This window comes from Watersipora subatra, chromosome 2, assembly GCF_963576615.1.
Source record: "Watersipora subatra chromosome 2, tzWatSuba1.1, whole genome shotgun sequence".
In the NCBI taxonomy this organism is placed as follows: Eukaryota; Metazoa; Bryozoa; class Gymnolaemata; order Cheilostomatida; family Watersiporidae; genus Watersipora; species Watersipora subatra.
In genome coordinates, this window is record NC_088709.1 from 61592322 (window position 1) to 61664410 (window position 72089).

The 72089-nt window shown below is 33.9% G+C and overlaps 2 protein-coding genes and 1 pseudogene across 2 annotated transcripts in view; 1 reads left to right on the forward strand and 2 right to left on the reverse strand.

Annotated features, from left to right (window-relative positions):
- LOC137388418 (E3 ubiquitin-protein ligase TRIM56-like) overlaps nucleotides 1-1531 on the reverse strand; it is a 17390-nt gene extending 15859 nt beyond the window's left edge. The window contains exon 1 of the mRNA XM_068074902.1: nucleotides 1452-1531. The gene's annotated coding sequence lies outside the window, so the exon portion shown is untranslated. The remainder of the gene's footprint in view (nucleotides 1-1451) is intronic.
- Nucleotides 1532-26735: 25204 nt separating this feature from the next.
- On the reverse strand, nucleotides 26736-37977 carry LOC137388419 (fucolectin-1-like). Its single transcript, XM_068074903.1, has 4 exons — nucleotides 37962-37977; nucleotides 32424-32702; nucleotides 29721-29930; nucleotides 26736-26986 (listed from the first exon to the last, which is right to left on the reverse strand). The coding sequence occupies exons 1-4, from the start codon at nucleotides 37975-37977 to the stop codon at nucleotides 26736-26738; spliced, it is 756 nt and encodes a 251-aa protein (XP_067931004.1).
- A 23141-nt stretch (nucleotides 37978-61118) lies between these two features.
- Nucleotides 61119-61237, forward strand: LOC137388959 (5S ribosomal RNA; annotated as a pseudogene).
- The last annotated feature ends 10852 nt before the right edge of the window (nucleotides 61238-72089 follow it).

The window sequence follows — 72089 nt, forward strand, 5'->3', positions numbered from 1 at the left end:
GCTCTTATTTTACTTTCTACTAACACTCTCGGTAGGTGGGCTAAAACAGGCTCATTTTTTAACATTGCATTATAGGAAAAATACGAACTTTTATAGCAAAGGAAGAGCAGAAACTAAGCTGTGCAATGGCACCAGGGAAATTAAAATTAGACCAACGACCGCCGAGTTACGAACGTTTGAAGATCGCCATTATAACTCTATATATGAATAACTTATGGGCAGCCGCGTTGTGTATTCGTTACTAACAAAAAGCGTCACTTATATTTCCTGCTTAAGTATTAACTGTATTCTATTTTGAGCATTCTCCTGATTGGCTGTTTTTAAAAATACTGGATTCTGATTAGTCAATACTGCATCTGTTTTCTTGTTTTCCCATTGGCTATCATTTGATGATGCAGTCCAGCCAATCGGAGTAAAATGGTATGTATATAAGCAGCTGCTCTTGTTAAACAGAATCAGAATATGTGTGAACCTCATGCAATTCTCAACTCTCTCCCTGCTTAGTAGGTTAGATTGAATTGATTTTGCAAAGCTCTATGCACATGGTCTTGTGTTGGACCAAACATAGACTCTAAATTATTATAGGACTAGGTTAGTAAAGGTACTAGCCAGGATCAAGGCTGTACTCCTGCAGTAGGATTAACCTGATGAACAGTGGACGGGTTGTACCCCTCATCTCCAACGCAACGTTTTATTGAGCTGTGGGCGGGCACGCCCAACTCAATAGTTGCCAAACCGTGGCTGAAAGGCCCATTTGCTATAGTATTTAGTGCTAGACTGTAGCTAGAGTAGCCCATCTGGTAATGAGTATAGTGGGCAGGATCTAGCCCCTTGCTTGTAGGCAAAACTATGGCAAGACTGGAATAGGTCTACCAAGAGACTGGGGTTAAGTAAACAATAAATAAAACTAAAGAATCAGCTATTGACCAAACTTCAACATTCCAACATACATATTCAACCTGTTATGAACGAGCCTGTGATTCATAACAGGTAAATATCAATATCGCTTACAATAGCTTACCATCTTCACTAGCACCTAAACCAGTAATTAAAGTAGTTTCCAAAAGCTAAGCAAATATGCACAGACTGAACATAGTCAAAAGAGAATGAATGACCAAGTAATTTCACCCCTGACGCTGTGTAAGAAGTTAGATTAGTCATGCATAACACAATTTCTCCATGTCCACCCATGACAACGCCCAATTTCTTGATGAAACTCACTGACAAATAAAGTTATCGTTTTCCTTTATATTTTGCCATTGTTTAAGAAAACTCATAATCAATCATACATGCAACCTACGAGCTACTATTTAAGTATGTTGATGAAATGTATCCAAGTCATAGAAGTTTGAAGTTTTAGACTGGCAAAACAATTTCGCGATATTACTGAGAACTCTATACTAATTTTACCATTTATAAAGAAGTATGGCAAATTAATTATGTGCTCTTACCTACTGACTGTACAGGGATGGCCAGTGTGAGCTGCTATCGTAAAATGTTCTGGCACAGTTGCGGTCGGTTACTAGGGGAAGTCCCAAGCTATCGCGGAGATTAGACAGGATCATAAAATTTATAAATAATTGTGAATAATTTGTTCGGACTTACGAATGTAAAAAACCATGAGATTAAGAAACAAAGGCTATTTAAATAGTTACGTATTATTTGTTTCTGACAACGCTATATAATACAATTAGGTCTACTTGAGACTTCATTGTTATCCTTGTCATAGCCGAAAATGTAAAGATGTAAGATGCGAACTCATCATGCTCAGCCCGTTTGAAATGATTTAGGAGCAGAAAATAATTTAGCGAATCCACTTCTACGATGTTTTGTTCTGCTCAGAAAAGAGCAAAAACGGCCGTTTCGGTTTTTGTCTATTCTTTACGTACATAATTAATGGTTAGGTTAATAACTACTACACGCTATTGAATTAACAGAGGCTTTTTAATTTCACAAATAATATGAATTGTTAACTTTCCGAGCATTAACCTTCGTATAACAGAAAATTTTTTGTTAGGTAAATGGAGCTGACTGCTTACGCCTTCATGTAGAATAATTCGAAATGGATTTACTAGCCACGTAGAAATTTCTCGACATACGGAAACGATATTCACTTTACTGAATTCAAATGACAGATGTTTTTCGACATGTTTTTCCAATATTATTGCGAGGCTGTGCGAAGCAGGCGTTTTTTAGAACTCTCTTGAAACTTGCAAGAAAAAAAGAAATTTGCTTTGAGCTTTCTTCTTAGTGCTCATATGTCGACCATATTTGCTAATTTTTTGCGCTATCTCTACGTGATGATTAATTCTTTATTGCAAAGAGAACATATCCATGACACACTTACCGAAATGAACGCATCTACTCACTACATGACCACACGTTCTAACAATCTAAACGCCCTCTCCTGTGACTCTGGTCAGTTTTTGCAGGGATTCATCCTCAGGACATCTCGGGAGATCCGCACTGGGGAGATTGTAGCGGACTAACAAAAAAAGACCTAGCGATCGGAGGGTCCCTCTCTTGCTTCTCATGAGGCTCTAGGGACTAAACATCATCCAGATTCAGAGATCAGGTGTTGCTGAGGCTGCATACATGTAACGGCTGAGTAGGCCTTTTGGTGTTTTTTTTTGTAAATATCTGCTTGACAGGCCTCTAGTCTGGTATTTTATGACTAGTTCTTATTTGTTCAGGGAGCTGTGTTTCTTTTTATACTTGTCTAGAATTTATTTCTCTATACAGTTTTATTTTATGCTCGCTTGCTGAAACTCTCCATTCATGGGTAAGGTAATACCATCAGCACCAAATCTGGCATGCCTAGTTCAGATAGTAATACAACAGCTACAAATGGTAGTACATCTAGTTAGATACTAGGCAATAGTTTTACTCTGAACTCCGGGTCGATTTCACGTATCGAGTGCCGACTAAGATGCTTAACTTGTCAGGCATTTCATCGTACTCAATGCATCTGTAAGATACCTGTATCTTGATTATGACCTAGTTTCATCTCGCCTCTGCCTAGCTGCGGTTTCTACATACCGATGTCAGAACAACTCTCATGACAGAGCTACATATCTTTTATAAATTAAGTTGTTATTTTACTATACACAAAAAATAAGAACGTAACACTTTTCTATAACATTTCATTATTTGACATCTGACAATTACTACAATACCAACATCTTTTGCTGACAAGACTGTCGGTGTCACCATTTGTGTCAGCCTTCATAAACATTCCAACTAAGCTAATGATTTGTCTGCATCCGCTTGCTTATTTTTGTCTGTGCGCCTGAAACAAAATTAATTGTGTAAACATTATTCTGCAACCTTTTTGTATCTTGTGTTTGACTCATGCCACACATATTTTATGCAAGTCATACTCTCCTATATAAGGGAACCCCATCTTGTTTGTGGGGAGTCTTTCGTTCAAACATTCATACTGATACTCTTACGCTCATATTTTATTATACATTCTCGCTAAGTAATATAAATCGTTAAATATACTGTTCTTAAATACGACCTCTGTCTCCTTATTGCAGTATTAAATCTTGTGGTAGAAAAACAGTTCTACAAACTTTGGCCTAAACAGAATAAGCCCCCTAAGGGTAACATTGCTAAGAAGGACATTAGCAACAGGTTATCACACTGGTGTCAGAAGTTTTTGCGTGCGATGGTAGACAGTGAGGAAAATTCATTAGTGAGTCTTCAAGATCCAATGGAGCGGGTCGACCAGAGGTTTGCGCAGATGGGTGATATTGTGGACCGGCAGCAGAATGCACTAGACGCTGTGGACACGAAAACTGACAGTATTGAGCGTATGATTTGAACGTTGACAGAGAGGGTGTCAGAGATAGCTGACAGAGGACCGGCAATGAGGGGAGAGAGCCGTTTCCTTCCAGCGGAAGATCCAGAGGTAAGTTTTGGTGGCAACCTATTAGATCGCAAAGGCTGTGAGGTAACGCAATCTCGTAGGAGCGACTGGGTGAGGTTTGGCTTAAGTTTTACTGGGAAAAGTGAAGAAGATTTTGATAGTTTCTCAATGCAATTTGAAACTTGTTGTTTATTGAATGAGGTTCCCAAGTCTTCTTATGTGCTTGTTTTGCAGCTATATTTTAAAGATCTTGCTGCGGCATATTTAAAGGAAATTGTTAGAGCAGAAGGCAGTTCGGTAACTTATGAAAAAGTAAAAAGGCTCATGAAAACTAAGTTGAATGCATGCAAAGGTGATGAGCAAGTAGCGTTGGAGGTCTCAGCAGTGAGACAGGGAACCATGAAAAGCGTGTGCAAGTATTATGAACGCTTCAGAAAAATTGTTGCGAGTGGAAGCGCTGGGGAAGACAGTCCTTATATTTTGCTTCACTTCAGAGCGAGTTTGCATTCAGCTATTAGAGACAAAATAATGGGCACACCATGCAAAAACTTATCAGATATTCTGAGAGCTGCGGTTAGTGTAGAAACCGCACTACTAGCAGATAAAAATGTTTCTGACATTTCCGCAAATTACCAGAGTGGCAGGCCTCACCCAGTTCAAAACAAACGGTTTGACAAAGCAGTTAGAAAATGTTTTTTGTGTATGTCGGACAAACATCTAGCTAGATTTTGTGACAAGAAGGCTGTGAGTAGTAGGGAAGGTCAGCAAGGCCAGGGCAGGGTAGCTTTCAGTTGTACCAACAACCTAGACCAAACTTTGACAATGCCAGCAATAGAGGCCAGCATAGAGTAAATAGCCAGCAAAACGAGATGCCGAAATGGTTCAAGGATTGGCTAGCGAATCAAAAATATCCAGTTACTGAGCAACCTGTCACAAATCCCCCGCGAGCAGCATATGCTTCGGTCGAAGTGCCCCCTTGCAAATTCTACGAGACATCCAGCTAGTGTAGCGCTCAACCAGGCACGAGATAATACAACCGTGGTTTTTGACAACATGGCTTTTGAATATGTTGAGGCACCAGTTGCACAGGAAGTTAAAGCCAAAGTAATGGGTCCAATAATTGACCGTGTAGCCACAATAGTACCCGCGATTGTTTTTGAAGTAGCACAGGTTTTGCAGGTAAATGTTGAGACAAGTAAGGTCGGCAGTAGGGCTAAGGTAGTTCCTGTTGTGCCTAGCGAATGGGTAAGCAGGGAACAAGCCTACGAATTAATTTCACTTGATGTAACTGAAACTGAGCAAGTGATGACTAACCTTAAGGGTGGTGCAAGTGAAGTGAGTGCAAGCGGTTTGCAGAGGCAATTGAATAGCGATAATGAGGCTAATTATCACCTTTCTAGACCACCTAGTGTAACTAGAAGGAATGTTGGTAGTGGACTTGGAATGTCATATGCCATGAGTTTCTTGTTTACATTCCTTGCGCTCTTGACTATGTGCCAAGCTCAGTCCCCAATGCTTTGCCGGACTGGGCATACTGTAGCGAAATTTCAATTGCCAAAATTGCCTCCTCGCATACTACCAGACACCACTGCCGCACATGACCCCTACGATTTGACATTGACTTTATATAAGCCCAATTTGGTCCAATACAAAAGCGGAGCATTTCATTGCAAAATCATTCAAACTAGGATTGTGACTCATTCAGGATTTTTTGGTGAGGGACAGACAAGGACAGATGACTACTTTGACCAACTTGTTTCATGAGACACGTGCTATTCAATGTATAAATGGCATACCTCCCCGCATGGTGATCTGGTACAAATTGGTTCAATCTACCAAACAGATAATGTGGCGGAACCAGAATTTCACACTGGTTTTAAATGCTGCACCGATTATGAGTTCACTGTCTTCAATGCTTATTTGCATGAGACGAGCGTATTCAAGCGACATGGAGAAGCCGAGAATGTGGAAAGCCCTGCTGGTGTGGTAGACCACTGCACCTACCTCGCTGGCTTCTGCAACCTTAATGATGGCTATGCTCTTCTCTGGGAACCAGACGGGAGGGAGGAGTGCAAGTACCTGCCACACCAGACTTTCCACGGCCAGTTCCAAGATCGGTTCTGGATGGCAGAAAGTGGTGAGTTAGCCTTAAGTTTCACTAAAAATCAGATTGTGCGTCAAGATAGCGAATGCAGTGGCGATATGGAGTTGTCTGACCAAGGCATAGCTTGTAGCCGTGTAAACAATGTAACCCGAGGGAAACGAGATATTGATGGACGAGTAACGGATAGCGAAGTAAATGCCAAGCTGCAAGCTCTTGAATTACGAATCCACCAAAATTACAATCACATGTTCAAAGCGTTCTTTCTGAATAATTGTCATGCCATGCAAGCACTAGTGCAATTGGTCACAAGTTCACTTGAGCGGAGCCCGACATTGGCTGCTAGGCACCTACTAAATAATACCTACGTTTATGCAATGCTGACTCGCAACCTTTTATCGGTTTACCCATGCGAACCAATTGAGAACTACTCTATAATGTCTGTGGAAACATGGTCTAGCAGGATTCCTTTCAACATTAATGTTGCCGGCGCTAATCAAACTGTTTGGCTTGATACTCATACAAATATAGTATTTCATGACAGGGACTACGGTGAGTGTGCAATGAACCAGGAAATTCCTGTTTCGCTACAGAACAAGTTGTACTATTATCATCATAGCAGCGGTGACTTGACTCCTATTACCAAGACTGACTCTCTTAACTTGATATTTCTAGACTATTCATTGTTTGGCGTCGAACATGACAAGGTGGTAATCCATCAACTATTACTATATGACCGGGATACGTTTAGAGACAAGTTCTCACTGAATGACTGGGCTAGTTCCTCTTCACATCAAGCGAAAATTCTGGAGCATCTAGGAGTAACTTCTAATTTCCACAGTGACCCTTTACTGCAATCCGGCAAACTGGCAAACAATATAGTCAATCAAGGCACCTTTCCATTCCTGAGTGCCTATGGTACATGGGATATAAAGCAGTTTTGGATATTCCTGTGTTGTCTATATATAACCTTAAATTTAGTTTGGAGATGCATTCTCATGTGCACTGGACTGAAAGCATTTGCAAAAGATCCTAAGAAAAATTTGTGTGGATATTTCCTTGGCTCTAAGGAAACTGATAGAAATACCAAAACATCTATCGCTTTGAACCAAACTACTGGGAATACCCAAATTCAATTGGAGCAAAATGAGCTTGAGGAGATTGAGGTCGATGAATTGCCATCGAATAGCAATGACATACTATCAGATAAAATGACTAACATAGAGGAAAACACTAGGGCTCCAGGAGAGCCAGCTTCCCTTCCGCTAGTATCTTACAAAACACCTGAGCAAAATTTACCTAGGGAAACTGACCAACTCAAGACACGAAACAGACAGTCTACTAGACAGACCACTAAGCATATAGCCTCTCGGACAAAAGCAAGACGAGTATACACACGACAACACGCTCCCACCTTAGCAGATATTGTGTGCAATGTGTCGAATTTAGTTCATGGCTCTTTAATACGTACCACAATTCTTGGTCAAGAACACGATGCTCTGATAGATACGGGTGCGCAGGTATCCACAATTAGCATTGACTTGTGTAGAAAACTTGGCATTCAGTCTAAAATAAAAGAAACTTCTCGAGCTGTAAGAGCGATGAGTAGACATGTAGTGTTAGGATTAGGTAAGGTTTGTGTGCCAATACGATGCCATCGTAATATTCCTATTTAAACAGTTCTTCTGGTAATAGATACGTGCAAATATTCACTAATATTAGGAGTTGACAGTCTAAAACAACTGGGAAAGTTTTGTGTTGACTACCACTTGGGAAGACTAAGAAAACAGCTTGTGATGCAGGGAAAGCAATTGCTTAATAACTGCGCTATGATTAAACAGGCTGACAATAGAAGTACTGCAATGTGTTTGCAGACCGGGATTTAGTTTTTCCACCGTACAGTGAAAATAACTTTTACAACTCAAGCGGAACTTATAATAACGACCATGTGGTCTTTGAACCAACCATAGTACACAAAGATTTATTATTTGCAAAGACACTCAATCCAAGCGACAGTAATTTGAGGTGCCGTGTAGTAAATACTTCTGAAAACTACATTACCGTATTCAAAGGAACTCCGCTTGGAATTGCCTCTTCATTACCTGCAGATGACATGGATGTGGTTAATGCTAATGAAGTTGTCAAAGATGTTAATACCGAGCCAACTGACCCTATAAGTAAAATTGACTTGACAAATTCTGTATTGAATACACAGGATCAGAAACGATTTAAAAGATTTATTGCGTCTAAAAGATATGCTTTTGCTACTCACTCCTTTGACTGGGGCAGAGTATCTGGGTTGTCTGGTAGAGTCTGTGACACTAGGGATGCTGCCCCTATCCGGCACACACCATATCCAATACCGGTAGTGCACAAAGCCCCCTTAGACGAGGAAATAGACAAGATGCTTAAGCTGGATTAATAGAGCCTGCCCAACAAAGCGCATGGGCGTCACCAATTATTTTAGTGAAGAAGAAGACTAGTACGAGTATGCGCATTGTTAATGATTATCGTAGGGTAAATGCATGCACACATACTCTTTCTTTCCCATTACCTCATCAAGACAGTGTCAAGGAGATGCTCTCAGGAAGCTCCCTTTTTATAACGCTTGATTTAATGAAAGCTTATTGGCAAATTGGGTTAGATAGCGAAGAAGATCGAGAGCGAAGTGCCTTTGTGACATATAATGCCGTGTTTAGGTACAAGGTGATTCCTTTTTGTTGGAAAAATTCTCCTCAGGTTTTTCATAGGGCAATTTCCACCATCTTGGCAAATCTGAACTGGAAAAGCTGCCTTTCCTTTTTGGATGACATTTTAATATTTAGCGAGAACAACGTGGACACACACATTGAACGAGTGGGTGTTGTTTTGGACCTATTTATAGCGCATGGTATAAAGGTCAATCCAGAGAAATCATCATTTGCCAAAGATAAGGTTCAATATCTAGGGCATGTGTACACGAGTAAAGGCAGTCAACCTACCTTTGAGCTAGTTGACAAAATATTGCGGTTTCCTTCGCCTCATGACCTCAATTCACTGTGTAGGACTATTGGGCTAGTTAATTACTATCGGACCTACATTCCAAATTACAGCTATTTGATAAAGCCTATTTTAGAACTTTTGAAACATGACCGAAAATTTGTTTAGACTGAATTGTGTGAAACAAGATTTAATTTGCTGAAAAGGAAATTGGCTGAGTATCCCGTGCTAAGATATCCAGATTTTACAAGACCTTTCTTTGTGCATACTGACTGCAGTGGATTTGCCTTAAGAGCCCAGCTCTGTCAAATGTTTGAGGAAGGATACCATCCCATTGCATATCATAGTAAGGTGTTAAACACAGCTCAGCAGCGATATTCCACCTATGAACGTGAAGCTCTGGCAATCGTGGATGCATGTAAAACCTTTTGTCATTTTATGCTTGGACATGAAACTACAGTAATTACAGGCCACTCTCCACTAAAATGGCTAATGACTTGTCAACACAAGTGTTCGAGATTAGCAAAATTCGCCCTAAAGTTACAAGAATACGACTTAAAGACATTACACAAGCCTGGTAAATACAATGTTGTGCCCGATGCTCTATCAAAAGTTTCTATTTCAGACAATTGCGTAGTAGGCTCTACAATAACACACCTGTCATCTACCAAGGAAGACCTGTTGGCATTCAAGAAATTTTAGCGAGAGGACGACTACCTATCTAAAATCATACGTTTTCTTACTCATGGCGAAAAACCGACCGGCTGCAATCCTACTCAGCACATACACATACTAACCACACATGCTGATGGATAGCGGGTACTGCAAATTGGGAGTCATCGACAAGATACATGAAGGTGCAGCTTTGGTTGTGATATATTTAGTAGCAGCGATCCGCTCTAGGCCACATGCGGGACTCGTAAGCGCAGATTACAAAAACAAAGACATTACCAAAACATGGAATGATGGTAGCTACTATACAAAGAAGAACCCCTCATCACCAACTTTCTACCGCCCCCTTCCCTTTAGTCTCGTTCAAGAAATAGACAGTCGAACCACCAACTTCATCACCCCTGCTCCTTTTACCTTAAGAAGATTTACCGCCGTATCGTCGTCTAAGGAGGAAGGTGTAAGATACCTGTATCTTGACTATGACCTAGTTTCATCTTGCCTCTGCCTAGCTGCGGTTTCTACATACCAATGTCAGAACAACTCTCATGTCAGAGCTACATATCTTTTATACATTAAGTTGTTATTTTACTATACACAAAAGATAAGAACGTAACACTTTTCTATAACATTTCATTATTTGACATCTGACAATTACTACAAGACCAACATCTTTTGCTGACAAGACTGTCTGTGTTACCATTCGTGTCAGCCTCCATTAATATTCCAACTAAGCTAATGATCTGTCCGCATCCGCTTGCTTATCTTTGTCTGTGCGCCTGGAACAAAATTAATTGTGTAAATATTATTCTGCAACTTTTTTGTATCTTGTGTTTGACTCATGCCACACATATTTTATGCAAGTCATACTCTCCTATATAAGGGAACCCCATCTTGTTTGTGAGGAGTCTGTAGTTCAAACATTCATACTGATACTCTTACGCTCATATTTTATTATTTATTCTCGCTAAGTAATATAGATCGTTAAATATACTGTTCTTAAATACGACCTCTGTCTCCTTATTGCAGTATTAAATCTTGTGGTAGAAAAACAGTTCTACAAACTTTGGCTTAAACAGAATAAGCCCCCTAAGGGTAACATTGCTAAGAAGGACATTAGCAACGGGTTATCACACATCCCTGAATGAGGTTGTTATAATGGAATACCTGGGGTTCTCAATTACTCTATCCAACAAAGAAGTAAACATTATTGATAGCAAGGAACTGACCCACACTCTATTATAATGCAGATTACTAATTTTAGAACTCATTTGCAGCACAAGTTTAATCGTTTTTTACCTTATTGTTAACTCTAAGACAATTATTATTATTGTTTCTAATGGGAGAAGTATTTGAAGATATGATTATTACATGATTGGATTTATTATTAGGTTCAAGAAAAATGAAAATTTACAGGAATTCACAATACCTGTTGTGAAGTCAGCGTGCAAGGTCAGTTGATCATTGATCATCCTTCTTGGATGTACGCAACCCGCAATGACAAGTGTGGATTGTTTGTTTTGATGCAGTCAGCAGCAGGATCTCACCTCATCTCCAGGCATCGAAGAGAGAGAGGAGACAAAGAGCATCTATCGAAAGCATCTACGGCGTAGACTCTATGCCTAGACTGCTTTTGATAAACCGCATTCAAGGTCAGCTTACAGGCTGACGTTGGTGAAGGCTAGCTTCTGAAGTACATTACCGTGTGTGATTCATGCGAGCCATTCACGATAACTGTAACATTGTTATAGTCAGTCATCTGTCAGAATTTAATAGCTTCTCCACTTCATCATATGTGTTGAGTAGAAACATCCATCGGTCTACCACTTGCTGGCTCATTACTAATGTATTGTTGCCTGTTCTTGAATTCATCAAACCACCTATAGAACCTTATTGTGCTTCTCAGCTTTCTCAATTTTTTTCTTTTTTTTTGCTACAGTGTAGGACACTTGTTTTACACCTTCAGCTGTCACACATCTTATAATATATATTTTTCTCTTTGTGTGAGCAAGTTTCCAGCTAGGCGACCCATTTAAATATGAAAATATCAAAAAATTGAATAACTCAAATTTTAATTTTTTTGCTATATTATGACAGCTCCAATTTTTAAAAGTGTCGAAAATACTTACTTTCTAGCAAAAATGGAAAGAAAGTTCTGACAATATTCCCACTACCTTTTTACTGAGCTTGGTGTTTATAGTCTACTGTTCAATGAATTATTTGCATGAAAGTGAGCAATCTAACATGGTTGCATATTTTTACATAGTGTATAAAAGATTTAGAAGAAATACATAGGATCAGTTTGTATTTCATTGTTTTTGCACGGCTGTGATGAAAATTCCTTGCTGCATGACTCGTTTCTTTCAATTAGATACGTTTTACGACAAAATTGTCAATGACTTATTCAAAATATACAGCCGATTACTATATGTCTCTGATGTGAAAGTTCACAAAATGATTATAGCTTACCTGCTTAGTTTTCTATTTTACTATACAAGTCATGTTGCCATACGTCTTTTATTAATAAGTTCTAGCAAAGTATATCAAGTGTTTAGGATAGAGTAGACATCGCTTAATGTGATCATTTTACTAACATCAAAAATGATTACACTACCCGATTGCTAACATCAATCGAAAAAATTGATCTTCTATCATTAACGCATTTAATGTATACAACACAGTGTATACTTTAGGGATAGGCTTTTTTCTATCACTAAAAGCTTTTGCTTCTTACCTTACTTGATCACACATTGAAGTACAGCCACAAACCTTTGACACTGCACTCATGTACACTCTCGTTTTGAAAAAAAGATGTGTTTGTTCAGATAATGTTCGATAAATTAGCCCACTTTTAATGGCGGTGAGCACATCATCAGATCAATCTTCAAATATTTTTCACCTTTCTTTTTTTTAGCCATGATGCTTTTGAGGCATCTGCATCATTCTGATTCTCCTGTAAACATCTTTAGATAATGCATTTATGTTTGTTCATAATTGAAACTAACTATTAGCTTTCACAGTGTTAGTTTTCTCACCTTCTTGGCTAAATCTTCAGCTTCCTGGCGAGGTCCATCATTTGAGCATCATCTTCTCGAACATTGTGTACTACAGTTATTTTAAATCAGATTAAACTTTGGTGTATTTTTAGTTCGTCTTTTTCTACACAACAATCCTTGGTTTGCTTCAATGGCCAACTTGCGGCTTTGGCGATTTTTTTAAATCTCTCAGAGAAGTAGCAGGGATGTTTCCAGTTTTGCAGCAGCCTCTTGATGCCCTGTCTTAAGTAGCTTATCGTGGCTCTTTTAAATTTCAACTCTTTCTTGGACACTTACATGTTTGTGTTTCCTAATACTCTCGCTAAGGAAACCGTTATAACTGTGTGCGTGTTTTGTTCCTTTGGCTGGAAAGCTGTTATCGCGGCTCGTACGATACCTTTACAAGAACATTAATTATTGATCACAGAGTTAAAAAATCTTAAATTTTACCACAATAGTTTTTAGAAATTGAGTAATCATTTGACCACAACAAACGAAAGCAGTTACTTTTTTGATCAGAATTAACAGCGTAATATCACAGCTTTCAATTTTTTCTATTTCCAGTTTGGAAAAAATTAATGACAATTCACACTGTATTGTTTACATTAAGCACCATATTTGTAATGCATGATTTTTATTGTAAGTTTGAATGAAGATCGGTTATTCCGACAGTATTTACGTATTGGTATCATCATACGTGGCTGCCTTAAGTGACTTCCGCTGAACTACATTGTTTGTACTTCGAGTTTTTTTTACCTATTCTTCTAGCTTTACAATAATTTTAAACTCTGTTGTTTACTTGATTAAAACGTTCCTTGCACTTTTCATAAGCGATTTACTGCTGTGCTGCAATGATGGCTAGGTCTTGTACTTTATCCTATCTGATTTACACCACATTATTTTGATAAAAAAAGTGATGGCCATTGTGTCGTGTTACCATTTGAAGGCTAAGCATTATATTTCATAATTTTTAAACAAACACGTTACGACAGATAGCCTGACAATATGGGCAAAAACGAAGCAAAATATTACAACTAGAGCGGCGAGTCAGACAAAAGTGCACATACATGACAAGCAAAAACGAAAAAAGATATTCAAACTATAATAGCGAATCAAACAAAAATGCATGTGGTTTACACAAATACATTGATCTTTATCAGGTTAAAGGTTTACTTGCAACAAAATTCACATTTCAGGTATTTGGTATCAAAAGGTTCACCATGCCTCACTCTGCTGTGTTGTAGGTACAAAATATGTTGAAATGTGTTTACAAGCTCTTAAAAGCTCAAAAACTAACAGTTAATCACAGCTATGATGAAACACCGTAGGTTGGAATCACTTTATTTCGATGACGTACTCAAACATTGTGGTTATTGTTTTAATACGTGATGTCGTTGCATGAAATTCAAGGCCAATAAAAGGTTCAATATAAAACATCTCGTAGCACTAGTTTATGACAAACACTTTGGGTTCTATCGGAAAGCCCTTATCAAATATAGATGCTCGCTATGTTACAGTTTCGTTTCAGCTTGGTCTAATCATGTAGTCGTAATATGATCATGTGGCCGATACTTCTTGCCACATGGCGCGAACAAGTTCTACAGCATTTTTTGACTATCACAGGTGACCAATAGGCTCCTCATGTTTATCAGATGATGATATCCATTCCCTCTAGCTAAGGTTGAAAAGCTAAACACATTTTTACGGTAGGTTTTGAGATTTCATTGCTCAAAGTCACGGCATTACAATGAGGACAAAACAGACGCGTAAGGACAATAGACGTGGTTTTATTAAATGCGTGAAGTATATTTTGACTAATGAGGTTACATGACAGTGTAAACAGAAGCCACCGTGTTCAGCTACGCCCTATTAGAGCCGTGGAAATTGATTCTAATCTACGGTATTTTTGTCATAGCTGTAAAGTTTTTTAGCTTTCAGGAGTTTGTAATCACATTTCCACATGATTTGCACCTACAGCACAGCAGAGTAAGACATGCTGAAGCTGTTGATACCAACTAACTGTTATGCGAATTTTGTTGCAAGTCAACCTTTAAAACACATCCATCACATTAGCTCTCAATTAAGCTTTATATCAAATAATATATTTACCACTGCCTATTAATTTTATCCAACTTGAGTTTTTCATTTTATATTCTGTAGTTTTTTTTCTAATTTTTAAGCTTGATGCACATGTTGAAACATCCACATAAGCGTAAGTTTATAATTCTCTAAGTTAAAACAATCTCTATGCTGCAAGACTCTTACATAATATTGCATACTCTTGGCTACATTAATTATGCTAACGAATTTGGTTGGTTTTTACTTGTTTTATTACTGCGCCCAACCGCAAATATGCTCTTTTTACTTGGACTATTTTATAGGCTGTCTATCTGCCTGTTCATTGTCTATAAATCACTTGGTATGACATAAAGCAGAAATTTTACTGCATTCATCTTTTTAGCAAAACTGACACTCAGAGCTTTTTAATTGAATATTTAGCATGTTTAATTAGGTTGGATAGAACAACATTGTGGGAAGGACTTCGGTTAATTTTTAGGGTATTGCAACAGACATAGTAGCTTGCTAATATGAATGTACCATGGCAGGGGTTAGGAAACTTTTTGTCTAAGAGAGTCACAAAACCCATATGTTTCAAAGCTTAATTTTAGGAGCTCTATCCTTCGTTTCTTCGGGACGTAGTTTTTCGTTGTGGGACATCTTTATAGAAAATTGTTTTGTTAAAAACACGAAGCTTTTGCAATGAATTTTGAAAAACGATGCTTTTGTTTGCAATTTTTTTACTATATTATCAAAGCAACACCAAGAAGTACTATTAAATAAAAGAATATCGATCGTTTTCTACAAATATTGTGGCTTTTTCGTGAACGAGCGCGTGGGCAAACAGCTTGATGACGTAAAAAAAATGATAGATATTAAAAATTGATACATTGAAAATCTCAAAATGATAATATGGATAAGAAAGACCAACACATTTGATTTGTTTGAGTAATTTTAGAATATAAGAAAACTGGATTTATTTTGAGAAACAACATTGTAACAACGGTATTATGTAAAGTACTTCTTACTATTAATGTGACTTCTGATGCCACATGCCTTTGCTGATAGCTTTGTAGTCCGATTGATGCATAGTGGGTTCAGATTTATGCAGGCATTTTGGCTTCCATCTGCTAAACGTGACTGCGAGTTCGTCTTAATAGTCTTCATGTCTGAGCTTGACGGCTCGCATTCATATGTAGAGTCAAACATGGTCGAAACATATGGCAGAGTACAGAAAGCATTAGAAACTCTGTTGCACGCACCACATCACAAAGTTGCAAATGAAAATAAATTTCTGTGAAATGAATCTTACTTTTCATTTTGTATATTGTTACTGTGAATTCAGCATTATTTTTATTGTCATGTTAATTAAATTAACAGTAAATTTATGAATTATTTATTCCACTGATTTATCAAAAGCCAGATGAAGTCATCTAAAGAGCCACATATGGCTCGATGGACATATGTTCGCTACCCCTGTACCATGGTAAATTGTTCCTTCTCATTAGCTACCTAAAAATGTTCTTTGAAGCAACAAAACTTTATACTGTGGAATCTACTATAATTAGTCATTATGAATGATAATATATTATAAATCACTCATCATTGAAGCTTTTTGCAAACATATTGTTGCTGGGAATTAAGAGTTACCCATCATACCCATCTAAACTGAAAATTCTTAATTATATTATCTTATGTTAATCCTATTGACAATCAATACATTGAATGTTTTTATTGGTTTACCGGTAGTCTACAACATCTCATTTACGGCTGCATCACTCTATTAACCATCAATTTTTTTAATACTGAGTGCTTGCAATTCATATCTGAACTGGTTTCAACAGGAACAGAATCAAGTGTAACTAGTGGATTGAATTGTGATAACTAACTTCATTAATCTGCTACCTTGCTGTATTTGCTGAACTGCATCTGGTCACTCATTGAATCTCGTGCTTATAAGTGTTACCAATTTGATGACTATCAAAGTTCAGTTCTAGCAATTTACATCTGTCATGTTTTCCATTGTTCATATGTTCTTCCTTGATGGGATTAGCTAGCTTTATACTGTTCTCGGCTAGTTGAATACTTTTGATTCTGATTTGTTGCTTAGGATATGAGAGTTATGTTACACTACATAGCAACATGTTGGTTATCACCATCGGGTGGGCTGGTAGTCTACAATACTTCCTTGGCTTCAGTATCCTTTTGATCAGCAATCATTTTGGTAGTTCTATTATTGCACCGACACTATTTGTAACTTGACTGGGTTCAACTCAGACATAACATAACCAGTAGCATAAGATGTGATTACTAACTTCATTGATATGCTAGTTTTTGTTATTGCTGAACTGTATCTGGTTACTCATTGATTCTGGTATTTAAAAGTATTGCCAGTTTGATGAGTGTCTAAGTTCAGTTCTAGCAATAAACATCAACTGTATGAGATTATAAGTATGATCTACTTATCCCATCAGTTACCAGGTTTAGAATAATGGTGGAATGCTTTTTTCTTTACGACAAATCGTTTGTTTAGACATTTAAATGTCTGCGCAAAATCTGCTGGTTGTGCCGAAATAGGTTTTTGTTAATATTCATGGTTCTTTCTTTTGAGATCACTCTATCTATTGTTAGCTGCAATGGTTTACATTAAAATGAAATAATTGTGCAAGTGTATCTTCTTATTTGCACTTGGGTACTTAGTAGATGCTTTTATAACACAAATGATCCGTTGCGTGAATGTTTACATTATAGGAGTTGAGTGTTGCACCACCAGTGGAAAATATTTCAACTGCCAATTCTTTCTATGAGCATTCACAACTCTCTCCTTTGACTTTCAGACAAGAAAAAAAACTCAACATAACTTTTTTATGTGATGACTTTGCAGTAACTGTGCTATTATTAGCTTGTAGCAACTTTTCTCTTTTTATTATCACTTACACTTAAGTTAAGGTTTATGATCATGATACTTTTATGTTAAGTTAGGGGAGTGTAAACCTTTAAGGTCAATTTAAATAGGTTTCTATTCACTTTTTCTAGACAATAAAGTCTGTGGTGAAAATTAAAAAATGTATATGTGTAAAATAAAGTAAGGAACAAATTTATATTGACTAAAAATTCCCCTGTCATAATTATAGCCCATGACTATAGTAATAAGGGAAAAAAGAAAGGATACAGCTGGTTGTGGAAAAATTAGTTGTCAGCAGGAATTGACAGAGTATAGTGTAAATCAGAATTGTTCAAGATGATATAAAATAAATTTGAGCGAGCATTACTCCAAAAAGGTGCAATGAACAATTTATTTTGGAGGTTATGTTGGAACGAAATCAGGTACAGGGCCGGTACAGGTATTCTCCTATACTGCAGCTAATGCCATGGCAGTACCATTTTTGAGGCTCAAAATTACGGAATTCATGTCATTTTTGCTTGATTTTAACACTTTGGCTGGGGAAATGACCAAAATGTCATTTATCGGTTGCGTGTGGAAATGGCACATATGTCGCTTTCGGTAGACGTTTATAAAGCTGCCGCCTCATAACCTTAAACAAAGGATATGAATGCTAGTAAGTTTTACATATCATCAACAAGATATTAGTCGATAAATTCAAATATGAAACGATTATCTGAGAGGCGTTGCTTTGCGCTAAAGAATTCGCGCCTCCTTAAAAAAGAACAAAAGCTGGAAGTACCAGTCAACATAGGCTCGACTTTCACAATGGTAAAATAAAATATTATTTGATCCTCCGATCGTAAGTGATTTGTGTAGTGATTAGAATAACAATAATTCAGATGATAGAAGTGATTTAAACTTTTTAGAGTTTTATTGTACTTGGAATACACAGAGAAAAATGATCGTTATGGTAGCTCGCACGACAAAGTTATAGCGTCGGAGTCTAACGAAAGGAATGCTTCCAAGCATTTGATACAGAGACAATTGTACATGGTAGTATTTTTTGTAGTAGTAGATACGTAAATGAATGCTTATGTACAAAAGATTTTGTTGATAGAAATAAATTTAAGTTTGAGCTATGCATGTAACGCGCATAGCTCAAACTTAAATCCACTACTACTTGCTCAGTATTATAGACTATAGTATAAGTGCAATATTTTTAACATGGTACTCTATTACAATATACATATACATGCACTATATAATTTACAATATCATATAGTGTAAACTAGAAATTCCACTGTCATACAGCCCACGACCAAAGAGATGGCCAGAGATACTGGCAAAAAAATAAAAGGTACTGGTGGTTGAGAAATGCAATATTAGCAATTAAATGGCTCTGCAGTGCAATAGGATAACTGCAATGGTAGCTGTAATGTACTGGGCATGGGTGTTATTATATACAACAATAAGCAATAATGAACGGAAAAGATGTTTATATTTTCCCCCTGCAATAGGAGAAATGCAATATTGGCCAATATTAGAAGTAAAATGCACTGATATTCTTAGAATAATCATTTTTATTAATATAGTAATAATTCGAAAAACAATACACAATTTTGATTACATTTCAAAACGTAATAGGTAGCAATATCGAGAAGTGGTATTTATATAGGTTTTTAGAAAATTTATTTAAAAAGTGTTTGGTCATGACAAACAACAACAATGAAAGGAAAGTATTACACGTTTATATCTCTCCCTTGCAATAGGAGAAATGCAATGTTGGCCAATATTATAAGTAAAATGCACTGATATTATTAAAATAACCAATATTGTTAATATAGTAATACAGCAATAATAGAAAACCTAAGAGCGTTCATGCGTCTCGAAGATTTCTGCAAACTGCAGCAAAATAAAAGCTGTTATTAAAGTGTTATAAAGCTGTAGGCCTAATTTACTGTAATGTATGTAATTCAACAACAATAAAGAAATATGTTTATTATAACTCTGAAATGCAAAATTAGAAGTAAAATGGCAAGCTACTGTGTACTATACACAGTTTGAAAGTTGGTTGCGTTGAATGTAGAATGGTTTTGATAAGCGATCTTTAACAGAAAGCGAATAAGAGTATTCACGCGTATAAAACTGTAGCAAAATAAAAAATTTTCTCGTCATGAAGGGGCGTGGTAGTTTGGCCCTAGCTTGTACATAAGTTGTAAAGAATTTCGGTTAACGTTTCAAATAATGAAACCTTCGGTGATTGGACAAAAAACACAGGCTGATAAACTGTGTACCACAATTTCGTACCTGTAAATCGGTGTACGCCTCAAACGGTCTACGTTTATTACAGAAACCTTCGAATAAATTTGATTACAAGTGAAAAATGCCATAGACTGATGAAATGAGCACGGTTTTCTCGTGAAATGCGCACTGCAAAATAGTTCTACAATCGGTCGCACGGCTTTATTGGCGTTTCAATTTTCGGTCTTAACTTTTATTAAACCGAGCTTTTCAAGCTTTTTGTGGCAATTTTCGTTCAAATTAATCTGTCTATTTGTGTATAATCCGATAAGATGGGTAAGTTTTAAGATATTATCGTTGGTTTACAAAGACTTGGTAACATATTTAAATAGGTTTAAATGTGTTTTGTATCGTTATTATACTTTAACGACTGTAAATTCCGATGCTTAAATTTTTTGATGAAATTTCTTGATGAGGGTTCGTCTCATTGTTGATGAATAATTTTCGTAAGTTGTGTGCGCATGCATTTATCATAAAACTCCTACACTTCCGCTCCGCTCGTGTGGTCGTGGGATGAGAATTGTTCGAGATAATATAAAATAAATTTGAGGGAGCACAACTCCAAAAAGTTGCATCTAACAATTTGTTTTGGAGATAAAGTTGGGTTGAAACCAGGTATATGAGTAATTGGTTAATTGTTCATATTACAGTTTTATTTGGTAGTGTAATATAAATGGATATGTAAAGGTCAAAAAGCTCTATTTTAGAAGTGTAAGTATAGAAAAATGTTAGGAATGTTATGAATGGAAAGTGTATGGGGAAGTTAAATTTGCATATAAAGTAATAGAAATGGAATAATGGTATATAATATAGAAGGTTGTTAATATATGAATAGGTAGTCCCTATATGAGTATGTGTAAAGTAGTTTGTATACAAACTTATAATAAAGGAAATATGTAATAATAGAAATATAGAAAATGAGACATATAAAATGTTTAGAAAAAGTTCATATAGAAAATAATAGAAATAGTTTTGTTAGATGAGTGCAGTTTTTTGTTAAAGGTCACGCAGTCTAGTCTCCTCTTTTTTACGTTATAGGATTTGGTCATTGATAACTAATCGAGCGATGCGCTCCCAAGCGAAGTTGTTAACAAGTATGTCATTATTGTTTCGAACTCGATAGAGGGAAAAGTATAGTTCATAATGGAAATAGTCTGTTACCTTTTACAACGGTAACTATTGAGAGTTGGTTTGTGTGAGCCGATGAATAGTATAACTGTAAGATCTTGAATTTGGATTTTATTGGATTTGGATTTTACTGAAGGTGCGCAAATTTTTCAGTTTCCCTAATAACAAGGAAAAGTATAGTTCAGTAAAATCTAACCTCAAGATCTTAAGGTTACTATTCTTAATACTTTACTGGTGCAACAGGTAATAATTTTTTTCCAATATGAACTATACTCTTCCAAAGAGAGCAACAGACGATATTCCAGCGCTAATTTTGGCCATAGTCTGGTGAAATGTGCACCTTTTTCTTGTAAAATGTGCACGGCTTTATGGTTCTACTGTCTGTCGCACGGCTTTATGGGCGTTTTGTTGGCCAGTCTTAATTTTGAATAAAAAGGCTTGTCAGGTTTTAATGGCGATTTTAGGCCAAATTAATCTTTTTAGTTACGTATAATCCGATCAGATGGGTAAGTTTTAGGATATTGTCGACGCTTTTCAAAGACTTGGTAACATATTTAAATAGGTTTATATGTGTTTTGTATCATTATTATACCTAAACCAGTCGACAGAATAATGGGTAAATTTTTTGATCGGATTTCGGCACAAGGGTTTGAGTATTGCCGTCGATGGATACTTTTCGAGAGTTGTGTGTTTATATGCATTTAATATAAAGCTTCCAAACACTCGCTTCGCTCATGTTCAGTCGTGGGAACTTAAGCATTTATTATAAAGCTGCCGAACACTTGCTTCGCTCGTGTTTAGTCACGGGGCTATCGTACGATTGGTGAAATCTATTAACGAACAATGTCTTTTTAGCCTTTGTTCTGAAGCCAGTGTTACCGATTATAGTAGAAGATTGATTTCAACAACACACTAGTGTGCTGTATTCGAATTGGTGGACGTAATCTTCAAAACCTACACTAACCTTCGGGTGTGGGTTGGTGAGCCTTCGGGTCTTTCTGGATAATTGTACAGCTGCTTCTTATTTTAGGGATATCACAGTAGGCTGCGAGAGTGCTACTACTTATAATAAAGATACTCTTCGCCAAGTGAAGCAATAGAATAATTCATATAAAGAATCTAATAATGAAGCTTTCATTATTCAAATAATATTTGAGAACTAACCATGACTTAAAGCTAAGCCTCAAAAAGCCCTAAGCACAACGAAGAAAAGAAGTAGTCCTTGCAAACAGGTTCAGGTAGTTGTGTTGTGATAAAACCGACTCTAAGATGTGTTGTGGTGCATACAAAGTCAAGGTCTGCTGTAGAAAAAGGCAGGTGACTCTGCATTGTCTCATTCCTAAAATATTTTATTTAATTGATCATTTTACCTTTACATGACTTAAATCTATCTGTTCGACTTGAGTTTTTTTTAATCATAATAATGGGATTAGGAGCTGGAAAATGTAAACTCACTTGTGCTTTCAACTGAATACTCAAGTGAAGTTTAACCCAAAAGGCAATTCATGCGCTTCCAGCAAATATTTTAGGATGCGTAACACTTATATGTTTTTACACACACTTACAAGTTCTTACAGACATCTACAGGTTTTTTTGCTTTTTAAATGCTGCTTCATGTCAAAAGCTTACATCTCAGCTGATATGGAACAGATGATTACAAACGGCATTGATGTAACTGTATGAGTTTTAAATATAGTCACATATTTGAGGCTCGTGAGATGCATTGATATTAACTTGTTTTCTACGGCGTTTAATTTATTGACATTTGGCATTGTTGCAATTGTGTGGGATGCCAGTACCACTTTAGAGGCAACTTGAAACAGTGTTAGGAAAAGTGTTAAAATTATACTCGGATTATACTTCAATTTCTTTTTTTAGCGAGAACAAACAGAACAGCATTTAATCTGAAAAATTTTGTTCATGTTTTCAAACTATGTATTTAAAAATTTATGTCTGATTAAATACTTTTATACTCATGGTGGATGTCGATCGCAAAAAATTCCATCCCTGCTTTGTGCATGACTGATTGATTTTGCGCAGAGATGCCGTGCATATTCTATCTCTCTGAGACTCTGAGATTTCATTTCCTAGTAAATTGAGCAGTGAATATGATGATTCCATTGGTGGCTGATTTTGTGTAAGTAATATTTCTAAAAAAGATAGAGTTGAAATAAATTTTTCACAACAATTTCAAGTTTTTTAATTTAGAAATTTTCAAAAATATCTGTTGTACTATCCGGCGTTGCCCAAGGAATAAAAAGTCTTTTGACAGAAAATTGCCTGCCTCAGAAAAATTTCTGAGGCAGGTCAAATAAATTAAAATAAAGCTATGAATGGGTTTAAACGTGGATGTGAAATAATTAGCAAGTAATAGCTAAATAAAGTCTGTTATGCTACAATTACGAAAAAGATGATTCAATACCATGATGCAATAAATACGAACTGAGAAAATAAAATATAAATCCTGAATATGCTGAGTTAATAATAACTGTATATGCTGTATTGAAATAGAAATCAGCTCATTGTGTGTGTGCTATATTAAAATAAAACACTACCGTCTTCTTTAAAACTTTGCAAAACAAACGTATTCAATCTAAGGTTCTGTTCATTAGTACTCTCATATTAGCTCTAAGTGACTCTAATTAAAAAATTAGGTTTGACTAGTTTTGCTAAATGTGCTAAACGATAAGTGTATATGTGATGTTAGGATAAAAAATTAACATTTTTCAGCAGATAGGCTTTGCAAATGACAGGACTCAATAACAACAGCTAGTCTAGGTCATTTTGTTTTTAAATAGCTTAAAGGGTTAATGTATCATTAAACTAGAGTAAATACAAACATAAACCTTATCAGCTTCAAACTGGACATGCCAAATTAAGAGGCGGTGGGAAAAGGTCCGTCTTTCATTTTCATTGGCACCTTTCTTCGGTGAAAATTTCTTGCACTTACTAGATAGTTTTAATAGCGTGAATTCATATCCAAAAAGTCGGCAAGCCTTCAGTTACTACTATTAGTATGCTTACCAGTTATGTGCGCTGAGAGAAATTGTGGTGGGTAATCATTTTAAGGTGGATTGTCTCATGAAGTGCCAAGGTGTCTGAGTAGTGTAGTGGTAAAGTGCCTGTGAAGTTAAAGCCGGTGGCTCGATTGCTGTGAGAGACCACCCGTTTCCTAACATTCTCAATGTGGCTTTGGAAGAACGTACTGACGGAAAGACAGACAGATAGACACAGCAAATATTATTAGTTGTTGCCATTACCCGGTATCATTGGTATGCTGTTATTATGGTGAAGAATAGGAAAGTTTTCACACTTATGTGGATGGATTTTAAAGAGCCATTTGTTTTGCAAAGACATGCGATGGGCTCTGTACAGACTGAGCTACAGTTTGCCTATTTAATATGAAGGCCAAGCTAAAAATACAGCAAACTGAGCTTTATTCTTTTGGTATGCATGCATGTTTTAAGCTTTGAAATCGCTTGTGTAACCCACCTAAAAGAGGGAAAAAATATAATTTGATAAAAGTGACTGAGCACACAAGTCAAAGACCTAATCACTCTCAATATATAACTATATATAAATTTATACTGATATATTCATATAGATATAAATATAAATAAACATTGACATATGTATAAGTATATAATTATATCAATATTTTACTAGTTTTTTAATTTATAAAGATCTATTCATGTGCTTAGATGTGTATCCTGTTGTAATAAATTTAGGAACGGTTTTTGCAAGGTTTTTGCTTTACTATTTGGCTTCATTATTTTTTAGGATAAAGCCTGCTGCAAGCAACCTTGTTGCCAGGTAAACTGTTGCGTGATTTATGCACTATAAAAAGATACAAGGCATTGCCTTTTCTCAACACTCTCCATTTGGGGGAGTAGCACATATAGAAACAAAGCAGAAGTCCGTGACCGTTTGAATAATTGGTCTTGTTTTGTCTCTGGTGAATTCTATTGCTGAGTTGCACTAGTTCTAACCTTCATGTTAGCTATGCGGTTTTATAGCATATGGAAGTAAGACTACAGTTACCCTACTGTTTTTTATTATTTAGAAACAAAAGTCAATAGTAGGACTAGGACTCAATTGCTAAACCATTTGAGTTCTTTCTAATATTTTGCCACTCATATCTTGCCAATTAGCAGTGTTCAAAAATGTTAACATTTGTGTTTCCTTATCAATGGAACAATTTGCTTATATTGTTTTATAGTAATACGTGAGAAGCCTAAACAGTTGATACTATAACTTGTAAGATTACTGGCAAATTATGCGGCAAACGATTGTTGTGACCTTGGTTAGATGCGTGAGAGAGAGAAGCCGACCCCAAGGCAATCAACGCTATGACCCGGCTGGGTCTGAACTCTGCAAAAATCATGGCATGCTTTGATATTTCTGGTTGGACAAAGGCCGACTGCTAAGACTGAAAAGCTAAAAAATGTTCCACAGAAGTGACCAAGAATAGAGTATCTGAACTTATAAATCTATGTTGTTATTTTTATGCGCACTTTTTGCAGTTTTATCATATGTTTTATCATACCAGTGTTGCCAGATTATTAAAAATTAGCTTATAAACAATTCAAAGTAATGAGAGTTGACTGCCACTGGCTGTTAGGCTGGGAGAATGCAAACAAAAAATTTTAGCAAGCTAACTAATGGCAATGACTTACTTACAACGATCACCCTGTGTGGTATCCAAAGCTGTTGGGTATGTGCTCCGATATAATGACTTATGTTGGCATGCTAACAAATCATTCTCTATGGCCTACTGGGTAGGGTGTCGGACGGGCAAACAGCGGGGTCCTAAATCAAATGTTCTTTGGTACGGGTTCTTTATTCTAAGATTCTGATAGCTACGGCTGGAGGGACACTCATACACACATATCCACATACATGTACTTTGAGAAATATATACATGTATGTAGATTTGAGAAATATATAAATTTATTGCTTTGCACTTGATTAGCTTGTTTCATTGTGTTACACATAAAAACACAGTTGGTTTCTTTACAATACTATTCTATCTCGCCTGTATGTCACCATTGTATTCACAGTTTAAGACTTATCGTCCATATGTTTGAATTCATAATAATGTTAATTAGCTCTTTATTTATTGGTAAGTTTGTTTTTCATTGACTCCAAGTTTCTTTATAATCTTCAACATCTAGTTCTTTTGATTTTTTGAGCGTGAAAGTTTTGCTGACCAACCAGCCTTTGTATGAAAAATAATCTTGTTAAAATCTTTATAGCCACAATTATAACTTTTTTTCAGACGAAAACGACTGTCTGTTGTACAAAAAATAAATTAAGATAAAAATTACATTTACAGACCTCTAGTGTGGAACATTAATTGCTGTTACCATATGTGATTATCAATATTTCGTCCCTATGAGAAGAAGTAATTGTCAAAGAGCCTAAGTTGATAGCAAAAATTGTTACAACAAAAATACTTTATTTGTACTACATATCATATAGAATTGTTTGTAGTTCATGACTGAATCAGTCATATATGATAGTACTATATCACTCATGCAGCAAACCAATACCTACTCAGCACAGCATGCAAAGAAAATGCTGTTTCTTTGCGTGTGATGTGCATTGCAATAACTTAAAATGCATTCAACACTACCGGATACCACACAAATAAAGCGCAAAAGGAAGTACAAAACAGCAAGAACAATGCGAGAGCATTGTGGAGTATTAATCGCTGGCAAAGCCATGAACTTCAAACTCGTAAATATTGAGAATTCCAAATCCCATCATCTGCAGCTGCACAAACTGTGCCTTCATAGAATGAGCACATGTAATGGTAATAAAATGTGGATTTAGAATGCCATCAAACCTTCCACAGAAGGATTTTGGGCCGCTTTCAATGAGCAACTCATCTTCAGTGTTAGAGGCGGTTATGACAACATCTCTCAACCTTTTGGCCACACTTAGGTCTGATGAATCTGCAACGTACATTATAAATCATCAAGAATAGAGCAAGTGATAAAACAATGTTAATTTCACTGACCAATCTTGCCTTGCCTTATTCAAATAGTAAAATTGTAGATAAAATACATCGGTTTCAAGAAATCAACATTTCATCGCTGTCAGTAGGTAGAAATTTGATTCGCTGATTATGATTTTTATTTAGGTTACTCTAGACCAGTGGGGGACTCGACTATACAAAATGATTGGCAATTTTCTATTGCTAGCTATTTTCGAAAATATTGAAATTGCCCAAATATTTGTTTGCAAAATATTTTTTACTAAAACAATGTCAACTTCTCAAATCATCAAAATTAATGCATTGTTAGAAGTAGCACACTAAAAAATTATGATAAATTAGATTCATTGTGGCACATTTAACCCGAGGTGTAATTATGTTTTGCACACATGATCTTATCAAGTGTGCATTGTAACTGGCCTGTGGTAAACACCGCGTTGCTAATATTACATATCCCACAATGCTTTGCTAGTATGTTGGTGCATAATTAAAACTAGTGTTGCCAACTCAGTGTCTTGGAACTAGATTCAGCTCACATATATGAAAGGCAAAACTGCAAAAAATGTTTTCTATGGTCCAGCCAGAAAGGGTAATGCACTATTAGACCAATCTCTCAACTGCAGCAAGTCGGCGGCCCACAAACATCACCCACAAGTATCGCAGACAAGTATCACCCACAAATGCAGCAACTTTATACAGCTATTTTGTAGTGCAAAAAACGTTAGTTTATTAAATTTCAATATACCGTAATACCCCAGCACTCTAGTGCAAGAGAGTTAAGCATGCCAATGGACTAGTGAAATTTTCAACAATAATTTTGTAGGTCACTGCTTAGAGCTGGTGTAGAAGTGTTGGTTTAACGAGCCTAAAGGTTCAAACAAACAGGGCAATCATATCGCAGGTGTCATGAAGAGCGCAGAGATATTGCTGACGTGTGCCTAAACACGCTAAAGCGATTCACCAGCCAACGATAACAGGGGCACTGTTGCAAACTGCTAATAACAATTAGTTTCTTTAGAGTTGTTAATATATTAAGGTAAGTCAATATGGCGTCGTCTAGGCAACAACATAAACAACTTCCGCTTTTGTTATTAGGCCTTTCTCACTTTCACAGATTGTACTCTACAAGAAAACATAAGAAAAAATTATTCTTGTCTTTTTAACAGTGATATTTCACAATTTTCCGATATAGTTTACTTCATAGTAGTTTTTTATATTTATTATATTAAATATTTACCATTCTCAAGATGGCAAACTGTGCAACAATTGACTCCAAATCGGGTTTTCAACTGTGTTTTTTATTGTTGTGAGTTATGTCGTACAGGACTGGAGGTGCTTTTAACAAATTTATGAACAATTCAGAGTCCGTTCTGATAATGTTTTCATTGCAAAAAAATAGCAATATATTGCTGCTGTACATTAGTGAACATCGATAAGAAATAACTATTGGCAATAAAAATGCAATCTGGTAAAAACAACCAATTGAAACACATTTTGTTAGCTATAAATTTGTGAAAGAGAACATCTAGGTTATCGCTTTGCATGAGCTCGCTGAGCGAGTTCTAGTGCAAATTAGCGCCATGCAGCCCGATATTGCGCTAAATATCGCCTAGTGTGTTTTCACTTTAATCTCATTGAATTTTAGCCGTGTATCATTCAATCCTTTATTCTAGCCGTCAACCTTGCCTCGCCACAAAGAGACAGTGCATATTTTTGCAAATATTATCACAAAAGGTGTCAGCATAACTGTAAAGTTCAGATGCACAAAAACAGCAAAATGAAAAGTAACCGACAAGACTAAGGCTTCAAAAAAGTGGGATTCATACCACATACTCAAAGAGATTGCTAGAAAATCTGTGCGCAACAAACTGCATTCATTTTATTTTATTTTAGCAAATAAAGAGTACTTTGGCTAAAAGACAAAATACAGGCCACTGATGGTTCTTTGAGTAATCCTGGCTTATTTGGTTAAATGTTAATATATTTGACCTTCTCATAATGTAGACGTGTTGTTTGCACCGTAAGGAAATTAAAGATTACAAACAGCGCCGTTAGCAAATCTTACTGTACTCATGTGATCAAATTGGAAGATGTTTGGTTAGGTTTGCAAAATCTTTAATTTGGGTCACGCTATGAGCAGCAGTTTTGCAATTTTTAAAGGCAAAACCTCTCGACCTGGTCATTGATTTTAGTTAATAGATTTAATTGACCTCAATCCTTTGACTTTCCTTTTGATCATATGATCTCTTTACAATCAGAATAAACACCGTAAATGAGGACATCTACTTACAGGTATCAAACAAACAAATAATTAATTTTGAATGTCAACTTTCACAACAATCAAAACCCTGAATTTTAAAAACACCATTCAGAAGGCTCAAAAAGAAGTCAAAATACTTTAATTAATAAGCAATTTTTTGAAGTTTTGTTAGCGTTCTAAAATATCCTTGAATTGTTTTATTATTGAGGACAACGAAATCACTAGCGATGTAAAAGCAACACCGCAATGGAAATGGTAATTCGCAACTGAGCAATGAAAGTTTGAAATTTGAAAAAATGTTATGCAATAGCCTCACGTTCTTCAATATTTATTTAGCAAGTTTTAGGAACTGAAGTATTCAAAAAAGGTATTTTAACCATGTATGCATTGACCCATCATTATAAGTACTTGAAGCGACTTTTCTATCAATCACCTCCACGGTTAAGTATCCTAACTGCCCAGATACAGTGAACCTTCTGCAAGTCGACTCGAAGCCATGGGTTCGCTTCTAGATCAGAATGAGCAATCGAAAGTCTCTCATTGCTTGATGGAGGTCTATAAATGCCATCAACCGCAAAATATCCAGGAAAGCTGGTTGATGTTCCAGGAGAATGGTAAACGGTTGACATGGTTACAGGCTTTCCTAGAACAAAGACACTTAGAACTATTTAGAAAGAATATTCAAAAACATATATTTCTTGCACAAATTCTCTCACAACAACTTTTAAGAATCCATATATAGAGCTCAATATAGAGCCATGGCAATAGTACCAATTGTTAAATTGTCACATATGTAACAGTACGTGCAGCTACAACAAACCTTACAGTGTAAAACTAATGAACTTTCCATTTTAGAACCTTGAGTGTTCTAAAAAAATTTAAAAGAAGTTCTGATTTCAAGTGCCAGTACCTTTATAGCTGTTTGAAATTCAAATCAAAGCTTTTTAAAGTTTTTTGCGGCATTTAGCAAAATGAGTTTGTTATTTTCAGTGAAGTTGGATGGAAAGTGAAAGGAATATGTGATGAGTATGCTTAAATGTGAATACACGCACACACCTCACAGGGTTAAATAGAAAAGATAATCAATCCAGTTTAATGCAGACTAAAAAGCCTTGGCAGCAAATTGATTTTAAGTTGAACACATTTTAACTAGAAGAAAAGCTTTCAATGCAGGAAAATTTCCTGCCACTCTCTACTCGGCTCAGCTAGAACCTAGAAAGTTTACGAATTACGACCTATGTTGGACTTTCCCAATAGCCAATGATTTTAGTATCTGTATATACAAATATCAGTGCTTGTTGGTCTGTCGTCCATACGCCCAGGGGCAACAATTAAAATGCTGCGATTGGACATATGGACGACAGCCCATATGTTCAGTCATAGTATTATACAAGTTGTAACGGTCGCGAAATACAATTGCATTGATGAATAAAATTCTCCACACTTCAATTAATCTTGAAAACTCTGTTGTTGTAGACAGGCGCACTAACCACTATATCACGCAAACACCTTGTCATACACGGTTGATGATCAAGATTGCGTGAGATTTTGTGACCTGCAACGATTATCAGAACAATTATTCTACATGCGTAGCAAGCTGCTGCATAGCTTAGCAATAATATGCCCATTTTCACATCTACGCGTCTACCAAATGGATAGGTTTGTTTCCTGTGAGGCAAAAACATTTTTTCTTAACGTTCAGACAAAAAGACGCCGCTCTTACTATAGTAAAAATTTAGACGAGCGAAAGTTACTCAAATTCATTCAGCAACAAATCCTAGTTAATGGCAACTACATTACTTGTGTTTTATAAGTTGTTTTAAATCTTGAAAGAACATGTAGCATAAGAAATATAAAATGTTTTTAAAAAATCTGCTTAAGCTAAGCTGTTCGAATCTGATTTCAAATCTCATTAAGCCTATTAATAACACAAACAAATTCTAGCCTTAAAAATAGTGATTGGTAGTGGTATAATACTATATGGGCAGAAAAAGACACTACAACAGAATAAATCAAGTAATGTCTGTTTCACAGTTGTACGAAAGACAAACGTTCAATAAAATAACACTACTCATATATAAATCATCTTTTGATAGGCTTTTTCTCTTGTCTTCTGAATTCTCTCACTTGATCAATAAGCTATATAAATGCGGTTATGCATAAGGTTCGTTTGTTCAGCTAGTTTTCAACACGATGTTTTAATTGACATTTTGAACTTAGATTTTTGGTATGTTTATAGATTTCATTTCTTGTACAATGCCGTCCAATACTCTTACTGGCCATCTATAAATTATAAAGCTATTTCTCTGTAATAGCAGGCTAGAACAGAGTGCAACAGTAAATGAAAGACTTTACAGGTTTCGCTACCAATCGCTAACTAATCTTTATCTAGTAAAACTATGTTGAGATGGCACCAAAAATGTGGCTGAACAAAACAAGTTTAAAATGACCTAGCATTCTTCCAGCTAGCATTAAGGAAACAAGTTTATTTATCGAGTATAGACCAAAAGACTCACAGAAATATGCAAAGTAGAGCAGCATATATGATTTCAATAACTTTGTAAAATTTGTATATATGTTGGATTAAAGCTTTAGTTTTGTGATTCAGTTTAATAAATTAAGTTTTCAAATGATAAAGATATGTAAGGAATTCTGCCTTCAGATACTCTGTTGTCTGTGTTAAGTATAACCTAAATGCAAGGTATAAGCTCAAATTAACATTGGCTACACCAACAAAAACAGCTTTAATGTTACATTTAACCCTTTAAAACTGTCAAAATACTTTCAATGCTGGTAACACTTGGAAAAATTAAACATTTTGGTTGATGCATATTTACTAACCGCTATCAATAAATAAATTTGTGGAGCAGCTACAGCTAGAAAAATGGGTGAGCCAATCAATTTTCAGGAATTTTCTGCCACCAAATAAAATAGAGCTCAGATCTTGTAAGCCAAATATAGTTGCCTGTCAATATATAATTAGTGTATAAGCAGTGCCTGCACTGATTACACACTAAAATTACTAAAATTAAATGTAACACAACCTTCCATTGACACAAATACTTTATTGATGGGAAATACTCTCTATGTTTCAGACAAAGCTGTAACTACAAGGGCATAATGTACTTGAATGTACCTCTAGCAAGGAGATGGTCAACTCTTTTTGCATAGGCTTCTACTGTGCGGTCTTCGTTAAACTTGTTTTCGTTTTCTGGATTGAAACAATCCAAAAATGAGCAAAGCTTTTGGGCACAATCGTATAAAAAGCCGTTACAATCATCTTGAAGATGGCATTGGGCGGCACACTGAAGCTTGTTTGAGGCTGGACTAGTGCTGGAGGGGGCTATTGTAGAGTTGTAGGGTAAGATGACTTGCTCAAATGATCCAGTGAAACAATGCGCATCACTAAGAATGGCTAAAAGACCAACATGATTTGAAGTAAATTAAAACACTTTAAAATAAATAAATATATTTTGATGTTCTGTTTTACTTTTCAAGAGAGTTATAGCATACTTGCCTAAAGCATGTAAATTTTCCTTAAGTGTGTGATATAAATTTATTTTCATTCAAGTTGAAATATTTTTAAATTTGACCAGAATTTCTGACACATTGCTAAATAATGCGTTAGGATGTTAAGTGTTCGGAGCTCATGATTATATCTTTTATATCGTTTTAGCATTGTTTTTTGTTTATTTTAGATGTGCTTTGTTATACAGTAGTAAATTGTTGCAATTTATATATATAAATATATATATCTATATATCTATTTATATATACATCTATATATGTATATAACTAGCTGGATGCTTGTAATTCACAGGTGATAAATAGTCTTTTGTAGAAAAAATTACTTTTAATCAACACATTCAGCATTAAAATTGAAGGTGCATCTTAGGTCGGTACAATGCGCATACAATGCATGCGCATTGTATGCAGAAAAAGACACTACAAGGTTAGTGTCTAGCATGCGCATACAATGCATGCGCATTGTATGCGCGCAACTAATAATAATATTTATGTGTAATAATAACAATAGTAGTAGCCTAAAAGTATTACATTATTATTTAATATTCTATTTATAGTCTGTTAATATAACAGGTGTAAAACATTACACAAAGTATTCTATTTATTTTCTATCAACCGATGTATGTGCGCTGTAATGATAGAGTATGCGCGTTGTATCCGCAACATTTGCGCAATTTCTATGCGCGTTGCAAATGCCTTGTATGTGGGTTGCGCATGTGTTGAATGCACGTTGTACCGAACAACGATGCACTGTTACCAAATTTAACAGTCTAACTCTTACAAATGGAGCTGTTTGTTTATTTATGTGTACTGGATTATATTTGTTCACTGTGTTTATTTCTGTGTAATTCATACTGTACCAGCTGCTAAACCAGATCTATACTGATTGTAATAGTTTTGTTAGCTAAATGAGTTTATGCATTGTTTTTTACTTATGGGCATGTATTTTTTCTGGTATGACTTTACAGATAGAGGCTCTTCTAAATGCAATAACCCAGCAAAGTTTGTGTGAGTATTTATTGTTCTACAAGTAGGTCAAACTTAAATGTTTTTGTGTTATTGTTAAAGATAGGAATAATTTTATTTTTGAACTCATTTTTTTTTATTTGCAACAAAATTATCATTGAATTAATGGCTTTGGTGAGTTGCCTGTTTTATAAAGCTAAATTTACTATGATGTTCTACATTGGTGAAGTCATGGAGCACAATAGCTTTGAGGTAACTTCATGATTTTGTTTGTTCTGCAGCATCATCAGAATAGCTAAAAAAAATATATGAGAAAGAACATGAATCGATATTAGCCTGGTGATCGTTATTGAAGACGTACAATAAAAACACAAATGGTGACTAAAAGGCTTCTGTTTTTAATTCTTGCTTTGATTCAGGTGTCTACCGCTTTTAATTACATAAGGGCTTTTTGTAGAAGACGTACACGTCTTTTGCATCTCTTTTAGATGCTAAAAACTCTTTAAAATTGCTATATCAAGTTTTGCTTTAGCTTGGTGTGTCTACGATCTTCATAGCTAAGAAAAATATATGAAAATATAATTATGAGAAAGAATATGAGTCGATATTAGCCTGGCGATCGTTACTGAAGACGTACAATAATAACACAAATGGTGACTAAAAGGCTTCTGTTTTTAATTCTTGCTTTGATTCAGGTGTCTACCGCTTTTAATTACTTAAGGGCTTTTTGTAGAAGACCTACACGCCTTTTGCATCTCTTTTAGATACCAAAAACTCTTTGAAATTGCTATAGCAAGTTTTGCTTTAATTTGCTGTGTCTACAATCCTCACCGCTTTTATCTCTCTCAAATTAATCAATATCAACTTCGAGGATGTTCCAATTATTTATTAACAAGCTTTGGGCGTTGAGAGAACAGCCTCGTCTGTAATGCAGAGGGTATTGACTAAAACCGTAAACTAGCGTCTACATGGGCAGGTATGAAGACAACAATATTTTCAGGCATAAATAAATACATGCACAATGCAAGTAAATTATCTACGATATTATTTAGTCAGTAATATCAAAATTACATGTGAGTTTTTTAATATTATAAAATTAACTTCATCTGATCGGAATAAAATAAATTCAATGAAATGTTTTGAAATTTGCTAAATAAAACTTGAAATGAATTTAAACTTTTGTCAATTACAGAAGTAAAAACTTCTGAAACTTCAAAGTTCTGTCTAATACCTAAACCATAAAAACTACCAAAACTGTACACTACTCAGTATTGCCATAGGTATGCAAAAGTTAGGATTTTGATGTATCTTAATTCAAACAGCTTAGAAAGGCTAAATAAAGTTCATGCAACATAATTTATTAAACATAATGATCAATATTAACTCCATTCAATCTTACCATAGATGACAGCAAAGATCAAAACTGACTTCATGTTTATTTGGTTCGTTGAGCCACCAACTATTTTAGTGAAGAAAAACCTGCGAGTAAACTCTTGAGAAGACGGAGTTGATTTAATGCAACCGCAATGATAACTTTGCCAAAGTATTCTGAAACGCTTAAAAGTTTCAGAATAATTAATATACATATGTTGAAATTGATGAAATATTGATCCGTTTCTCACATCTTTGCAAGCAATTCTTAATTACTTTTTATTGATTTTTTCAATCTAGGGATGCTCAGTACAGACAATGGTAGCGCATTTGGGACCCTTTTACGTCAGCAAGTCAGCGGTATTTTCATACGCACAACCTAAATTGTAACATGCTCTTTTTGCATTTACATAAAATTTTCATGCTCGTTCAAGTTTAATAGTTTTGCTTTTTAAATTCATTCTACGCGAAACATGCATACAATAAAATATGTAATAATAGAATATGGCGCTAATTGTTTTTACTAAGTTTTAGAGGTCTCTTGACAATGTTTAACGCTGATTTACTTTAAGGATTTTACATTCAATTAATCTATATTGCTTTGACGAACCACTGCTGAATTTCAAATTAGAAATGTTTCTGCTTCCACGTACCACTCATTCAAATGTAAGCGTTTTGGGTATGTATATCATTAAAAATTGTAAAAAATGTGCATGAAATCATGAATCGTAAATAAAAAAAACGTGCATAAAACTTGCTGAAACCAAGTCACTGGTGTCACTACCCGAGACCATTTTTAAATAGCTCCACATTAATAGTTTGTATGTTCAATTACTTTTGCTAATACTTTTGGCATTATGATATTAAAAAAATTAGATAGTTGATATTTTACTCTGTGATATTACTTTAATTGTGTAGCATAGTATCATCATCTCTCATGTTTATGTTCTTTCACCACAATTGAAGAATGTCCCATTTTTCAAGTATCACACAAATAACCAGTTTGGGTTCATGATCAAACTTACAATAGGTAGGTAGTTAATTAATGCTGGGTGTTTGCTTGAAAAAATGCTCAAGATTTATATAGCCTCATCACTGTTCAGTCTTGCAGGAAATGGTTTTAAAAGTGTCTTTAAATTGAAGTTTTGCCATTGACCAACAATCCTACAGAGTGTAAGAAAAGTAATCCAAAACATTTGTTTTGACCTTTTTAATGTTTTGCCCAAAACCAACCACTTTCAGTTTTTTCTAAGTATAATTATGAACAATAGATAAATTTTGTTTTCAGCTAGGTGCTGCATGAAAAACCAAACATGACAGTATGCGTAAACCTGCTTATACTTGTTGACTTACATCTCTGTTCTGCCAGAAAAGAACTCTAGTTATGAAAAATCAAACGTTCTCTAATATCTTTTACATGTAGTTTTTTATGAAAATGACTACAATTCATAGTAATCATTTTTTCCTTAGCATCATTTTGTTTGCAAACTTATAGGAGGCTGGCTTTCAGAACAGAATACGCAGTAATGAGAAGACTGTCCTGAAAAGAGCAAATGGTTTCAAAGAGAAGGATGTGGTACTACATGTAAGACAGCTGCTTGAAGAGAAAAATTTTGCACTAACTTAGAGCTTTTTATGTTGTACTAGAGTGAACAAGGCAAAATCTCTGCAGTAAAAACCAAATTCCTGCAACTCACTAAAGAGCTGAAGTCACAATGGTGTGGAGAAAAAGGAAAAAATCTACCGTCTGCTGCTAATCAGAACGGCATCAAGGTGTTTGACTATAACTGTTTGAGAAGCCTTGTAGTCTAAGCGGTGTCACCAAAATGTTGCTCTCTTCTTTCACTCACAAAAGAGAGCAATAGTTCAGCTTAAACACATAATAGAGAGACAGTCTTACGGAATAAGAAACATATTTTAGATTGCTGAGCATTACAAATAGCTCCTGAATTGACAGATTAACATGATAGTGTTATTTCTATTGTCTCACACAAATACAAATCATGAGCTGTCTGAATGAAACACATGACAACAGGGAAGTTGTTACTGGAGTCACCATAAGAACAATAGAGCACCTGAACATTATGTGATCTCAGCCGAAGTATTGAACATGATGGTCAGCTGCTGCAACTGACACTATTAAAACTGATTAGAGATACATGTATAACATAAGGAGCACATCACACAGGATTGAAAACATGATAATATCGTACTAAAGTTCAGGATGGAAAATTGTCAAGACTGTAGGAAAGCCTAATGAGACATATATCCTGTTATTGCTTTAACCTTTTGACCAGGTATAAGCCCCCTAAAACAACCGAAACTCGTGTAATTTATTTTCGAAATTTTAATAAAATCTATATTTTATGAATATGCATAACTCAAATCTTAAATTTATTTGTATGAACAAAAAATTTTGTACATAAACATTCATTCACATACATGTATCTAATACTAAAAAAATACAACCATTTGCAATTGTCCCTGTATGAAACGCTTGGAAGCATTTTTTTTTCTTAGCATTTTCTTTGTATATTCCAAGTATATTAAAAGTCTAAAAAGTTTACATCACTTCTATCATTTGATTTATTTTTATTCTGATCAGACAAAAATCACTAAAGATCGCAGGATCGAATAATCTTTTATTTTACTGTTTTGAAAGTCGAGCCGATTGTGACTGGTTTTCCAACTTTTATTCTTTTCCAAGGAGGCGCAGTTTGTTTAGCTTTTAGCACAAAGCAACGCCTCTCAGATAACCGTTTTATATTGTAAACCATTTACCGATATCTTGTTGATGATATTTAAAACTTACTTGTGTTCATATCCATTCTTTAACGTTACTAGGCGACAGCTTTATAAACGTTTACCAAAATCGAAATAAATGTCGTTTCCCTACGTAACCGGTAAATGACATTTTGGTCGTTTCCCCTGACAAAGGGTTAAACATTTGGTTTGTGCACTATTCATCAAGATCAGTTAGGTGATGTCACCTAATGTTTTGCCTGATTCACAGGATTTCACTAGTGTAAGTTGTACAAATGTCCAGTCTATGTCAATTACAGCACAAATATTGAACAAAAAAATATAGAACAAAAACCTTCTTTGCACAAATATTTCACTGACTTTGTCAAAACATTTGCTTCAGGTTCATGCCAAAGTCTCACTATAGTTTTGAAGAAGATAGTCAGCACTGACTAGACACTAAATCTGCTAAGATCTTTGCATGACAAAATGCGAACTTAGATATCCCAGGCAAATCATGCTACAAAAAGGTTTTTAGTAAAAAGCTTTCAAACAGGCATGCGCATCAGCAATAACCATGTTTACCACTATATCTCTTAACTATCATGAATTTGCATTTAAAGATAAGTGAAAAAGAGTTTACAATCAAACAAGAGACAGTGCTAATCTCTTCTGAGTTTATTAATTGGTTGTCCACATAACCAATAGGTTATCCACATAGGTTGTCCACATAACTGAAAACGTGCCAATGATTATAAATTATTTAACGGTACATTCAGCCTAAAGATAAACAAGGAAAACATAATTTTTTTCTGTATCAACTGTATTAATAACCAGTCTTACAGTTGGTAATATTTTGACTCTAAGATTGTTCTTAAAACCATGTAACACATAAATAAAGTTATTGTTTAAAGTATTTTGAATAGTAACACAAGCTTTGCAAACCATGTTACATCAAGCGCCCAACATTTTCAGTTTTAGCTTGTCATGACAGTTTTTGCTTTTTTACTTTCTCTTTTCCCTTTGCAATTAGATGTATAATATTACAAGAAAGAATCGCTGCAAGAGTATCCGTTAAAAGTGGTTGTGTTATTTAGATGTACTTCAGCTTAATAATTCACTGTATCTGCCATTATGTGTCAGCGGGTAGAAACTTTAAACGTTAACCCACAACTCCAAAAATTTTTAAGAGCGCTGCTAAACATTTTGGCCTTGCTTGGTTTACTATGTTTTTGTGAATAGGCTCTCATGAGCACAACACTATAGCCTAGCAAATGATTTTGTGGTAAAAAAAAACATATGAGTCTCCTAACAGTCATTATTTGCAAAAACTTGGAGAACTTTTGTTAATTTGAAAACAATATGTTTTAGTCATCATCATTTGGGCTAAGATGAATTTTACAAAAAAAAAACCCAAAAAATTGGATCCCTGAATCTTGTTAGGCCCTATATCATAACATGTGTATAATTATTATTATGCAAAAAATTTTTTTCTTTTATTCAATAAAAAATAAATCTCTTTTTTCGCTCTTGGCTGTAGTAGGCCATACGAATGTTGTAGGGTTTTCAAAGTTTTGCAGTTTTTGAAACTTTTACGTCTACCATTTTTTGAGCTTATTTAAAATTTGCACTACTTTTTTAACAACAGTTTTCTCTTTTTATACTTTCTTTGCAAATAAAACTCTATGAAAAAACAACGATAACATACAAGGGTATTTTTAGTTAAATGAGACCTAGCATAACACTACTATAACGATTTATAAGTGTTTCCAACTTCAACTAACACTACAGTGTGAGTCGATATTGCTCTTGGTTACTTAGTGTGTTATGACCGATGCAATACTTTTCTTGTGTATCCTTTATAGTAATAGAAGCTTGTTTAATTGAAAATATTATCTTTTGCTTTTATAATTTGTTTCTTTAATCTTTATATCTTAAACCTCCCACTAGCTAATCAATGTGAAGTATGACGAGGGTTTTGATTACTGCTATCCATTAGGCTTCATCGAATGTATACAGTGTCTTACCTACTAGCTACTAAATAACTGGTGTTATTTCATAACGTATCAGTGTTAAACAAATTCAAGCCACTATCAAGAGTGAGTGAAAATAAGGTTCTATTGTTTGTACAAAAAAATTTTGCAAGTTGTTCAAAATAGAGAAACTTGGATCAGGACAGAGTAATATAGCTTTTTATAAAAATTACCTCGCAGCTTTTTAAGAAACAGAATGGAAACATTAAAAAAAGTCAGAATTAGGACTTTAAAATAAAATGTAACACTCAAGCATTATGACAAAAACATAAAATTATTTAAATAGCTTTATTTTGAAGAAGTAAAGTTTTCAGATCTCATTGAGCTTTGAATAGAATTTTGTGAAACACATGGGGAAATGTCTGTATTTATGTTATAAAACAAAAGAATGCTGATCACGTCTAACTACATTAAAATTTGTAAAATGGTTTTAATTTCAACGATAGTTTAATTTTCTACATTTGGATATGTTAACTAATGGTTTTGTGTAACGAATTACCTGTCACAAAGGCAAATATTCTCATCAGTTGAAGAAAAAACAACTGCACAGGAAAATGATGTTTCGATGGTTTCCATATAACTACCAACATGTTGACAAAAATGTTGCTTTGCTTAAATAACTATTGTGTAATTTTGTTTTACAGTGGTTTATTTGTTTTTGTAGCTTTACAAATTTTATTTAATCTCAATAGAACCTTTTGGTGATGCATCGCAACTCACTGAAAATAGCCTCTCTAAATGTTTACTAAGCACTCAAAGTGTTTTTTCCATTTTTTATAAATGGTCATGTATAATTGTTTCTCATGTTTTATTCAAATAATAGTAGCATGTGTGTTTAGTTCAACTTGTTCTAAGACCTTTGCTAATCAGCCCTCCTTAGACATAAACATTATTAACGAACAAAATATCTAGAAATAATGTTCTAAATTTGTCAACCAGCGTTTTCTGAACATATTTTACTTGTCTGCCATAGTATAGTACTTTATACTCAATTTGTCACTGGTTACATTATGACCATATTGCTAGCAGATAAAATGACAGATTATTTTTATTAACACATATAGCCAAGTTGTGAAGGTAGAAATAATATGTCGTTTGCGACAAACATATTTATAAAAATTGTAACTCGTAAAAGAGAATAGGTATTATTCTAGTGTGTGTGTGTGTGTGTGTGTGTGTGTGTGTGCGTGAACTTGTAAATGCATGCAATTGGGGACTCACACCAGAATTTAACAGACAAATTGGGGACGTTCGGAAATTGGGGACGTCCCCAATCTTTTAAACCCTTTTTTCTTATAAAAAACTAAAAAATATATAGTTTAATCCAACTCCCGACAAAATCTGAGCACTGTCCCCAATTGCCTGCATTTGTACGAGAACATCTGTGAGTGTGGGTGTGTGAAAAAATATGTAAGTCCCCATAAAGTTTGCTAAATTCTCACACACATTTGACCTGTTTCCATTTGTTAGTAGGCAAATATTTGCGGAGTTTTCTTCTCATAGAATCTTTTTACCTAACAATTGGGGACATATATTTTATTGGGGAGCTAATTTCTATCTTGTAAAAACTCACAATATTTGCGAGTTTCTACAAGAATGAAATTACAAGAGATGAAAACTCACATTATTTGTGAGTGAAAAGTCACAATATTTGTGAGTTTTTATCTACAATGTAGCTTTGGAAGCAAATTGAGAGTTTACACTATTTTTAAACTTATGTTTAGCTAAAGGCTATATTTGCTCTTCTGCATTACAAATGTATTTTGTAGTTTAGCATTCGCAAAGTTTTTTTTACAATATAATGTATTTGGTCAGCAGTTATACACGCTCAGCAGAAATTTGAAAGTGTGTCTCGTTTGCTTCCTTCAATAGTTCAGGCCTTTAATAATCCTTGAGAGCTCTTGTACTTTTTCAAATATTCTCACATATGCATCCTTCTTTACTTACTAGCTAATATTTTTAGTATGGTTGTAGTTTATACGCAATTAAAAAAATTTGCGCTTTATTATTCAAAAGAGTTGTTTGAATTCATTACGTACATTTCTTACATAAGTTATAGCTGCATAATATCTCAGGTTAATTTCACATAGTCTTAAGCATAAGATCTCTGTACATGTACTTTATTGACTTCAAATATTGATCCATTGTATGTCTTTGCAAGAACTTTACTACATCATCCTTCCTTGATATTTTTAGACTGAATAAAATATTAAAATAAAACATGTAGCCTCCAATGCTTTCTCTAACTCGTTTACATTTTTCCTATATCTATGAATAATAATGGTCAAAATTCTGATTTAAAATATGTTTTAAAAGTTAACTTAAATGTCTGATAATTTTGGTTCAAAACATTTACTGTAAAACAAACATTATTAAACCAATTTCAAGTGTCTCTGCAAATTTCTAATCTGAGATCTGTATATTGTTAGAATTCAATCAAATCTTCTGTTTTTTCTTTCTCAGACCAATGGTCCATCATTGAACTTTTTTACTATGTAGTATTCTTTCATCAGCTCCACTAAAAACATTCGTTACTACTAAAAGATCAGAGTCAATTACAAAGATTGACAAGGTAGTATATCTTTAGAGAATGAAATAGCTAGATGGAAAATTCTGCCATACATTTATCGCTCCTCATTGAAAATACTTATAGTTGTTTTAGAAAATATATATATTTCATCAAGTTTATATTGAGTATGTTGACAATACCAATCTTTTTATCTAAAGCTTGATTGTAATTTAACTCCTATGTCCCTATGCTTGCTTTTCATGTATGGCTTGAAAACAATGGAATTATACAAGTTTCAAGTTTAATCAATTGCGGTTATCAATGTGTAAAACTAAGCAGCAGTGTCAACACTTAATGAATATATTTAATTCTTTTTGGCTTTTGGATTTTTGAAAAAGTGCTTGTCATCACCTCACTTGTTCTTTTTACTTTTGTTGATAATAGTTGACTCATGCTGACGCATTGTAAATATGTTGATGACTGGCATTGCTAGCAGTATAAAACGAGATTCCGCAACAAAATTAATTCAGTAACGTAATTAAATTTGTTGTCTGTTTATGCCAATCGCTTGGCATGAGTGTAAAACAACCTTGCATTCTGCTGTCTTCTCGGTTCTGCAAAGTGGAAGGACTTGAGAGTTAATAGAAAACTCTGTTGAAATTTTTGCCTTGATAAAAGCATTAATAATTGTAAAATCAAAAACGTAGATAAGACATCAGTTTGCTACTCCTGCTGTTTACTACTTACAAACTAAACTCGCAAAGATCAGCATTGATCCTGAGAAGCAATTGGTTCTATTGAATTTATATCCAAATAGAATAGCCTAACGCTGAGTTATCCTTTGTACATCATACATGTGTAGAATTAATAGTTCCTAAAAGTAAATTAAAAAAGTGTCATAATATGTATATATATTACTCAACAAAGATTTCATAGACAACTATGGAACTTTTGAACTGAGTTTGAAGTAGAAATGAAGTCATGCATAACTTTTACTAGCATAATTATGAAAGTGTGCACATGAGATTGCACATGAAATTGGCCACCGAGCACATGAAATCGGCAAAAAATTAGGTATACAAAAAAACAAAGTGTTTTTGCATACTCGCAAACAATAAAAAGATTTTTTGGGGTGTTAAATGGGTGTGAAATACTGAACGCAAATAATCGTCAACATGAATGATTTTTTTAATGTTTATTACTACTTGGTTCATGGGAATGCAATAGATTAAAAATTTTTTAATTTTATTGTAGTATTCATCATTTATAATTTTAGCTGGATTTCAGTAGTGTATATATGTAAGAGCCTAATACGGTTCAATGAATGCATGAAACTTTGTTTGTTATACGATACAAAGCCAAATGCGCTTAGCTAACGTCTCAGCAAATAAGCAATGCATACTGAAAATCTATATATAAATATCAGTGTCTTTTTGACTTCTATTGTATGTTCATTTATAAAAAGTATGCATTGTTTTAACATAACAATGCATAACTTACATGACTCTCGCATTAGCTTGATTGATGTGATAAGCAAGAATATTGCAATCAGTAGAGAGCTGTAGTAGGACTGAAACAGGCACCGTATGAATTACACAAATATATAAACAGTACACAGAAATAAATGCAGTACGCAAAAATAAAAAACACCTTCATTTAAAACCGTCATTTTTATTACCCGTGCAAAATCGGGCAATCTGCTTGTTTTATATAAAGCAAGAGAGGCTGCTACCTATTTGTAAAAACTCGCAACAACAAAAAGTCTAAAGAAGTTAGACCAATATAAAAAAAACATTTTTTATAATTAAAACACAAAATAAAACCAAAACTTCTGTTGATCACTAAAAAATACCAAATAGTAGATCCCTGGTCAAAGATTTTCAAAATCACACTGGCAAAACTGCTAGCAATTTCTTGTTAACTGTTTTTTTAATTATTCTTGACAAAGTTATTACTTGCGCTGTTTTAATTAAAAAAGTTCACAGGTAAACGTTTGTTTTTTTGCTATTTTCAATTTTGTTCAAAAAACTTTGCAATTATTTTTTATAGATTGCATTGTAACAAACTAATTTTAGATATCAATAGCGATAGGGCAATAATTTAATTATAGTGCTATTGTTATTGTGATTCCTAATTTGAAGTAAACAGTTTTATAAGAATTATTCTATAGCTGGCCATTGACTACTTCTGTTGGAAAGCTTAACTACAGTTTTAATGTTTGGAAAACCGACTCATTTTACTTTTTGTTGGTCATAGTTGCTTGTTTTTTTTAATAGTTACTTTTAAAAACTCTCACAGCATTGGTAAAATTTTCGTGCTATCTGAGATTTGTTTGAGCCAACGTGTTATCGCTTCTCAACCTTTGCCTGTCATACATTTAGCCTGTAGTGTCTTGCTTATGATTATGTAACATCGCAGAACCACAAGTTAAATAAATAGAACAAAGAAACTTATTCAGTACTGCTGGTCATCTGTAATAACAAGATTATAACATTGGATGCTTTACACACCAAATCAAAGACAAATAAGATGTTTACTTCCATAAAATTTGTGCTCAATAGCATATACAATTTACAAATATTCAATGAGTTTATTATTTTCCATTTACTCCATTCTATAATATTCTATTGGCACAAGGCTTTATTGGTAACTAAAAACCAAGCAGATGCAGTGAGTGAGACATGTTTTTAATAAACTAGTAGCTTGTAAATTTCACAGACACTGCAAATAATTTGTCAATAATTTACCTAGGCGCGAGATTTTGAACTTCATTTGCAATATCACCCAGTTAGCCTCAAACAGAACAAATTGTATTTGTTTTGTATTAATGATACTCATGCTCATGTTCATTTTAAATCACATTGTTTTTACTATGCCAATCTTTTTAAGAAAATGCGTACTTATTTGCCAATCTAAATAGCTTTCAAAATGCATCAACTTACTGCTCAGGCGCCAAAGAGTAATGTCATATGTTTTAAATAGAGAAAATAAAGTGAACCACCTGTAATAATCAAGCCGGATAATATTTTCAAAATATTACATCTGTATTGACGTTGCACACCAAGATCACTGTTATCATAAACTATACAGATGTAGATCCATGTTGTCAAATATTTCACATGGAAACATCCTATTTGACATTCGCAAGTATTTTTTATAGATTGCATTGTAGCAAACTAATTTTAGATATCAATAGCGATAGTGCAATAATTTACTTATTGTTCTATTGTTATTGTGATTGCTAATTTGAACTAATCAGTTTTATGAGAATTATTTTATAACTGGTCATTGACAACTTCGATTGTAAATTTTATCTACAGTTTCAATGTTTGGAAAACCCATCTAATTGTATTCTGTGTTACTGATAGTTGCTCTTTTTTTCAATAATTACTTTGAAAAAGTCTAACGGCATTAGTGAAATTTTGATGCTGTTTGCGATTTGTCTGACCCAACATGTTATCGCTTCTCAATCTTTGCCTGTCATACATTTAGCCTGTAGTGTCTTGCTTATGATTATGTAACATCGCAGAACCACAAGTTAAATAAATAGAACAAAGAAACTTATTCAGTACTGCTGGTCATCTGTAATAACAAGATTATAACATTGGATGCTTTACACACCAAATCAAAGACAAATAAGATGTTTACTTCCATAAAATTTGTGCTCAATAGCATATACTATTTACAAATATTCAATGAGTTTATTATTTTCCATTTACTCCATTCTATAATATTCTATTGGCACAAGGCTTTATTGGTAACTAAAAACCAAGCAGATGCAGTGAGTGAGACATGTTTTTAATAAACTAGTAGCTTGTAAATTTCACAGACACTGCAAATAATTTGTCAATAATTTACCTAGGCGCGAGATTTTGAACTTCATTTGCAATATCACCCAGTTAGCCTCAAACAGAACAAATTGTATTTGTTTTGTATTAATGATACTCATGCTCATGTTCATTTTAAATCACATTGTTTTTACTATGCCAATCTTTTTAAGAAAATGCGTACTTATTTGCCAATCTAAATAGCTTTCAAAATGCATCAACTTACTGCTCAGGCGCCAAAGAGTAATGTCATATGTTTTAAATAGAGAAAATAAAGTGAACCACCTGTAATAATCAAGCCGGATAATATTTTCAAAATATTACAACTGTATTGACGTTGCACACCAAGATCACTGTTATCATAAACTATACAGATGTAGATCCATGTTGTCAAATATTTCACATGGAAACATCCTATTTGACATTCGCAAGTATTTTTTATAGATTGCATTGTAGCAAACTAATTTTAGATATCAATAGCGATAGTGCAATAATTTACTTATTGTTCTATTGTTATTGTGATTGCTAATTTGAACTAATCAGTTTTATGAGAATTATTTTATAACTGGTCATTGACAACTTCGATTGTAAATTTTATCTACAGTTTCAATGTTTGGAAAACCCATCTAATTGTATTCTGTGTTACTGATAGTTGCTCTTTTTTTCAATAATTACTTTGAAAAAGTCTAACGGCATTAGTGAAATTTTGATGCTGTTTGCGATTTGTCTGACCCAACATGTTATCGCTTCTCAATCTTTGCCTGTCATACATTTAGCCTGTAGTGTCTTGCTTATGATTATGTAACATCGCAGAACCACAAGTTAAATAAATAGAACAAAGAAACTTATTCAGTACTGCTGGTCATATACAATAACAAGATTATAACATTTGATGCTTTATACACCAATCAAAGACAAATCAAATGTTTACTCTCATGAAGTTTGCCCTTGGTAGCATATACAATTTACAAATATTCGATGAATTTAGTATTTTCTGTCTACTTTGCTCTACAGTATTCTATTCTGCGCAAAGTTTTATGGTTAGCTAAAATGCAAGCAGACTCAGCAAGTGAGACATGTTGTAAATACTATGGTGGCTTCAAAATCCCCAGACACTGCAAATAGTTTTTAAGAATCTACCCAGGTGCCAGGTTTTAAACTTTATTTGCAACATCACCTAGCTAGCCTCAAACAGGAAATATTACATTTGTTTTGGATTAATGATAGTCATGCTCACGTTCATTTCAGATCACATGATTTTCACTAAGCCCATTTTTTTAAGGAAATGCGTACATATTTGCCTATCTAAACAGCTTCCGCAGTGCATCAAATCACTGCATAGTTTCCAAAGAGTTATCACATGCATCTTAAATAGAAAAAATAAAATGAACAAAAGCTAACGATCAAGGCAAATCATATTTTTAAAATATTTCATCTAAATTGATGTTGTTCCCATAAACTACTATTATCATACGCTATACTGACATAGGGCAATATTGTCAAATGATTTATTTGATAACATTATGAAAAACAAAACATAATATGGAACACAAATTAATTCTTTAATTGGACTATCGAATTTACAAAGAGTTGAACAGTTATATTTTAAAACAAATATGAAGGGTATTTCTTATGAAACCTCCTTCAATTTCTCAAGAGAAATTTAGTATTTTGACAATTTATATGCAATTTAACCATGAGCAACTTATACCAGAAGAAAATTATGATAGACAATAGAATTATATCACCCCCAACTATGGAAGGTTTGAATTCATGTATTTACTGATTTGCTTTAGTTTTTAATTCAAATTGCAATTGGAAAAATCTTTTAAACCCAAAATGCATGATTATCAAAGTTGATTGTTGGAATATCACACTCACAAAGTTTTTTTTCTTTTGCACCACATTAGATAGTTTGGTTGATGTACTGGCTTGCACAGCAAGAACTCTAATAGTGAGTGATTATTGCAAAGTTGTTTTCTAGTGCCGTTGTTTTTCTAATAATTTTTGTTTAATATCCGTCGTTTTGGTATACTTTCAGTGTTGGTAAAGAATCTCCTGAACCAAGTAAATATTATTACTTTCCACTTATTTTCTGCTAAACATTAAGCAGCAAGGGTCCAGGTAATCATTATGCAACATCAAACAGCAACAAGATCTATTAATAGAACAAAGGAAATTATGCAATACGGTTACTCGCAGGCAATAATAAGATTATATGGTTTGCGACTTTTACACAGTCTCTCATCCAGAGAAGAAATTTTTTCTCTTAAGATATGCTCTCCATAACATACTACACTGAAAAATATTTAACGGTTTTAATTACATTGCTAAATTTATATGAAGCAAGAGAGGCTGATAATTGCTTATAAAATTCACAATAATAAAAAGTCTGCAGGATTGATACCAATTTGCACAAATATTTCTGATAATTTAGACAGGAAGTTAAACAAAAACTTGTGTTGAGCACCAATAATTACCAACTGGTAGATCCCTTGTTGAAAATTCGCAAAAGCACGCTTGCAAAATTGCCTGAAGATCCTTGTCAACTGTTTTTTATTACTGCTGACGAAGTTATTACTTTTGGTCTTTTACTCAAGGAAGGTCACGAGCCAAAATTCCTGTTTTGTCAATTTGTAATTTTGTTTAAAAAACTTCACAAGTCTTTTTAGAAATTGCATTGTAACAAAATAATTTTAGATATCAATAGCAATAGTGCAATAACCTACTTATTGTTCTATTGTGATCGCTAATTTGAACTAAACATCTTTTTTTGAATTATTCTATAGCTGGCCATTGACTACCTTTGTTGGAAAGCTTACCTATAGTTTTAAAGATTGGAAAACTCATCTCACTTTACTTTGCGTAGCTCATACATGTATATAGCCACCCCTTTTTTTATTAATAAATGCTTTGAAAAAGTCTCACAGCATTGATAAACTTTCTGCGCAGTTTGAGAGTTTTCTGAGCCAACATGTTTATCACTGTTGAAACTTTGCCTGTCATACATTGAACATGTCTTGTTCTGCTTATGATTATGTAATATTGAAGAAGGATCAATTAAACTTTGGGAACAAAGAAACTTATTCAATACTGCAATCAGTAAAATTCAGCACTGCTCATGCACAATGACAAGATTATAACAGTTTCTGCTTGTACACTAAATCAAAGACAAATAAGATCCTAAACTCTTATAAAGTTTGTGCTCAATAGCATATACACTTTACAAATATTAAATGAACTTATCATTTTCTGTCTACGCAGTTCTATAATATTCTATTCTGTGCGCGGCTTTATGGTTAGCTGAAAACCAAGCAGATTCAGTGAGTGAGACATGTTGTTAATGAAATGGTAGCTTGTAAATCTCACAGACCCTGCAAATAATTTGTCGAAAATCTACCTAGGCACAAGATTTAAAACTTTATTTGCAACATCAGATAGTCATGCTCACTTTTATTTTATATCACATGGTTTCCACTATGCCCATTTTTTAAAGACATGCGTACATATTTGCCAATCTAAACAGCTTTCACAATCCATCAACTTACTGCACAGTTGCCAAAGAGTTATGCCATGCGTTTCGAATCGAAAAAGTAAAGTGAACAACAGTTAACGGTAAAGACGAATCACCTTTTCAAAATATTTCATATTATTGGATGTTGGTCACATAGATGATTATTATCATAAACAATACTGTCTTAGTAAAATATTGCCGAAGGTTTCACGTTGAAATGTTATACTTAAAATTTTATTAAATACTTAAAGAATTTGATTGTTACTGTCTATTTTTATTTTTACAAACTTCAATATGAATTAAAAGCCAAACAGGCATAGCAAGTGAAATGTGTTTGAAAGGTTGTATTCTGTTTTACAGATTCTGAAGATAATCTGGCAAATACCTACTTAGCGGACAGCAAATCACCTTTAGTTGCAATATTGTCTTTTAGCTGTACACAAATTATATTATATTTGTATTGCATTAGTGTTGTTGTCTTGTGTATGTGTGCCAATTATAGGCTCAATAGTTTCTATCATGCAAAGATCTGAAAGAAAATACATATATTTTAATACACCTAATAATTTTCGTACAAGAATTGGTAAAAATCCCAAACTAATAGGTTAAATGTCATACACACCCATGATAATAATTCCAAAACCGAAATGAGGATATATTATCACAATGCTATTTCTATTATTTGGTTAATGGGTCCCACATTGGGTTCACCCACAGTTGAGAGGTTATTTTTTCATTCAGATTTTAGGCATCTGATCACAACAGCTCTGACATGGTATATGACTGTGCGTTATCTTACAATAATTGGCCAATTCCCCGAATCAATTGTTTCAAATATCACAAGCTTGTGATGAGATTTCTACCATCTGTTTGACATATTGCCCCAACTGGCTTTCACATAGTTTATGACTATGTGCTCTCTTTAAATGACTGATTAGTGTGCCTAAACAACTGTTTGAAATATCATTTGCACCTGTGGTGATATTTTGTCATTAAACTTGAAACATCTCATACCATTTCTATTAGGATTGTTGATGACTGCAAATTCATTCATAAAACTTAAATATATATATAATATATAATTAAAAAAAATATATATATATATACAAAGTTGCAAGGTTATTACATGAGCTTTTTTATAAAGAAAGTTCTCAGGCCAAAGTCTTTGTTTTTGTCTATTTTTAACTTTGTTTGAAAAACTTTGCAAGTATTTTTTTATAGATTGCATTATAACAAACTAATTTTAGATTTCAATACAAATAGTGCAATAATTTACCTATGGTGCTATTGTTATTGTCATCGCTAATTTGAACTGAACAGTTTTCGAGAAAAATTCTATAGCCGGCCATTGACTACTTCTGTTGGAACAATTACCTACAGTTTAGTGTTCGAAAAAACCATCTCATTTAACTTTTTGTTGCTCATAGTCACTTTTTTTCTTAATAATTACTTTGAGAAAGTCTCACAACATTGGTAAATAGTAAGTGCCGGCTGATATTTGTCTGAGCCAACGTGTTATCACTTCTCACTATTTGCCTGACATACATTGAGCATGTAGTGTCTTGCTTACAATTATGTAATATCGAAGAACCCCAAGTTAAATTTAGAGAACAAAGAAACTTGTTCAATACTGCTCCTCATCTGCATTAACAAGATTATAACGTTTGCTGCTTATACACCAAATGGAAGACAAATAAGATGTTTACTTCCATGAAGTTTGAGCTCAGTAGCATATACAATTTACAAAATTTGTTAATATGATGGTAGTTACTGAATCTCACAGACACTGCAAACAGTTTGTCAAGAACCTACCCAGGTGCCAGGTTTTAAACTTTATTTGCAACATCACCTAATTAGCCTCAAACAGGAAATATTATATTTGTTTTGCATATCGAAGAAGCAGGAGTTAAATATAGACAACAAAGAAAATTATTCAGTACTGCTGGTCACCTACAAAAACAAGATTATAACATTTGATGCTTTATACACCAAACCAAAGCCCAATGTTTACTCCAAATAAAGTTTGCGCTCGGTAGCATATACAATTTACAAATATTCAATGAATTTATTATTTTCTGCCTTCTCCGCTCTCCAGTATTCTATTCTGCGCAAAGCTTTAGGGTTAGCTAAAATGTAAGCAGATTTACCAAGCGAGACATGTTGTAAACATTATGGTGGCTTCAAAATGCCCCATACACTGCAAATAATTTTCAAGAATCTACCCAGATACCAAGTTTTAAACTTTATTTGCAACATCACCTAGTTAGCCTCAAACAGGAAATATTACATTGGTTTTGGATTAATGATAGTCATGCTCACGTTCATTTCAGATTAATCCACTATGCCCATATTTTTAAGGAAATGCGTACATATTTGCCTATCTAAACAGCTTTCAAAATGCATCAAATCACTGCACAGTTGCCAAAGAGTTATCACATGTATCTTAAATAAAAAAAATTAAATAAACAAAAGCTAATGATCAAGACAAATCATATTTTTAAAAAATTTCATCTAAATTGAGGTTGTTCCCATAAACTACTATTATCAGACGCTATACTGACATAGGGCAATATTGTCAAATATTTTATTTGAAAATATTATGAAAACAACACGGGTAATATGGAACACAAATTAATTATTTAATCAAACTATCGAATTTACAAAGAGTTGAACAGTTATATTTTAAAACAAATATTACCGGTCTGTCTTATGATATTTTTTCAATTTCTCAAGAAAAATTTAGTATTTTGACCATTTATATGTAATTCAACCATGAACAACTTAACCCAGAATAATATTATGATAGACAGTAGAATTATATCACCCCTAACCATGGCAGGTTTGAAGACATGTATTTACTGATTTGCTCTAGTTTTTAATTTAAATTGCAATTGGAAAAATCTTGTAAACCCAAATTGCCTGATTCTCAAAGTTGATTGTTTGACTATCACACTCACAAAGTTTTTTTTTCTTTCGCATCACATTAGATAGTTTGGTTGATGAACCGGCTTGCACAGTAAGAACTCTAATAGTGAGTGAGTATTTATTGCAAAGTTATTTTCTAGTGCTGTTGTTTTTCTAATAATTATTTTTAATATTCGTCGTTTTGGTATACTTTCAGTGTTGTTAGAGAATCTCCTGAACCAAGTAGATATTATTACTTTCTACTTATTTTCTGCTAAATGTTCAGCAGCAAGGGTATAGGTAATCATGATGCAAAATCAAACAGCCACAAGGTCAATTAATAGAACAAAGGAAATTATGCAATACGGTTACTTGCAGGCAATAATAAGATTATATGGTTTGCGACTTTTACACAGTCTCTCATACAGAGAAGAATTTTGTGCACTCCATAACATACAAAATTGAAAGATATTTAGTGATTTTAATTACAATGCTAATTTTATATAAAGCAGGAGAGGCTGATAATTGTTTATAAAATTCACAATAATAAAAAGTCTGAAAGAATGATCCCAATTTGCAAAAATATTTCTAATAATTTAGACACAAAATTAAACAAAAACTTCTGTTGAGCACCAATAACGACCAACTGATAGATGAATTTTTGAAAATTCGCCAAAGCACACTTGCAAAATTTCCAGCAGATCCTTGTTAACTGTTTTTTATTACTGCTGACAAAGTTATTACTTTTGCTCTTTTACTCAAGGAAGATCGCAAGCCAAAATTTCTGTTTTGTCAATTTTTAATTTTGTTTAAAAAACTACACAAGCATTTTTTGGAAATTGCCTCGTAACAAAATAATTTTAGATATCAATAGCAATAGTGCAATAACCTACTTATTGTTCTATTGTTATTGCTAATTTGAACTTAAAATTTTTTTGGAGAATTACTCTATAGCTGGCCGTTGACTAATTTTGTTGGAAAGTGACCTCAAGTTTTAATGATTGGAAAACTCATCTCACTTTACTTTGCGTAACTCATAGCCACTCATTTTTATTAATAATTCCTTTGAAAAAGTCTTGCAGCATTGGTAAACTTTCGGCGCTGTTTGCGATATTTCTGAGCCAACCTGTTTATAATTGTTGCCACTTTGCCTGTCATACATTGAGCATGTCGTGTTCTGCTGATTATGTAATATTGAAGAAGCATCAAGTAAACTTAAAGAACAAAAAAACTTATTCAATACTGCAATCGGTAAAATTCAGTACTGGTCATGTGCAAAAACAAGATTATAAAATTTTCAGCTTGTACACCAAATCAAAGACAACTAAGATGCTTACTCTCCTAAAATGTGCGCTCAATAGCGTATAAAATTCATAAATATTCCATAAATTTATTATTTTTTGTCCACTCCGTTCTATAGGATTCTTTTCTGCGCAAGGCTTTGTAGTCAGCTAAAAACCAAACAGATTTAGTGAGTGAGGCATGCTCTTAATAAAATCGTAGCTTGTATATATCAAAGACACTGCAAATAATTTGTCAAAAATCTCCCGTGGCACAAGATTTTAAACTTTATTTGCAACATCACCCGGTTAGCCTCAAACAGCAAATATTATAATTGTTTTGCATTAACGATAGTTATGCTCACATTCATTTTCGATCACATGGTTTCCACTATGCCCATCTTGATAATGAAATACGTACATATCTTGATATCTAAACAGCTTTCACAATGCATCAAATTACTGCACAGTTGCCATAGGGTTGTGCCATGCATCTTGAATCGAAAATTCAAACTAATGAATGCATTATCATTCACAGTTGTAGTAGTATTTTTGCAATCAAATTGGTGAAATATTGGCACACATCCGCTTTAAGATGGTTGACAAATAAGTGTGCACTTACAACAGTTGATCAATTTTTAAGCTCATCATTCAAATATAACACACACTTGCTTTGATATTTGTGCCATCAAACTAGAGAGAGTTTACGACAGCCCAAATGCTTTAAAATTATTAGTGACTGTGAGTGAACTTAAAACAATTTGTGATGTGGTATGCACATGTGATAATAGTTCTGTCATCAAATTGAGCGCTTATAAGAATTAGTCAATGTCTTCAAAAAAATGTTTAAAATATCATACACACCTGTGATAATATTTCTACCATCAAAGGGTGGACATATTTTTGCAATGGTGTTGACATTGTTTATGAATGTCTGTGCTCTTTTGGTATAATTGGTCAATGTGCTCAGAAAACTTCTTAAGAAGCATATTCATTGGGGGTTGATATTTTGGCATTAAATTTGGAACATCTTGCAGCGATGGTGTTATGAATGACCATGACTGTTATTTCAAATAAAAAAATTAGTCAATGTCCCCAAATTAATGGTTAAAATATCATACACACCTATGAGAATAATTTTACCATCAAATTGGGGACATATTGTTGCAATGGTGTTGACATATTCTATGACTGACTGTGTTATTTTGTTATAATTGGTCAATGTGCTCAGAAAACTTCCTAAGAAGCATATTCATTGGAGGTTCATATTTTGGCATTAAATTTGGAACATCTTGCAGCGATGGTGTTATGAATGATCATGACTGTGATTTCAAATAAAAAAATCAGTCAATGTCCCCAAATCAATGGTTGAAATATCATACACACCTGTGAGAATAGTTTTGCCATCAAATTGGGGACATATAGCTGCAATGGTGTTGACATTGTCCATGACTGACTGTGTTATTTTGTTATAATTCGTCAATGTGCTCAGAAAACTTCTTAAGAAGCATGTTCATTGGGGTTCATATTTTGACATTAAATTTGGAACATCTTGCAGCGATGGTGTTATAAATGACCTTGACTGTTATTTCAAATAAAATAATCAGTCAATGTCCCCAAATTAATGGTTAAAATATTATACACACCTGTGAGAATAATTAACCATCAAATTGGGGACATATTGTTGCAATGGTGTTGACATATTCTATGACTGACTGTGTTCTTTTGTTATAATTGGTCAATTTGCTCAAAAAACTTCTTAAGAAGCATATTCATTGGGGGGTTCATATTTTAGCATTAAATTTGGAACATCTTGCAGCGATGGTGTTATGAATGATCATGACTGTGATTTCAAATAAAACAATCAGTCAATGTCCCCGAATCAATGGTTAAAATATTATACACACCTGTGAGAATAATTTTACCATCAAATTGGGGACATATTGTTGCAATGGTGTTGACATATTCTATGACTGACTGTGTTCTTTTGTTATAATTGGTCAATTTGCTCAAAAAACTTCTTAAGAAGCATATTCATTGGGGGGTTCATATTTTAGCATTAAATTTGGAACATCTTGCAGCGATGGTGTTATGAATGATCATGACTGTGATTTCAAATAAAACAATCAGTCAATGTCCCCGAATCAATGGTTAAAATATTATACACACCTGTGAGAATAATTTTACCATCAAATTGGGGACATATTGTTGCAATGGTGTTGACATATTCTATGACTGACTGTGTTCTTTTGTTATAATTGGTCAATGTGCTCAGAAAACTTCTTAAGAAGCATATTCATTGGGGGGTTGATATTTTAGCATTAAATTTGGAACATCTTGCAGCGATGGTGTTATGAATGATCATGACTGTGATTTCAAATAAAACAATCAGTCAATGTCCCCAAATCAATGGTTAAAATATTATACACACCTGTGAGAATAATTTTACCATCAAATTGGGGACATATTGTTGCAATGGTGTTGACATATGCTATGACTGACTGTGTTCTTTTGTTATAATTGGTCAATTTGCTCAGAAAACTTCTTAAGAAGCATATTCATTGGGGGGTTCATATTTTAGCATTAAATTTGGAACATCTTGCAGCGATGGTGTTATGAATGACCTTGACTGTTATTTCAAATAAAAAAATCAGTCAATGTCCCAAAATTAATGGTTAAAATATCATACACACCTGTGAGAATAATTTTACCATCAAATTGGGGACATATTGTTGCAATGGTGTTGACATATTCTATGACTGACTGTGTTATTTTGTTATAATTGGTCAATGTGCTCAGAAAACTTCCTAAGAAGCATATTCATTGGAGGTTCATATTTTGGCATTAAATTTAGAACATCTTGCAGCGATGGTGTTATGAATGATCATGACTGTGATTTCAAATAAAAAAATCAGTAAATGTCCCCAAATCAATGGTTAAAATATCATACACACCTGTGAGAATAATTTTGCCATCAAATTGGGGACATATTGTTGCAATGGTGTTGACATTGTCCATGACTGACTGTGTCATTTTGTTATAATTTGTCAATGTGCTCAGAAAACTTCTTAAGAAGCATATTCATTGGGGTTCATATTTTGACATTAAATTTGGAACATCTTGCAGCGATGGTGTTATGAATGACCTTGACTGTTATTTCAAATTAAAAAATCAGTCAATGTTCCCAAATCAATTGTTAAAATATTATACACACCTGTGAAAATAATTTTACCATCAAATTGGGGACATATTGTTGCAATGGTTTTGACATTGTCTATGACTGACTGTGTTATTTTGTTATAATTGGTCAATGTGCTCAGAAAACTTCTTAAGAAGCATAGTCATTGGGGGGTTGATATTTTAGCATTAAATTTGGAACATCTTGCAGCGATGGTGTTATGAATGATCATGACTGTGATTTCAAATAAAACAATCAGTCAATGTCCCCGAATCAATGGTTAAAATATTATACACACCTGTGAGAATAATTTTACCATCAAATTGGGGACATATTGTTGCAATGGTGTTGACATATTCTATGACTGACTGTGTTCTTTTGTTATAATTGGTCAATTTGCTCAGAAAACTTCTTAAGAAGCATATTCATTGGGGGGTTCATATTTTAGCATTAAATTTGGAACATCTTGCAGCGATGGTGTTATGAATGACCATGACTGTTATTTCAAATAAAAAAATCAGTCAATGTCCCCAAATTAATGGTTAAAATATTATACACACCTGTGAGAATAATTTAACCATCAAATTGGGGACATATTGTTGCAATGGTGTTGACATTGTCTATGACTGACTGTGTTATTTTGTTATAATTGGTCAATGTGCTCAGAAAACTTCTTAAAAAGCATATTCATTGGGGGTTCATATTTTGACATTAAATTTGGAACATCTTGCAGCGATGGTGTTATAAATGACCTTGACTGTTATTTCAAATAAAAAAATCAGTCAATGTCCCCAAATTAATGGTTAAAATATTATACACACCTGTGAGAATAATTTAACCATCAAATTGGGAACATATTGTTGCAATGGTGTTGACATATTCTATGACTGACTGTGTTCTTTTGTTATGATTGGTCAATGTGCTCAGAAAACTTCTTAAAAAGCATATTCATTGGGGGTTCATATTTTGGCATTAAATTTGGAACATCTTGCAGCGATGGTGTTATGAATGATCATGACTGTGATTTAAAATAAAACAATCAGTCAATGTCCCCAAATTAATGGTTAAAATATTATACACACCTGTGAGAATAATTTTACCATCAAATTGGGGACATATTGTTGCAATGGTGTTGACATATTCTATGACTGACTGTGTTCTTTTGTTATAATTGGTCAATTTGCTCAGAAAACTTCTTAAGAAGCATATTCATTGGGGGGTTCATATTTTAGCATTAAATTTGGAACATCTTGCAGCGATGGTGTTATGAATGATCATGACTGTGATTTCAAATAAAACAATCAGTCAATGTCCCCGAATCAATGGTTAAAATATTATACACACCTGTGAGAATAATTTTACCATCAAATTGGGGACATATTGTTGCAATGGTGTTGACATATTCTATGACTGACTGTGTTCTTTTGTTATAATTGGTCAATTTGCTCAGAAAACTTCTTAAGAAGCATATTCATTGGGGGGTTCATATTTTAGCATTAAATTTGGAACATCTTGCAGCGATGGTGTTATGAATGACCTTGACTGTTATTTTAAATAAAAAAAATCAGTCAATGTCCCCAAATTAATGGTTAAAATATTATACACACCTGTGAGAATAATTTTACCATCAAATTGGGGACATATTGTTGCAATGGTGTTGACATATTCTATGACTGACTGTGTTCATTTGTTATAATTGGTCAATGTGCTCTTTAAGAAAATGTAATAGAAGGCCAATTTTTTGGTACGGTTAGCACATTTTATTAAACATAATGATATTTCTATAAGGTAAATGTTTTTCGGGCTTACATCAGGCATATTGGAGATACAAATGTTTCATTTCCAATGCTTGATTCTAATATGTCTGCGCCTATGCTTGGCTTTTCATGCATGACTCACAAACAAAGGAATTGCGCAAAGATTTAAATCAAATGCTGTAATCATTGTGTGCAACCAAAATGAAAGGTACAATTAAAATTAACTATATTCAAATTTATTTTGCTGCCTGATTTTAAAAAATCTACTCGCAATTGCTGGCCTGGTTCATTTTACTTTTGTTTGCAAAAGTTAACTCATGATTACGCAATGTAAATCTTCTGATGGCTGCCCTCGGTAGTGATAAAAATGAGATATTGAAAAATACCTAATCGATTATAGTAATTATATTTGTTGCCTATTCAGGGTTTAAGAGTTCTAAGAAAACTATGTTAAAATGTTTACTTTGAAGATAGTCGCGTTAAGTGTTTAAAAGTTGTAAATCTAGATAAGACATCAGTCTACAACCCTGGCCTGGCTGTTTGCAATTCAAAACCTTAACTTTAACAGATTACCGTAAATTCTGTGAAGCAATTGGTTACACTGAAATTATTACCAAACACAAAAGTTTAATGTCAATTTAACCTTTACACGTCATACATGTGTGGATTTAGTACTCTACATAAATTTAATAAAAACTATTAAACTTCTAAGTTGATATTTTAGGAAAAATGAAGTCATGGATAACTTTTATAAGCAAATTTATGAAAGTGTGAGAAAAGTATCACATACCGACAACTCCAAAATAGTTGAAAAAAACGAAAATTAGCCAGAGTTATCTTCTCCATGCAAAAGTCCCCGTTTATTAGATAAAAAATTCATACATGTGTGTGAGGTGAAGTCCCCAAAGTTAGTGTTAAATTCTCACGGGCTATAACTGAAAAACGAATAACGTGACAGCTCCCAAAATCAGTGCATTCGTAAACCCAACAAAAAATATTGCAACATGTTATTTTTTAAAGCTCTTAATGACAGATGAAAATTGTCCTCAAAGTGATGGTAAAAATATCGCGTCCCCAATTGCATGCGTTTACAAGACTGCGTGTGTGTGCATGTGTGCGTATGTGTGAGCGTGCGTACGTGTGTGCGTGTGTGTATGTGCATGTGTATGTGAGTGTTTGCTTGTCAAAACTTTACAAATGTACCTCTTTTGGACTTTTGCCTAATCATCCAAAATATTTAGTTTAATAACTAAATTTGCTTCTTGAGAACCTGCCTGTTTATCGCATTCTTGTGTGGGGGATATTGTGCATGTTTGTGTATCTGGCTGAATTAAAAGGAATAATCCCTATTAATAATTATTTTGTGGCGTTTTTGAAATTATTTTCTCAGCCACCTTGAAAGGATGTAAAATAGCTGATTGAGGATCAAGAAAAGCTGTTTTAATAGAGACAAGACTGTCCATATCATAGCAATACTTATAGTGTCACTATTCTGTGAGAACAGCATAGTTGATTTTTCTAAGTTATACAATACAGCAAAAGTAAAATACAATTAGCCAAAAATTTGTTAAACTTTACAGAAAAGTGCAGTTTAATTCAATAGAGATGAACTAACATTTTAAGGAGGACATAATTAAAAACTCAACAAAACTGATCATTTGTGAACAGCCCAACAAATACTTCTTAGCTTTTAAATTTTAAGGTCCATAAAGTACAGAGAAATATTCATGAAATTTTACTTCATGAAGCTATAAAATAAAATAAAGGAGAAGCGTAGGTTAGCTGTCAAAATGTTTGCTATTACACATTCCAGTTTGATAACTAATGCTTTTCACAACTGACAGCGAGTAACTAATCGTCTTATCACAAAATAAAAATGCTCTTTCCAATAAAAAAATACACTTTTAAACATTTCAAAAATTCAATTTGTCAATAAAACATTTTTCTTTAGCAACAATAAACAGTCTGCAAAGTGAGTGTTTTTAGATATTGGTAATCCTTAAGCATGTTGTTGCAGGCCTGTTCTTTAAAAGTTTTTGTTACTTTAATTAGTGGAATGAAGAGACTAGTGTAGAGTTCATGTAAAGAGAATAATGAATACGAATTATCTGAAGTGCTTTTTGTGTTAACAAACGTATAAAATATTGATAAACGCGCTTACATAAAGATATGATGATTTTCAATAGTGCCATCTAATGTTTTGCCACCTACCTTAAAAATAAAGTGTCTACGGCCATATCACATTAAAAACGCCAGTTCCCATCTGATCACTGAAGCTAAGAAATTTGGAGCCAAGATAGTACATGGATGGGTGACCGCCTTGGAGTGCCTGTGGCTGTAGACGTGCATTATTTTGCCAAAGACAAACTTTTTACTGTGTTGTTAATTGGTAAAGTTGAAACAAAAACTAGCAACTTCAAACAGAAAGTTTTTAAGATATTTTTTACTGCGTTGCTAATTGGTAAATTAGCAAAATTTGTCCAAACACTGAAGCTAAGCAATGTCAAGCCAGGACAGTACATAGATGGGTGAGGTGACCAGCTTGGAACTCCTAGTGCTGTAGACTGGCATACTTTTGCCATTTCAATCTAACAAACAACGTGGTAATGTTTAAACTCATTTTCGATCGACGTGGTCGTCCGGGTGAGGTTTGAGTTTGCGAGCCAAATTGGTTGCAACATCAGCTATGAAACGTCTAATTATCACGAGCTGTAGTTTGATAACCAAATCTCTCCACGACGGAAGCCGATTAACTAAACTTTTGCGCATCGAACAGAAATACTCTTTCGAATAAGCGAATATAGTTTAAACACGCAAAAAAGTCTAATTTGCCATGTAAAAGTTCTTTTTTGGCACAAGCTCGCAGTTCTCAAAAATTTGTTTTTATAACGGTGAGACACCTAACCGTTTTCTTGAAGGCTTGAATTTTGAAATTTTCTTTGTTACTTTAATTAGTTGAACAAGAGAACTAGTGTGGGTTTAATAACCCACCAATGAAAATTGCTATTCTTAAGCGTTTTTGGTGTTAACGACTCTAAAATATGTTGAGAGAAGCGCTTAAATAAAATGATGTTGACTTTAAATATTCTCGTCTAAATATTATTACTGTCCATCTTTTACAGGTAGTGTCTACGACATTGCCATTGCAATATAAAAACAACGTGGTATTGTTCAAACTTATTTTTGATCGCCGTGGTCACCTGGTTAATGTTTGAGTTTACAAGCTACATTGAATGCATCGTTAGAACTGGAATGCCTTCGTATCACAAGCTTTAGTTTGATATTCAAGTGTTTCCATGACGGAAACCAAGTAACTAAACATTTGAGCTTCAAACGGAATCGTTCTTTCGAATAAGCGATTACAATTTAAAAAAGCAAAAAAGTTTCTTTTCTGTGAAAATATTTTTTTCTTGGTACAAGCTTGCAGTCCTCAAATGACTATTTTTAAAACAGTGAAACACCTAACCATTTCCTTAAAGCCTTGAATTTGGAAATTTTATAAATAATGAAATAATAGTAGTAGCAATAATATTGTTTTATAGTTCAATATTCTATATATAGTCTGCTAACAAAATAAGTCTAGAACATTACATAAAATAATTCATTTATTTTCTATTGCCGGTTGTATAAGCGATGTGATGATAGTGTATGCACGTTGTATTCGCACTGTTTGCGAGTTTTAAGTGCCTTGTATGTGCACTGTGTATGTGTTGTATGTGCGTTGTACCAACCTAAGAAGCACCGTTGCCAAGTTTAACAGTCTAGCTCTTAAAAATGGAGAAGCTTGTTTATTTATGTGTACTGGACTATTTTGGTTTGCCATGTTTATTTATGTTTAATTCAAACTGTTCCGTCTGCAGTGCTTTCTACAGATCTATTCTGATTGCAACAGTTTTGTTGGCTAAATGAGTTGATGCGCTAAACTTCATTTATGGACGCGTAATTTTTTCTGGTAGGATGTTACAGATCCAGAAGGCTAAAAACACCAGACCCGTTGAAACACTGATTCTAATCTATAAATTTGTTTCTGATTCAAAAGCATATGATCTGGTTAAAAGAGCGCTCAAGGACAGTACACAATTTGATTTCACTAGAGCAGAAAACTATATGGCAAAACGAAAAGAAGCAGCTCTGTTCAGACAGCCCAGGAAACTTGGTATCAACAGTTACATGGACTCTTTGAACATAGGATTGGCTGAGGAGGTGACAAGAGAAAATTGCCAACTCTGTTTAGACCAGAAAGGAATGCACAGCCTTGCAACTAGTCGACTCGGCAAATAAACTAATCGACTAGACTTTGTCGGTCTGTCTAGAGAGACAAATTAATCAAGAATCTAGCCCCTTCCCGCCATGTCAACTAGAGTCAGCAAAGGAACCAGTTGGCATCCAGAGCACTGGTTGTGTCGGTAGAGTACAGGTCCGCTATCTAGTCTTAAGTTGAGCAACAGAAAAAACAGAGCCAGGCAAGTACTGATAAATTCAACAAATGAAAAGAAGCGGTCAAAGTCATTAAGACGGTTAATGCATTGCATAGTTACTAAGGGTGCCCTCAATGTCAACAAATAAAAACTAGTACAAAAACTAGCACTTTGCCTTAAGTAGGTGGCCCAACCAAAACAGCTTGCGCTCAGCTAGCTCTCTCACTCTAGTGCTAAATAAAAGTGGTCCTTTTAGTGGATGTCTGGTAGAAGCCAACCAACCTTGTGGCCCGTCTGAATTTTAGCTCAGCTCGGTTAAACTCGGCTTGATTCGATCCGAGCGCGTGGGCTGCCGACGAAGAGACAAGGACAATGATGCAGTATGTGGCAGAGCCTAATCATGACTTCCGTATAATTACAGTAGATTGACGCAGAAAACAAGACGAAATACATTTTTGTCTTGCCTGTGTATGTGACTGACATATATTAATAAAAGATTAATACATGTATGAGTTTATTTTGAATACAAGCTGGTATTCATTATTTGATTCATAGTAAGAGAGACTTTTGGCTTTCTTTCCGTATGCAATAACTTGCAAAAGTTTACAAACTTGATCCACTCAACCTAAGTTATTGGAAGGGGAACACTGATAAACAATAATTATATTTTACTTCATGATGTTCTCATTGATAGGCTCTTCTAGATGCACCAACCAAGCAAAGATTGCATGAGTATTTATTCTTTTACAAGTAGTTCAACCTTAAAGGTTTTTGCATTATTGTTAAGGTTAGGAATATTCTCATTTTAGAAGCCAAATTATTTTATTCGTATAAAAATTATCTTTTAATTTATAACTTTGGTGAATTGTCATTTTTATAAAGATAAAATTGCGATTAAGCGAAAAAAATCGCTTTGATGAAACTTCATAATTTTGTTTGTTTTGCAACCTCATCAAAATAACTAAGAAAAATATAAGAAAAAAACATAGATCTGTATTAGTCTGGTGTTCGTTATCGAACGCGACAATAATAACACAAATGGTAACTAAAAGGCTTCTGTTTTCAATTCTTCATTTGATGCAGGTGTCTACAGCTTTTAATTACTTGATGGCTTTTCGTAGAACACGTACACGTCTTTTGCATCTCTTTAGATACTAAAAAGTCTTTGGAAACACAGTATCACGTCTTTCATTAGTTTGTGTCTACAATCTTCATCGCTTTTATATCCCTCGAATTTATCAATATCACCTACGAGAATGTTTCAACTATTTATTAAAAAGCTTTGTATATTGAGAAAATAGCGTCTTCTGTGTTGCAAAGAATATTGACTAAAGCCGTCAACTAGGATCTACATGGGCTAGTATAAACACAACAACACTTGCCGACAAATACATGTATGATGCGAGTGAACTATGTACAAGTATCTTTAGTTGGTAGTAACAAAACTACAGGTAATTACTTTATTAGTATAAAGTTAACTGTCATTTGATCTGAATTAAATATATTCAAAGAAATGTTTTAAGAATTGCTCGATAAAACATGAAATGAATTTAACTTCTGGCAATTACAGAAGTAAAAACTTTTGAAACTTCAAAGAAAAAACTTCAAACTTCTGAAACTTCTGAAACTGCCTAATACCTAAACCATGAAAACTACCAAAACTGCACACTACTCAGTATTGCCAAGGTATGCAATAGTTATGATTTTGATGTATCTTACTTCAAACAGCTTGGAAATGCTAAATAAATTTCATGTAACACAAGTTATTAAACATAATGATCAATATTAACTCCTTCAAATCTTACCATAGATGACAGCAAAGATCAAAACTGACTTCATGTTTACTTGGTTCGTTGAGCCACCAACTGTTTTGGTGAAGAAAAACCTGCGGGTAAATTCTTGAGAAGACGGAGTTGATTTAATGCAACCGCAATGATAACTTTACCAAAGTATTCTGAAACGCTTAAAAGTTTCAGAATAATTAATATACATATGTTGAAGTTGATAAAATATTGATCCCGTTTCTCACATCTTTGCAAGCAATTCTTAATTACTTTTTATTGATTTGCTCACTCATGGATGTTCAGTACAGATAATGGTAGTGTATTTGGGACCCTTTTACGTCAGCAAGTCAGTGGTATTTTCATGCGCACAACCTAAATTGTAACATGCTCCTTTTGCATTTACATAGCATTTTCATGCTCGTTCAAGTTTAATAGTTTTACTTTTTAAATTCATTCTACCCGAAACATGTATACAATAAAATATGTAATAATAGAATATGGCACTGATTGTTTTTACTAAGTTCTAGAGGTCCCTTGACAATGTTTAACAATGATTTACTTTCGGGATTTTACACTCAATTAATCTATATTGCTTTGACAAACAACTGCTGAATTTCAAAGTAGTAATATTTCTGCTTCCACATTCTACTCATTCAAATGTAAGCATTTTGAGTATGTATATCATTAACAATTGTAAAAATGTGCATGAAATCATGAACCGTAAATAAAAAAATGTGCATAAAACTTGCTGAAACCAAGTCACTGGTGTCAGTACCCGAGATCAATTTTTAAAAGCTCCACATTAATAGTTTTTATGTTCGATGACTTTTGCTAATACTTTCGGCATTATGATATTTAAAAAAATTAGATAGTTGATATTTTACTCTGTGATATTACTTTAATTGTGTAGCATAGTATCATCATCTCTCATGTTTATGTTCTTTCACCACAATTGAAGACTGTCCCATTTTTCAAGTAACACACAAATAACCAGTTTGGGTTCATGATCAAACTTACAATAGGTACATTTAGGTAGTTAATTAATGCTGGGTGTTTGCTTGAAAAAATGCTCAAGATTTATATAGCCTCATCACTGTTTAGTCTTGCAGGAAATGGTTTTAAAAGTGTCCTTATATTGAATTTTTGCCATTGACCAACAATCCTACAGAGTGTAAGAAAAGTAATCCAAAACATTTGTTTTGACCTTTTTAATGTTTTGCCCAAAACCAACCCCTTTCAGTTTTTTCTGAGTATACGAACAATAGATAAACTTTGTTTCCGGCTAGATGCTGCATGGAAACCAAACATGTCAGTATGCGTAAACCTGCTTATACTTGCTGACTTACATCTCTGTTCTGCCAAAAAAAGAATTCTAGTTATGAAAAATCAAACGTTCTCTAATATCTTTTCCATGCAGTTTTATGAAAATACTACAATTAATAGTAATCATATTTTCTTTAGCATTTTCTTGTTTGGAAACCTATAGGAGGCTGGCTTTCAGAACAGCATACGCGGTAATGAGAAGGCTGTCCTGAAAAGAGCAAATGGTTTCGAAGAGAAGGAGGTGGTACTACATGTAACACAGCTACTTGAAGACAAAATGTTGCACTAACTTAGAGCATTTTATGTTGTACGAGAGTGAACAAGGCAAAATCTCTGCAGTACAAACCAAAATCGTGCAATTCGCCAGAGAGCTGAAGTCACATTGGTGTGGAGAAAAAGGAAAAAATCTACCGTCTGCTGCTAATCAGAACGGCATGAAGGTGTTTGGCTATAAATGTTTGAGAAGCATTGTAGTCTAAGCGGTGTCACCAAAATGTTGCTCTCTTCTTTCACTCACAAAAGAGAGCAACAGTTCAGCTTAAACACGTAATAGAGAGACAGTCTTACGGAATAAGAAATATATCTTGGATTGCTTTGCTGAGCATTACAATTAGCTCCTGAATTAACAGATTGACATGACAGTCTTATTTCTATTGTCTCACACAAATACAAATCATGAGCTGTCTGAATGAGGCACATGACAACAGGGAAGTTGTTACTGGAGTCACCATAACAACAATAGAGCATCTGAACATTATGTGATCTCAGCCGGAGTATTGAACATGATGATCAGCTGATAAAACTGACACTATTAAAACTGATTAGAGATATAACATATGGGGCACATCACACAGGATTGAAAACATGATAATATCATATTAAAGTTCAGAATGGAAATTGGTCAAGACTGTAGGAAGGCCTAATGAGGCATATATCCTGTTATCGCTTGAAACATTTGGTTTGTGAAGTGTTCAGCAAGATCTGTTAGGTGATGTCACCTATCACTCTGCCTGATTCCGAGCATAGATTTCACTGATGTAATTTGTAAAAGAAGTAAGATGTCCAGCCTCTGTCAACTACAGCAGAATAATTGAACCAAAAAACATAAAAAAAAATCTCCTTTGCACAAATAGTTCACTGACTTCGTCGAAGCGTTTCCTTGAGGTTCAAAACAAATTGGCACTATAGTTCTGAAAAATTTAGGCAGCACTGATTAGACACTAAATCTGGTGAGATCTTTGCATGACAAAATTCTAACTTAGATATCCCAGGAAAATCATGCTACAGAAAGGTTTTTATTAAAAAAGTTTTCGAGCAGGCATGTGCATCTGCAATAACCATGTTACCACTATATATCTTAATTACATGTATCATGAATTTGCTTTTAGAGATATGTGAAAAACAATCTTCAATCAAACAAGAGACAGTGCTAATCTCTTCTGAGTTTATTTATTAAAACTCACTTCTGCTCATCAAAGTGCTCTGTAAAAGAGATTTTTTCAGTTGATGACAATGCTTAGGTTTTCCACCTTGCTGAGAACTTGCAACTGATTGTAAACTATTTAACATTACATTCAGCCTAAAAATAAACAGAGAAAACATAATTTATGTCTGTATCAACTGTATTAATAACCAGTCTTACAGTTGCTAATACTTTGACTGTAAGAATGCTCTTAAAACTATGTAACATATAAATAAAGTTAATAATTGTTTAAAGTATTTTGACTACTAACACAAGCTTTGCAAACCATGCTGCATGAAGCGCCCAAAATTTTCAGTCATTTAGCTTGCCATGACACTTAACACGTTTTATTTTCTATTTTTCGTTTGCTTCTAGTTGTATAATATTACAAGAAAGAACCGCTGCAAGAGTATCTGATAAAAATGGTTGTATTATTTAGACGCACTACAGCTTTATAATTCACTGTATCTGCCAGTATGTGTCACTAAGTTAAACCATTAAACGTTAACCTACAACTACACAGTTTTTTTAAGAACGCTGCTAAAATTTTTGACGTTGGTCGGTTTACTATGTTTTTGTGAATAGGCTCTCATGAACACAACGCTATAGCCTAGTCAATTTTTGTGTGGTAAAAAACTCATTTGAGTCTCTTAACAGGCATTACTTGCAAAAACTTGGAAAGCTTTTTGTTAATTTGAAAATAACATGATTTAGTCATCATCATTTGGGTTAGAATGAATTTTACATAATTTTAATGAAGAGCCTAAACAAATTAATTTACCGAAACTTGTTAGGCCTATATCATAACCTTTGTATAAATTATATTATGAAGGGAAATTTTTCCTTTGATACGATAAAAAAGATCTCATTTTTTTGCTTTTGGCTGTATTAGGACATACACCTGTGATAGGGTCTTTAAAGTTTTGCAGTTTCTGAGCCTTTGACGTCTACCATTTTTTGAATTTTTTTAAGATATACAGCTATTTTTTTTAACTACAGATCTCTCCATTCATAATTTCTTTTCAAAGAAAAGTCTATGAAAAAACATAGCGATAATATATAAAGATAGTTTTAGTTTAATGAGACTTAGCATTACAATACTATAATGATTTCTACGTGTTTCCTACTTCAACTTTCACTACTGTCTGAGTCAATATTGCTCTTGGTTACTTAGTGGGTTATGGCCGATGCAATACTTTTCACGTGTATCTTCTATAGTAATAAAAGCTCTTTAAATTGACAATATTATCTGTTGCTTTTATCATGTGTCTCTTTAATTTTTATATCTTAGACCTCATACTAGCTGATAAATGTGAAGTATGACAAGGGTTCTGATTACTGTTCTCCATTAGGCTTTATCAAATTTATACAATGGCTTACCTACTAGCTACTGAATAACGTGTTTTATTTCAAAACATATAAATGTTAAACAAATGCAAGCCACCATCCAGGGTGAGTGAAAATTAAATTCTTTGTTTGTACAACAGAAACACCTGCAATAATTCAATATAGACAAACTTGGAACTTGAAAAAGTTGTTTAGTTTTGTTCAAAATTTACACCTGAGCTCTTTATGAAACCGAAAGAAAACTTTAAAAAAAATCTGAATTAAAACTTTAGATTGAAATGGTAACCCTCAACCCATATGAAAAATACACAAAATCAACTAATTAGCTTTTTTTTGAAAGAGTAAAGTTCTCAGATGCCATGGAGCTCTGAATACAGTTTTGTCAAATACTTGGAAAAATGTCTGTACTTACGTTAAAAAAAAGAATGATGATTCTTTCTAAGTACATTCAAATTTATAAAATGGTTATACTTTTACCTGTAGTTTACTTTTCTTCGCTCGGCTATGCTAAAAAATGCTTTTGTAGAACAAATTATCTGTCACAAAGGCAAATATTCTTATCAGTTTAACAAAAACTACCACGCAAGGAAATTATGATTTAATGGCTTCCATATAACTACCAGCTTGTCGACGAAAACTTTGCTTTGCTTAAAGAACTATTGTGTAATTTTGTTTTACAATATTTCATTTGTTTTTATAGTTTCACATATTTTATGCAATCTCAGTAGAACCTTTGTTGATGCATCTCATATTAAAAACATCTGTTTTCATCCGATCACTGACAATAAGCAATGTTGATCCATGATAGTCCATAGATGGGTGACCGCTTTGGAACAGCTGGTGCTGTAGACTTTTTTCATTGCAATGTGAAAAATAACATCGTAATGTTCAAACCTATTTTTGATCACCATATTCACCCGGGTCCGATATCAGCTTGCCAGCTACAACATTGTAGCTTACCAGCTACAATGTTGTACATTGGATGCACCATTTGTTTGTAAATCACCACCTGTGTTATCACCAGCCCTTGTTTAATAACCAAATCTTTCTACGACGGAAACCAAGTAACAAAACTTTTTAACATCAAATGGAAATACTCTTTTGAATAACCCAATATATAATTAATTAACATGTAAAAATTTCGCTTGGTTCATGAAAAGATTTTTTCTTCTCACAAGCTCGCAGTTCTCCAAAGATTATTTTTCAATTTTTGAGACACCTACATTTATTTCCTTGAAAGCTTCATTTCTTCAATTTTTCGTTACTGTAATCAGTTAAATAAAGGAACTAGTATGGGGTTTCAGAAACAACAAATGAACACTGGTATTATGAAACATTTCCGGTGTTAACGATCAGAAAATGTGCTACCAAAAACTCTTAAAGAAATTATGATGATTTTAGATATTGTTGTCCTTATTTTTACTTTGTACCTTTTTTCCAGACAGTATCTACGGCCATATCACCTTGAAAAGGCCAGTTCTCGTCCAATCACTGAAGTAAGCAATGTCAAGCCGGAATGGTAAGTAGATGGATAATCACCTCAGGACATTTGTTGTTCTAGGCTTGCATACTTTACCCAGCGCCATCTCATCATTTAAAAAGCAACCAGATTTTGCTTTAGATTTGCTTGGGATTATCTTTCAATGATTAGGTTATTACGCGTTTGATTTTGTCCAATCAATTCAAGTGTTCGTAAGAAATTTAAAACCTGATAAAAATGAACTTGAGTTACATGTAGTTGTAACCACTTATATCCTGCTTCTCAAATTTTGCCATATCAATAATTTAGTGCATACATTTATTCATTTGGCTTTTTTAATGTACATGTATACTCTGAAGCGCAACAATTTTGGTCAAAGCTTTATTGACTGTGTGTGTAGTCAGACTAATACAGACTTACTATCGAAATTGTTAGTTACATATAACTTTCCAACTAAATTATCAATTTTTAATATTGTGTTAGCAATCTTACGGGCGAGATTATAGTTTAGTTAACTGAAAACTTCTTTCGTTGAATAAAATGAGACATCTAGTTACAACTGTCGTTTCACAAACACCTGCTTGCTCAGCTGATCATATTATTTTAAATAACACAGCTTACCGCTAAATGTAATTGTCATAATGTTGTTACAATATTAACAAAGCTATTACAATATCCATAAAGCTATCCAGCCCCGATTTGAGATCAAAGGTCAAAATAAACAGGGTTCCAAGTCACTTCACTTAGCTTAGTTGACAAAATACTGCCAATCTTCCTTGCTATATTTGTAATGTTTAAAAAATGACTACTAATGCTTTTAGGGGTTCTTAATAATGCGTAAGAATATGCTTCAAGAATGCTTATAAAATTTTCAAACTTTTTGGCAGATTAAATAAACACATCACCATTAGGATATATATTTTTTAGCATTTTTCTTGGTCATGTGTAATATTAAAAAGCCAACCCAAAGAAGAAGCAGTAAAAGACATGGAAGGAGAAGAGAACTCCTCAAAGCAGATAAACGGCATGCCAACAGAAGCATTGCAAAAAATGCAAAGAATGGCACATCACATGCGAAAGAAAAGCGAGTTGCATGTAATGAATATAGCAATTCCTTACAAATAAGATTGTATCTACTAAATGAAGATTATATTGAAATTCATCACGCTGAGACAGAAAACAAATTTGAGGAAAAATAGAAGCAGTAAATGAAGAAGAAAAGTACATCTTAACATCAACATATAATCGATGAGACATACAGTATTTGGCATAACTGAACAAAATTGGTAGTCGATCTTTGAAGATAAGAGAAATTGAGTTAATAATAAAAAAAGGGAAGTATCATTCAATATATTAGTCCTAGTTACTTTTGCATTAGGCCG

Bases quoted from the DNA above. Each gene is read 5' to 3' on its own strand.
- LOC137388419 (XM_068074903.1), bottom strand. The intron at 29,931-32,423 runs GTACATTCAAGT...TCTTTGTTCTAG, and splicing joins TGACCATCTCCTTGCTAGAG to GAAAGCCTGTAACCATGTCA. The intron at 26,987-29,720 runs GTGATTGATAGA...TGTACGTTGCAG, and splicing joins TAGGATACTTAACCGTGGAG to ATTCATCAGACCTAAGTGTG.